This window comes from Acomys russatus, chromosome 10, assembly GCF_903995435.1.
Source record: "Acomys russatus chromosome 10, mAcoRus1.1, whole genome shotgun sequence".
NCBI lineage: Eukaryota > Metazoa > Chordata > Mammalia > Rodentia > Muridae > Acomys > Acomys russatus.
Genome location: NC_067146.1, coordinates 23934777 through 24006865, shown reverse-complemented (window position 1 = coordinate 24006865; position 72089 = coordinate 23934777). Strand labels below are relative to the sequence as shown.

Genomic DNA, 72089 nt, shown 5'->3' with positions numbered 1-72089 from the left:
CACATGCAAGAAAACTCATCCTACGCATCGTATCATTTGAATCCTAGGATGAATTAAATGGCACCGTTTCTGTGGTCGCAACTATCTCACTGCAGAATGTCTACATGAGACAACAAGAGTTTCCAGAAGTTTCGGCAGACGACATGAAGCAGCCAAGGGAAGAAAGTAGGAAGAGCTGCGGTGAGAACCTACCACAGCCGATTCAGCTCATCACAAGACGGAGCATAGGATATTTGCTCTGAAAAGCAGACAGGAGGAGACAAAGGATGTCAGTGCACTAGATATGCAGGCTACAGGTTCAAGGAATGAGAATAATTTGGGATCAACTCACCTAGTGTCTACTCTCTTCAATTTTAAGTAGTAAAACAAGAAAAGAAGGCTCCTCTTGACATAGTTCAAAGTCATTTCTGTACCTGCAGCTTTTCTCTGGGTAACTGAAATGCTATCACAGGAATCTCACCTCTGATGCTTTTTAAGTAGAAACTAGCCTTGAGTGGGGTCACGTTTCAACTGATTAGCAGCCTTATAGCTTAAACTTCAGTATGAATAGGTGATCTGAAGGGGATATTGAGCGCTGCAGAAGGGGTCTGCCCAGGAAGAGCCCCGGGTACCATATGGAGCACATACACAGACCAAGAAGAAAGCCAGATCAGAGACTCAAAGGCAGGCGGATGCAATGGCACTGACCTTAACCCTTCCCGCCTCTGTTTCCGAGACCTCTGCTTCATATTCCTAAGCAGGGCTCAGTGGAAACTGAACAGGAGTGGAGAGAGTCCAGTCCACAAAAGAGGCTTCTTTTCTCCACAAAGAAGAATTGCTTTTGTCTTATTGAATGAAAAGGGGCCTGGAAGGGAGCCTATGGGCTCTGCATGAACCGTGTACCCAAAAGACCATCCAGTGAGCAAAACTGAAGATGAAAATCGAAATATAGCTGTGACCACTTGTGTCTCTCTTACCTTGCCCTGCCCCACGGTTGACCCCAGCTACGGTGTCTGTGACACAGAAAGGATACCACAGAGCAGTGACAGAAATCAGAGGACGCCACGGCAACAATTACCCCAAAATAGGACAGGGACACCTATCTGCTTGCACTTGCACGTGTTATGTTACTCAGCGTGGCTGCACGGCTGGACAAGTCATTCTGCCATTATGGGAAAAGGCAGAGGTGGAGAAGGTTGAGAGAAAGGAAACGGCATGGCTCAGTGGGAAGCAGCGTGTCACCAAGGACAAATATTCCTCTCCAATATAAATGGACCAGGGAGAGGTGAGAGCAATAGGTCATCTCGGGAGCACTCTTTTCTTTCCCTGCCTCCCAGCCCCTAGTCACTAAGCACCATCCAGTCACAAAAAAGGGAGAGGAGGGCAGTAATGCAGCCCAGCCTCAGCTGAATGGTAGATCAGTTCTCAGCAACTGCTGCCTCAGCTAACTGGGGCAGTGAAACAAGGAGTTGTTTGCGAAGTGGCAAGGCAGAACCAGGCTGTTTTTTTTTTTTTTTTTTTTTTTTTTTTTTTTTTTTAGGGAGGCAAGTGGCAGAGAGTAGCATGCTTATTGTAAGCCTTCAGGACTAGGCAGCTGACTGTGCAGCTGAGAGTTGTGATCTTGCTACAATCAACGACAGGAGAGTGCACTTGTACATCTCTACCTTAGGACATGGATTCTATCGTTCTCAATTTTTAGACGATGAAATGATGCCTGGAAGTTGAAGAATTTGCTCAAGATCACACTTGACATTACAATTTGAGCCAAGAAATCTGACACCAGAGCTTATGCTTGGTCTCCACTTTCCTTAGGATGGTGTGCATGGCCTCTCCTGTTCTTTCTATTATTCAGTCATAGAACCTTCCAGAATTGCATGTTCTCATTCACCCATCCATGGAGTCAGTCCCATGACCTCAGCAGTAGGCACTCTCCCAGGCTGAGAGCTGTCCCCAGCTGTGTCTGCAAACACAGCTCAGTACCCTGTGGCTCTGGGCGCAGCCTTTCTTTCCTTTTACAATCTTACTTCTAGCTCTTAAATTCTGCCTAATGTCAGAAAATTAACTTTCAAATGCCATTATTCACAGATAGACATTCAAGTTCTTCACAAGTTTCTCAACGATGTGTCTTAAGCACAGTGATTATCTAAGCACTAGGCACATTGACAGTGACAATAGCACCAATTTCTATTTAGACTAAACAGCTCTCTAGGCAGAACATATTGGGTGTCTTTTCTTATTTTTTAAAAGTATTTCTTTTCAGTGTGTCCAAACTTTAATTTTTACTCAGCTCTGTCATTCTATTTTTGAAATTCCAAGGAAAACATACATATATTTGTTTGTTTTCCTATCATTGAAGACTTTATGATAATTTTCCAGAAGTGGATCTCCATTGACGTATATGATTGTATTTAGGATTTGATTTCATATTATCATACAGATTTCAATTAATGTATAAAAAGTGTAATTCCAACAGTTAGGGTGTTTTGTTTTGTTTTTAAGACCGAGTCTTAATATGTAGCCCTGGCTGTCCTGGAACTCACTATGGAAATCTGGATGGTATTGAACTGACAAACATATGCCTTTTTCTCTCTGCCTCCTAAGTGTTGGGATTAAAGGTGTGTGCCATCATGCTAGGTTGTGTATTATGATCTTGCTTTCAGTATTGGTATTGTGAGAAATTTGTTTTTTTTTCTATTAAAAGTGGCTAGCCCTTCAAAAACCAGTGTACTATAAATCTTGTAAAAACTTTTACTCAATCTTTTAATCTCCGCTACCTTATAAAATACCCATGCAAATTTTTTACAATCATATTTTTTATATTTACTTATTTTTTTCTGTGCATATATTTATGCACACTGCATGCACGCTTGGTACCCAGGAAGGCCAGAAGAATGTGCTAGATGCCCCACATTGGAGTTATGGACAGCTGTGAGCCACCATATAGGTGCTGGGAACCAAACCCATAGGCCATCTCTTTAGTCCCCTGTGCCAATCTTTTCATCTCCACACAAAGGCCCTGTTGCATTACACGAACTTAATGATCCCTAGCACCCAACCGCTTCCCTTTTTCCTTCAGGCCACTTTCCAAATTAACCAATCAGGAAAAGACCGAGAGATTGAACTTTAGCCAACAAGGAGAAACAGCCAAGATCATCCTTGAATTAATGATAAAAGACAGAAGCCATCTTGGTCATGAGTGCTGTTTGCTGGCTCAGTTTTGGTTGTGATATACCTTTTCTTTTCTTTTTTTCCAAAGACATTGTCTTCTCCAGTCATGTTCTTAGGTGTTCCTTGTGCAACAATGAGAATACTCTTTTGCAATACACACACACACACACATATAAAACTTAGTGTGATTTTTTACATTTTCTTTTTCTTTTGTGTGTGTGCATGTGTGTGTGTCTGTGTGTTTCCATGAGTGTGAATACATATGTGGAGCAGACTGACATGATGTGCACATAGGCATGGTGGCTTAAGGTTCATCTGGGGAATCTTCTTATGCACTCTTCTACCTTAGTCTTTTAAGTCAAAGTCTCTTATACAAACCCAAAGCTCACCACATGGTTAGTCTTGCTAAGCAGCTTCTCTAGGGCTCATATCTCTACCTTCTGAAGCTGGTTGGAATTAAGACAAGTCTCCACACCCACCCACCATTTACGTTGGTTCTGGAGATATGAATGCTAGTCCTCTTGCTTGTGTGACCATATGTTGGGAATAGTTTAAATGAAGTTAGGACTCCATGTCACAGTTCCCATGATGTCACCATTCTTGATGGAATGACATGGTAAGAACCCTCTGAGAACGAAAGGAAGGTAACATGCTCTGTGTGACTGGAACATAGAGCACACAACTAGGATACACATTGCCAGGTGGGGAAGACAAAGACACTGAAATGTAAAGGCAGCTAGAGGAGGGCAAGGCAACATTACAGCTCGGGGCTCAGTCTTTAGATGTGAGTCCACTTAGCCAGTGGCTCCACAGACTAACGCTGCTTCTCGGCCTAAAGCCTTGGTGTCCTCTCTCTGTGTCTGTGCATGTGCCAACAGTGGAAACTTGCAGTGATGCAGTTTTGCAGTCACCCATATACTGGTGAGACCATTAAACTCATTGGTCTCACCATGTTGAAATCTTCCTTTGGTCTCTCATTTTGGCGCTCCTCTGGGATGACTGATATCCCTTCACATCTCCTCAAGGAAATTTACCACCGCCATTTTGCAAGTATAGAAAAATGAATATTTTCACTCTAATTTTTGAATTGATATAATAAAACAGTGCAGTGCTTTGCAATGATGACTAGACCAGGGACTGTAAAGGGAAGGTGGTCCAGTGGTTAAGAGTGCCCACTGCTCTTGCAGAGGACCCTACTTAGATTTCCAGCATCCATGTCAGGTGGTTCAAAACTGCTTATAACTCCAGCTCTGGTAGATCCAAAGTCTGGGAGCAAGATACATGCATATGCATAATTTAAAAAGAAATAGAAATATTTTTAAATATGTTATCTCAGATTCCTGTCATAGGGCAAGGAGACTATATTGCTCAATCTTAGCCATAATTAGTTCATATCCATCTACCCTTCCCTTCCCCTGCTTTGTCCCTAATTCCCCTTCTTATTTAGTCCTGTGAACTGAATATTTTATATGGCTGTAAAGATAAGGAGTTTCATCATTTTTCTGTGACACAAAAATTAAGTAAATTATACAACATGATTTTAGTTTACTTACAGCATTGACTTAACTGACCTAACAAAACTTAATGATTTTCTGATTCAAATATGTAAGGGACTGGTTCTCAACTTTCCTAGTGTTGCAACCCTTTAGTACAGTTCTTTATGCTGTGGTGACCCCAACCATAAAATTATTTTTGTTTCTACTTCATAACTGTGATTTTGCTTCTGTATGGATCATAATGTGAATATCTGTGTTTCCCGATGGTCTTAGGCAACTGCTAGGAAAGGATCATTTGACCCCAACCCAGAGGGGTCAAAACCCACAGATTGAGAACCACTGATATAAGATATGATAAACTAAAATAAGGGAATCACCAAATGAATGTGTTTAAAATAGCCAATAGTTCTTACATACATATGTGTTCTTATACAGTGATAGTTATAGACCCATCAGTATCAAAGATGAGAGTGAGCAACAGTGAGCACAGGAAGCATTGACACTCTGATACCGGAAGAGAAGCCTAACACACACCCACACCCACACTGCCTTCTTCAACTCAGACACAGGCAGGCCATCACAGGAAATAGCACACAGTAAGGACTAGATGATGGAAATAAGATGAAGTATCTCCAGAGATCAAGAGCAAATTTGATCTGTATCAGCAGTGCATGTACCAGGACAGGACCACGCAAAGGTGCATAGGATTCAGGAGCGAGGCCTTGATCAAAGTATAATAATAATAATAATAATAATAATAATAATAATAATAATAATAACAACAACAGAAAATAACTTCTGCCATCTGGAAAACATGAAGAAGCATTCAACTGAATCATCTCTACACATTCTGTTTAGTCTTAACCCCAGTCAGCAGCTACATAAAAGCAAGGTTGCAGTGGTGTATTTTCTGTAGGAAAAAAAAAAACCTCTATATGATTGTGTAAAAATGAAGTGTATGTGAAGACCAAGCCATTTAATGGCAAATGTAAAAGTACACACACACACACACCACTTTTTTTAGACAGTTATATATTTATCATTGACTTTCACTGCCTTGAAGGAAATGGTGTAGAGACACATTTTGCCCAGGTAAAAGCAATTATTGCTAAATAGTTTATCTATGTGGGGAAAGCACCAAAGGAAGGAGTTTCTTTTGTTAAATAGTGAAGCCATGAGTCTGTAAACTACGGGCTTTTGAGGAAGACTCCTCCTAGATATTTACATTTGCTCAAGAAAAACGTGAGTTTCATATCTCCACTTTATAATTTTGTGATATCGAAACAAAAATGTTTACTACTTATCATTTCATTATGATCAAAATATATGTTTGACTCAATATTATTAAAAATTAAATAAAGTGTGTAGTTTTGCAATATAATACAAAAATATCTGCAGATATTCTTCAAAATAGTATATATCTAGTTTTTGCTTTATTCTATCATAGTACACTAGGCTACATTATGTCATTTATTAAAGCATGGTTTGTAGCCAGTTTGGATAGCATCGTTGAGACAGTCACATGTCCAGAAGGGAGTCACAATTCATTTAACTTGAGCAGGAATGAACGTAGTCATCACTGAATTACTCAACATCTCTCAGCTCCAACACTTAACTTCATATTTTTATATGTTTTTTGAAAATGTCTACACCTGAAACTTATTTTTGGTAAACATTTTCAAGCATACATTAAATAGAATTGCCTTTGTGTTTCCGTTATCAATATAAATCTGCTCAGATGAAAGAATGAAACAATATTTACTTATTTTCAATTTCATGCTTTCAGAATATGTGATCCTTACATCATGTTACTATTGGCTATAAATTTGGACTAAGATTTCTTGTCTTAAACAATGGAAGGGCAGTTATGATCCAGGATTGATCAATTGCATGGTAGTTAATTTCATTTATTATATGTCATCATGATAAGACAATTACTTGAATCTAGACTTTTACATGAGCATCAAGCCCATCTCCTTACACTGCAGCATTGTCAATAAACTATATAATGCTTTCTAAGAATAAGACAAAGAAGATCAATACAGTATATATCAAAACATAGATGAAATTTTCAAAAATGAGTAAAAAAGCCAAACTCTAACGTTCCTCTGGCTTACCGTTATTCACAACCTTTCTATGGCTTTCTCGACGCCAGTGATGGTCACTTTCTCCTCCCTTGTCCTGAGGTCAGGCCAGGTCACTTTTCTTATCTAAGGAAACAAAGCAAAATCTCAATTCATGATTCCACTTTCAGGCTTTGGAATCATTGCACATATTTTTGTCCTGCTGGACCTCAACTACTTCTTGGAACCTGGGAGCAACATGTCCTGCTCGGCCAACTGGTACAAGGAGGATCAGAATTAGAGGTTCCCAGCCTCCCAGACCAAATCATCGAAGCTATAGTCAACCTAGCTAGTGAGGACATGGTGGCTGTTTAAGATCACTGGATTTTATAGTGGTTTATTTATACAGACATGCTGCAGTAATAATTAATTGCTATATCTGAAAGTTTAGCCTTTAAATATGTATCAAATGTATGGTGATAAAATCACGTTAGTTCCCTTCTATTTTCACTTTCACTCAGTTATCACGGTGCCGTGTAGACAGAGGCACAGAGCCACATGGACTGCCAGCCTAAGAACCACAAGGTGACCATGCTTTTGGCAATTTTTGATAGTGTGCAAAAGTGAATCTTTTGTTTGGTTTTGGTTTGGTTTTAATTTTTTGAAACAAGAGTTTCAACCACTTTGGAAATCTATCTGGCACTGTCTCAGAAAACTGGGAATAGGGTTTCCTCAAGACCCAGCTATTCCACTCCTTGGAATATACCCAGAAGATGCACCAGCACACAACAAGCACATTTGCTCAACCATGTTCATAGCAGCCTTATTCATAATAGACAGAACCTGGAAACAGCCTAAGTGTCCCTCAGTAGAAGAATGGATAAAGAAACTGTGATACATTTACACTATAGAATACTACTCAGCTATTAAAAACAAAGAATTCCCAAAATTTGTGGACAAATAGATTGAACTAGTAATGATCATAATGAGTGAGTTAACCCAGAAGCAGAAAGACTCAAATGGTATATACTCACTTATATCTGGACACTAGCCCAAGGCGCATGTCCCATGAAAGTCTTTCCCTACCAGGAAAGTGGGATAGATGTGAAGACATCCTATTGGGACTCTAGGTGAAAGAAGTATGAGAGAATGGGGAAATAAATGAATCCAGAGGAGCCTAGAAACCTACAAGAAGAACATTATGATGGGCAGATCTGGGCCCATGGGTTCTGCTCAAAGTATGGCACCAACCAAGGACAATACATGCAGTAAACATCAAACCCCTAACCAGATCTAGCCAGTTGAGTGAAGAGTGGGGACTGACTTTCACACGAACTCTGGTGCCTCATATTTGACCATGTCTCCTTGATGGGGAGGTCTGGTGGCACTCAGAGGAAGGATAGCAGGCTACCAAGAAGAGACTTGATACCCTATGAGCATATACAGGTGGAGGAGGTCCCCTCAGGCATAGTCTAGGGGAAGGGAATAGGGAGGGAGGAATGGGAGGATACAAGGGATGGGATAACAATTGAGATGTAATATGAATGAATTAATAAATAAGAAATGGTTAAAAAAAAAAAAAAGAATTTCTCTGTGTAGCTTTGACTATCCTAATACTCTCTCTGTAAGCCAGGCTGGCCTTAAACACAGAGATCCATCTGCCTCTTCTTCCTGAGTGCTGGGATTAAAGGTGTGCGCCACCACGCCTGCCTAGATTCACTTTCAACACAGCATTTGATGCTCAAACGTTTTCTAGAGACTTCGCTCACAGTAAACTGAGTAGTGAAAGGCTCATTGATGGAAGTGAGAACTGACATAGTGAAAGCTAAATGAAGATGATTTTGTCCCACTGTTACGTTTTGAGCTAAACAGAGGGACAAAAGCTTCAATGTGAAGCTATCATGAAGTAGAACTGTTTAAAGAAATCCTAAGATTGTATGTTTGCAATTTGGGTCGGCTGGCTTGTTATAGTCCAGACATACTAGATAGAGTTCAGAGACATTGATGAGGATGATGCTACTTTCCAAAGTTCACTGATGCCCTTTTCTGTTGACCCTGAAGCTCCTCTCCCTTCCCCAAACAAGACCATAATGTCAGAAAACCAGAGTAGAGGCTCTTCATCCCCAAGCCTTGTTCCTGAAGGACTCAGAGCACAGAGTATTTACTGGGTGACCCAGGGCTAGGCTGTCTGCTCAGGAGAAATGAAGTTAGAGAAAGGAATGTTCATAAGCTGATAATGTAAGAGGTTCAAAGAGCAAATATAGTTATTCTTATTGTTGCGTAGGGCTCATGCAGGTAGCAACACTCAGGTGTTTCTCTGAGCGATGGCAAGGCTAGGGAGTGACTGGCATTGCTTGGGATGGACACTCCTGCATCACACCTGTCTTCCCAGTTCATTTTATCCCCATAGAGCCCTTGGGGCAGGACGGAAATAATAAGAAAGCATCACTGGTCTTATACTAGTCAGCTTCTCATCATTGGAACAAATCCTTGAGCTAGTAAGCTTGTAAGTAAGAAAGAATTGTTCTGACTCACGGGTTGACTATAGTTGATGGTTCCTATGGCTTTGGGACCAGTTTTAAAGGAACACATGGTAGGAGCACTGAGCAGAACAAAACTGTTCTGCTTCTTGGTAGATGCATAAGAGAGGAAGATGCATAAGAGTGTGACAGTGATCTTTGTGAGTTTGCCTAGAGTGACTCAACGATCTCACCTCATAATTTTTCCAACATCTCTCAATAGCACCACCCTGGGATATAGTGGGACAAGTCAGAGTAACTCCTAAGAGGCACATAAAAGGACCATGAAGAATGACATAGGACTATCCACTGCCTGAGGACAGTGGATAGTAGCAGGAGTTGCCCACAGTAAGGTGTCTGCCACCTAAAGGAATGGGAGTTTGTAAGAGAAATTAGGTTCAACTATAGAAAAGGGATTTTAACAGTGTCTATATTGTTTTTCACTTAACTTCTAAAGCAATTAAGAAATAAGACAAAATGATTATACCATCAAGCTTGATGGGGCTTGTTCATATTATTTGTTCATGTTGGATGGTTAGATAATTTTACAGTAAAAATGTTGTGTGGTAATTTAATTAAGAATGATCCCATAGGCTCATATATTTGGATGTTGGGTCATCAGGGAGTGGTGCTACTTGACAGGTATTAGGAAATGTGGCCTTGATGGAGTAGATGTGGTCTTATTGGAAGAAGTGTGTCAATGGGGGTGAACTTTGGGGTTTCAAATGTTCAAGTCCAGTGTTTCTCTCTCCCTGCTGCCTGCAGATCCAGATGTAGAATTCTCAGCTGCCTCTCCAGCATCTGTCAGCCTGCGTGCCTCCATTCTTCCCACCATGATGATAATGGATTAAACCTCTGGAACTTTAAGTAAGCCCCAATTAAATGATTTCTTTTATAAGACTTGCCCGGTTCATGGTGTCTCTTCACACTACTAGAACACAGACTAAGACGTATTATGAAATAAAACATGTCCATTCCATTATTGAATTTGTGGGCTACACACTGTCCTGGAGGGCTAATAGTGTTCATTGTGATTTGGGTAGCTGCACCAGTACTTTAACTGTGTCATTTTATGGAATGTTCACAGCACCCAGATGGATAAGCCTCAACAATGTTTTCCATTAAGAAAATAAGAAATGTAAAGTAAATTTTAAAACAAGATTAAAATAACACTCTCCAGACATATTGATCAGAAAAACATAGAACAGTTTGATTGGGTTTTCAAAATGAATTAAATAGAGAGAGATGAAAAACCCTTAAAATGCTAAAAAAAAAAAAAAAAAAAAAAAAAAAAAAGCTAGACATGATATGTCTGTAAGTTCTAGTATTTTATAGGTAGGAAGATTATATGTTCAAGGCCACCCTTTTCTAATACAAAGGGAGCTTGACATTGGATAATGATATTGATAATGATGGTGATGATGATGATGATGATGGGATGAAGGTTAAACCAAAGAAGATTGCAATTAGACTTCAAGTGGTACAGACATAGGAAAGGAATTAGCAAGGTAGCAAGTCTTCAGTCAGAATACTATTCCTTTCTAAGTGAAAACCATAAAATTCAGGAAGAAGGCCTCCATGGAATCTGATATACAAGGTAAGTACAGAAAAGCATATGAGGTGGTGATGATGATAAGCTAGTGACTATTGAGCAAAACACAGCAACTGCTAAACTGTTGGCATGTTTATACACCTACATGCAATTATTAAATCCCTTGACATGTACCTCTTTTCCAGAAGGCCCCCAGCTGACTAGTTATAGCTCTAGTCTGGAATGACTGGTGAATGATTTTTACACACACACACACACACACACACACACACACACACACACACACACACGGCCATTTACAACCCATGCCCAAATAACTTTTCCAAACTAATTGACACTTGGGTAATATGGGCATCTGAATGTTGGGGGAATTCTGGAAAGATTTTGGTTTCTTTTTGAATGCTTATTTATTAGATTTTATTTGTATGAGTGTCTGTCTGCATGAATTTATGAGCACTATGTGTGTGTGTCAGTGCCTGTAGAAGTCAGAAGAGGGCAGGGGAATCCCCTAGAACTGAAAGTACAGACAGTGTGGCCTACCATTTGGGAACCCAACCCAGATCATCTGCCAGAGCAGCAAGCTCTCCTCACCTTTACGCCATTGCTCCAGCCCCAGATTTGCTTCTTAACGTAGGGACGTTACCGTATGTTGTGGTATATGGTTAAACCTTAGGCTTCCCATCGCAGCGGAGAAATAAGACAAAGCTAGATGAGATGAGGGGAAAGACTCGAGTTCAACCACATGAGAAAGGGAACGCACGGTAGTAAGCTGAGACTGGAATAAAGGAGGAAGAAACACAAAAAGCAGCCGATCCATTATGTAGGCATGATTTGGACCCTGTGTCCCGGAACTTAACAGATGCAATTGTTTGTCAACTTACTATCCGACACAACTTCCTCAGAAAGGGGTTTTTGCGTGTGCAAACTTCAGTTTCTTTATCTCTAAGGGAGATTAGATTATCAATACCGTATTTAGTTGAGTATCGCCACTATCACATGATCCTCAATCTGGCATTTAATGTCGCGTCTGACATGAAAATGAAGCAAATAAATAAAGCACAATCTGCTCGTTTCTGGAAAATAATTTAGAGAAAGTTACTAAGCTCAAGCCGAAAGTATTCTGTGTGGCTATCAAAGGAAAGAATTGTTTACATCATCTACTCTCTTCAGTCTGGTACCTATGTTAACAGAGGCCTGCCTGCATCCTGACTCCTCCCAGGGGTGGAGCTGTTCCCCAGCTGCTGGCCTGTGCTGCTGGCTTCTTGTTGGGGCAAGTTACCTGAGCAGTTTGTGGTTTTTCCACTCATTAGGAATTCATCTTGGCATTGAGAACGCTTCGCTGATCGTTATGGTTCCATGTGCCACTGTTGATTTGACTTGGATGCAGGCTTTCCCAGGAGATGGGAGGTGGCCTTCCCTCTGCTGGGATCTGGGTAGGCACTCACTGCAGGACCTTTTCAGAACTCCTTCCCTGCCTGGAACCTAAGACAAGTTCTCCCCATTCCTGGTGCCTTCTTCACAGTCAGAGTTACCCATGGGCAGCTGAAAACTGAGTAACAACAGGTGTGAACCCCATCTCTACGTTTTCCCTAGGACGGGACTCTAATTGCCTTGCAGCAAATATCTAGGAAAGAAAATGTAAATAGTAGACAAATGGTTCTCTAAGAGGTCTCTGGAGGCAGCTGAGGCAGGATACTTGGGACCAGAAGGCCATCTTTTCTGGCCTAACATGTGTGTTGGCACACAAGTTGATCAAAGACTTTGGAAAAGTAATTTGGCAGAAATAAAACTAAGGAAACATGGTTTTTGGAAGGTCTTTAATCTTTTTGTGAATATCCAGCATAAGTCACCTAACAACTATCATACTTTCACCCTGACACTCCTAGTTAAAATTGATCCTTTTATTTTATTTTTTTACAATGCACTGCTAATCACCCTTATTTGACATAATATATGCAAGTGTTGAAATATCACGCTGTACCCCATTAGATTATAGTTATCACATGCTAATAAAAACAATTAATTCAAAGGATTGATTGCCTCTTTTTTCCCCTATCAGTAGGGGCCCAGAATGCCTAGGTTACTGGTCTTTTCCTGTCTTCTTTCCAGCTAGATAACTGGTTCTTTCAGGGTTATATTTTCTATTTTCAGGGCCCTAAATTCCTCTTCATCCTCCCCCTGACACAATGTTACCACTTCCAGGTGACCATTTCTAAAATTTGCCCTCTATCCCTTCCAGTGTGCTATGGAAGTATTTGCATATGGATGCTTAGGTAAAATGTCCCTTGTAGTTTGTGGAGGGTGAATTTTTTAGCTGCTCTCTCTAGTCTACTCCTTAGTAAAAACCATCTATAGTTTATCTTATTTTTCTTTACAATAAAATAAAGGGGGGTTGGTCTTTTGATTTTGAAACTGATGTTTTTGTTGTTAACTTAAAAATAAAAAGTCTAGTCAGTTTTTTTTAAAAAAATCTCTCACAGCTAAGCACATCTTTCTGGCTGGCGATCTTCTGGGGCTGAGGGTGTAGTTCAGTGGTAGAGTGTTTTCCTCCAGGTAGGATACACAAAGTCTTAAGTTTGATCTCAAGCCAGAAGAAAAACCCTCTCTGGTAACAAACTTAACCCTCTAAGTAAAATTTTCTACAATTGAAAATATTCAAAGTGCTTATGATTACGGCATAACCTGTTTGTTGGTAGGGTGTTTTGTTTTGTTTTTTCAGAGGTGCCTGCACAGATTCCTCCCTTAAGTTTATATGCAAAATGCTTCTTCAGGTTCCCAGCCATCTTGTATCTATTCCTTTCCCTGTGAAACAGGGGGACTGGTCAATCCTAAGAGGTGGGTGAAGCAGGAAGCGGCTTAGGACAGGGCAGAGTTTTCTGAAGCAGCGCCCGGATGCCCATACTGCGCATCTCTGCAGACTCTTATGCTCCCTCCCTCCTGCTGAGATGATGCACCGGGAAAACATGAGCTCTCCTCTGGATGCCTCCCTGTTGGTTTATAGCTGGGAAAACGTTGCCCCGAGACTAAAATATCTGTCCAAACAGCCTAGCTCTGATGAAGGCTTTCTCACAGGCTCTCGGCTCCCTGCGGGCGCTCCCCGCCCCCTGCTGCCAGAACCTTGGGGATGTGCCTAGACCCGGCGCAGAGCACGTCCCAGCCAACTGAGAGCAGAACAAACCGCTGGCGGACAGCCAAGAGGCTCTCCCTCCCAGCCACCGCCCCCCCCCCCCGTCAGTGCCTTTCCCCCCTATACAATACAAGACCTTCCTTCCTTAGTTCTCTTAAATCACAGCCCAGGGAAACCTCCTCAGAACCTGAAGCCAGCCACGCGCCAGCATGTCTGGGGGCAAATACGTAGACTCGGAGGTAGGCTTGGGAGAGGGCGCCGGCTCTGAAGTGCCTGCTTTTGCTATCTCCCACTCGAAATGCTCGGGCTGCTTTCCTAGCCCCAGCCCTCTCTCCACCTTCACAGCGCTCCCCTCGAGCTGGCACAGCCGCTGAGGAAAGGGCTGGGTGGAGAGCTGAAAAGCCAGGAATGTCTTAGGGCTTCCTTTTGAAGAGGGGACCAAAGGAGCCCATGGGGAAAAGGGGGACCCCCGAGTCCTGCGTTGCTAGTCGGATAGACTTAGAAAAGTTTTCCAGATGGCACTACTCGCAAGGACCCCTCTGTCCTGCCCTTAGTACTGGGAGGCTGAGAGCTGGAGTGGAGTGGGGTGTGTGTGTGTGTGTGTGTGTGTGTGTGTGTGTGTGTGTGTGTGTGTGTGTGTGTGTGTGTTTTCTGGGAAAGGGAATTCATTTGCCCTCATACCTGAGGACGGTCCCCACCAGGAGCCTAAAGTGGCTGGCCTGGGCAGCAGCGCGCATTTTTTACACTTAGTGAAGTTCTCAAAACTTCAGTAATTCTTTCGGCCCCTGGGCGGCCCGGAGAAGTTCTGAGGTAGGAGAGGGAGCCTCCTTCTTCACAAGTACCACCGCCATTGTCAACTAAGTCTTGCCACTCAGGTAGCCTAACCTTGGAGATGTCGGTTCCTAAATATGACCACTTTTCAGCAGACAGCCTGGGACTGATCTAAGCAAGGGTGGGTCAGGGACTCCTTCAGGTGAGATGTCCTTTTAGGGCATTTGTGGGGATCTTGGCGCATGCCTCTGCTCAGAGATGTTATATTATGACCCACCTAATTCACCTCCATGGCCCGTGGAGCAAAAGGGGGGTAAAAGAAAGGTAAGGGGTGCAGCAAGTGCGAGGGAGCCGCACCGAGGGACAGAGAAGATGGGACCACTAAATCTGTCAGTATGGTCCAGCTGGATCTTGATAATGCCGGAAGAGATCGTGGCACAGGGTTAACGGGTCAGGAAGGGATGGTGGAACAGATGAGGCTGTAGAGAATGCACGGGTGGCCTGGCGGAGAGAAGGAATACAGGGGAGGCAGAAAGCGGTCCCCTGGGCTAGGGAGTCAGAGCCAGGAGTGGCGGGGAGCAGGAGGGCGCGCACCGGGCTTCGCCCTGACCCCTGGTGGCGGGCGCGAGAGGCAGGCGCTCCCTGCCTGGTACCGAGGGGTGTGGTGTCCTCCACTCCGTCCTCTTAAAAAGCTTGCGGCGGGCTAGAGTTTTCTGTGTGCAAAGCTTTCCTTCCCTTCGAGGTTGAAGCTAGCAAGACTTGGAGCTTCAGGCTCCCGTCACAGCTAGGCTCACTCCTGACGCTTGTTTTTCTTTCTGAACTTTTCTTCCCATCGCCGCCGCCTCTGTCTCCGTTGCCGCCCTCCCCTGGCTTGTCCGGTTGCCCTTACAGGGACATCTCTATACCGTTCCCATCCGGGAACAGGGCAACATCTACAAGCCCAACAACAAGGCCATGGCAGACGAGGTGAATGAGAAGCAAGTGTACGACGCGCATACCAAGGAGATTGATCTGGTCAACCGGGACCCCAAGCATCTCAACGATGACGTGGTCAAGGTAAGCCTTAGTGGCTGTCTGGGTCACTCAGCCTACTCTGGCAAATAATGGTGCATCTTTGAATTGCTTTGGCAGACAGATAACTGTTTCCTGCGTTGTCAGAAATGTCATATCTGCCTTCCTCCTGTTGCTGGCTAGTTCAGCAGGGATTTAGCTAATTGTTGTGGGAGTTCCTAGAACCTTGGCCACAGGTGTCTCCCCAACACACACACACACACACACACACACACACACACACACACACTACTTGAGACAGGAAGATGATTTTGGTCCATTGCCAGGTCAAAAGTCCAGTCCTTTACATGTTGGTAAAATAATTGCGTGAGACTGTTCCACTGTTCTTCAGCTAAATAGTCTAAAACTGAGTAGCTTAAGATATTAAACTTGTGGAAATGCTTAAAAAACTGATAACATGCAGATATATGTACATATTTTGTATGCATATTACATATACATGAATGGTGTCTTAATTATAAAAACAGCACATGTGCACAAGAAAGCCAATTTACCAAACTGAGAATATTTTCTGTCTCTTGGCCTCTGGATCCCTCTACTCAAATGTGGAAAGATGCATCTGAGGTGACAGCCAAGGTCAACCTGGCCTGGGCTTACAGAAGCTTCAGGTTTGAAGTTCTATTTTACACTTTCAGGATGTACTTGCTGGGATTTAAAGCACATTACTGTCCTGGGTTGTTGGCCAAATGTAGACTTGACACGGTGGGATGACTTTCATTATCATTTTGTTATTCAATTTTGACCCTTTCGACAACTCCAGCTCAAGGAATTTATTGTCTGAATCCGTGTGGGTTGAGAAATCCTGGACTTGAGCTGTCCTTGGCACAGGGTTTCTTCTGAGTAGCCCAGAGGGCCAAGGAAAATGCTGGCTTGGGAGTTCCAGGGGAAAGATGCCATCCTGCCCAGCCCCTAACACACCACTGAGGAGGTGATGGCGTTTCCACCCACGGCCTCCTATCTATGGATGGGAGGAGCCCCAGTGCAGTTTCACCTTTATAAATAATATATTTCAGAAAGAGAAATGGCTTAATCTACAACCGGAGGGAAAAGTGTACCTGTCAAAATCGACTCTCTTGGTTTGCTGATAGAAGGAAAAGGAAAATTAGACCACTTTCTCCTGACCAGATTGTAGAATATTTAAAACCAGCAATGAAGGCACCTCATAAAGTGGACACTAAGACTGCTAAAATCTATTGATTAGCCACATTTCCTAAAAGGGGAAAAGGACATTTTGCTTTGCCCCTTCTTCTGCAGCTTTGGTCAAGGAGGGAGACTCCAAGAATAAAAGCAGATTTCTGGATTTCAGATTGGCTCCCTTCAATGGACCCTCCCTGCTCTTGTGCTGGGAGCGGGATTCCCTGGAGCCAATTAGCCTCCTGGGATGAGTCAGAAAAGCCAGTAGTGTGGATGTGGGTCTCCACACATAGCATGACTAAGTGGAGAAAGAAGGCCCCACTGGGAAAAGAGACTTCAACACAGATGGAAAAAAGGCATAACAGGCTTGGAGGAAATAGCAGTTTACAAAATATCATTTCAAGAGTGAATCTTCAAATTAGAAAAATTACCAGAGCCGCAGCAGTTCCTGCCTATTTGCTCACTAGGAGCAAATCCAGAAAATCTGACAGACAAGAAAACCTCACCGTAAGAAAAGAGTTTGGCAGGATTTAAGGAGATTCCCTGCCTAAGAGGATGTCTTCAGAGAACACTTGCTCTGCCAAGAGAGACCCGGCCTACTCCTGCATATTAGGCTACCCCCACCTTTCCCCACAGTGTTAGCTAGAAAGTTTCCATCATCATAGAAATCTCTGCTGAATAGTGTCTGGCTAGTGTCCCCTTCTTTTTGTATCAAGTTGAAAAACACAACTAAACAAACTTTCTATGTAGAGAAGAAATGAGGTCCAAATTTAAAGTATAAAGAACAGCCTAGTTCCTTGTACAAAGCCTTTCAGTGCTGTACATCAAGTGTGGAGGCGTGGAAAGGCTCCAGGGCCTTGTTTGCTCTAGGCTTGCATTCCACTAACATGGAGCTCCATCACCTACCCTACTGGTGACAAGAATATCAATTTAAATATAGAATTGATTGTCAGTGAAGTTGTTTTCCTAAAGATATCCGCCATTACAACCAATGAATTATCTACATATACACATTTACGCCCAAATATTGTGATTTTAATGTTTTCTTTAATTTCTTTTACTTAATTAAACATTAGACCCATCATTCTTCCTCTAACATTTCTAAGTTTTCTTATTATGTTCATTTATATACTTACTACATGTGATTAGAATTTGAAAGTAAATGAAATGCTTTAAAAATGTATGATTCTTATATCTTATTAGTTGCCGATCAACTCATTATATTATTGCAATGTGTTAGGCTTGCTATTTAATTCTAAAAATAAATAAAGAAGATTAAATTATTGCTGTTAATGAGACAAGTATGCACATATTACTAAAATATTAATCTTAAATGCACATACACATACACACAATGGATCCTTTAGTTTTGTCTTGACTGCTAGGACACATGTAGCTAGATTTTTTTGTGTTGTATTAGCACATTTTATTTATTCTCTCCTACATGTGCCTTTGTGTTTTCACTTCCTTTTTTTTTTATTGGCATGTAGTAATATGAGGCTCCATTGTAAATTTCATTGTTGTTTTAGAAACAGATTAAATATATGCTATAATAAGTCAAAGTAAATAGTATTACATATTGCAGAATAAAATGCTTTAAAGTAATGATTGTCATTGAAATTAACTGTCAAGAAGATGTTGCTCTGGAAAGAACAACAGGTGGATAGAAGAAGATTCATACTTCAATGGAGAGGCTCATGCAGGGCATGTGATCTGACTTGGGTGGGACAGCACAGTCTAGATGCAATAGCTTAGGGGGACAGGAGGGTGCAAGGAAGAAGACAGGACTACCTCTCACACACACACATGCACCTTTAAAAATATTTTCACACACATATATCTATATATTGTGTTTTGAACACATTCTCTTCCCTACTTTCCTACCCCCCATTTTTTTATCCCTCACCCTTCCCATTTGTCTTCTTTGTTCCCCTAGAAAGGTACATGTTTTTATTTTAATTTAAGTTTTATTATAATTTGTAGTTTTCAAGATTATAACTACATCATTTCCACTCCTCTCTTTTCCTCCTTCCTCCCATTGTAACCTCTGGCTCTTTCTCAGATTCATGGAGGCTTTTTAAAAAAAATGTAACTACATAAACATGTATATATATTTCTAAATATTCAAATATAACCTGCTCAGTCTATATAGTGTTACTGGTATGTGTATGTCCTCAGGGATGACCATTTGGTAGTAGGTGACTAATTGGTGTGTTCTTCCCTGAGAGAGAGACCGCTTCTCCCACTCTCAGCATCCGTAACTGCCTATTGATCTTTGTCTAGTATTGAGGCCTCATGAGCTTTCCCACTCCTTACCATATCACTGATGTCATCCTTGTTCAAGTCTTCATTAGGCAACCCTGTTGGTGAGGCTTCATGGGTATTGCTACCCTGACATTTCTAGGGGACACAGTGGTACAGCAAACTTCCTGTTCCTCTGACTCTTATAATTTTTCCACCCCTCTCTTCCACAACAACCCCTGAGTATTAGATGTAGTTGTATTGTACAAAGTCTTAACATCTCACTTTGATTGGAATCTGGGGGTTTATGTGGCACAGTGGAAGACAATAAAAATGAAATGAGACATTATAACCAAACAACAGAGTCCTTCCTGAATCTCATACTCATTTTAAGGTTGGAGGTTCCCAAGCCAGCACTGGGAAGCTGTGGAAGAATTCATGCATGGAATTATTGATGTGAGAAGCTGGGATTGTGGAAAAGATTAAGGTGACAGTCCAGGTGCTATGTAGCTATGCTCGATAAGCAGGAAATGGTTGAAATACAAAGGATCCAAACTCACAGAGGTTCAACATGATAACTCAATTGTACAAAGCAATGAAAACGAAACAAGTTTAATAGCAACTACTCTTTAAAAATGTGAATATTGACCTTTTCCTAGACTAGCTATATGTAGTACAATGGTCTCTTGTGATGCCTGGTAGTCTCAGTGATTCAGAGCTCCCAGCTGACCACACAATCACAGGAAGAAACATCCACCAATACTACAGTGTGCCATGTGGCTGAACTACAGTATACAGTAGGCTGAGTACATTAAATGGATCCTTGGCTTGATATATTTTCAACTTACAATGGGCTCAATCAAATGCAATCCCATAGTAATTTGAGGAGCATCTGTATTTACTCCACAGTCCAGATGTGAAATGAAAAGATTGGTATGTACAGCAGGGATAGAATCATCAACGGACAAAACAGCACACTTTGTAGGAATGTAATGGTTCCCAGTCTAGCTTCTAGATCCTCTTTTCAATATTAATAGACAATAAGGGTTAAAGGAAGTTTAAAATGTTTTCCGTAGTTACAAGGGATGCTCAACAAAGATATTTTGAAATGTCCCACTAAGGAAGAACAGACAAGATTACACGATTCGTCATGGAGTATTGTCATGGAGAAGAAATGGGTTTAGTGATCCCAAGATTAGCACTAAGACAAATCAGAACATCTGGGAAAGGTCTTCATTCAAAAACGAAAATATTTGGTTGTTATTTTCTCTCCTAAAATGTGAGCATAATGACTCTTAAGTACATGCAAATACAATGCTTATTAAATCATGGAGTGAAGGCATGTGTACAACGAGCAGAATAATATCAGTGGGGTTTCCTGGTGCGCCTTTGATCTTTTTATATGAGAAAATGGTCTTAAAATATGATTGGTGTCACATATGCATCACTTATAAAGTAAAACCACTTTAATATAGATATAATCAAAGCACACTTCCAATACAATGGCGGTACCCTTTTCTGTTGGGATTGATAGCAGTTTTACTTGTTTGTTTTGTTTGTTTGCTTAAGGTGCTTCATAGGATGGTTATTAATATTTTTGCCATACCTGAAATCACACCTAGAAATCAAGATGTTTAGTTTATAAAACATCATCATTGTTGTTGTTTGTAGTTATTCTTGATTGAAGGTTTTTACACATAAGTGAGCAAAAGAAGATACTAAAATGAGGGACATTATTTATTTCTAAGCATATGGAGTGATTTTAAGTTCAGCCAACAATTAAATGTATAAGTATATTGTACATATAAGTGTCTTTAACTTCAACTGAATACAATTGTCTATTTTTTATTATGACAAAGTATACTATATATCCTCGAATTATAAAGGGTTCTTGATATGGCGTATTTTTCCCTTAACAACAGTTCTGGCTACATTTTTAGAGGGTTGAGTTATAAACAGCTGCAGTAGGGAACAGGATTTAAAATGTCCAGAAATTTCAAAAGCCACTTGCTTATGCATCCTGTCCACCCAAGTGTTTACAACAGCAGGCACTTTCTGATTCTTCCTGGTTTGCCCTATTTGGAAAGAGCAGTTCTCTGTGACTAAATGCCCAGATAGGTCTGAGCGCTAAAGAGAAGAAACTGTGTTCAGTGGCCTGTGGGGCTCCTGCTCCTTCTGTGACACTATATGTGCACTAGGAAAAGGGTAGGGAGGAGGAATTCTTATAAATATGGTTTATACCAGCCTGCATACACCCCTTTTTCTGTTCTGGGAAGCTGTATGGATATGCATATATGTATACATATACATTATCTGAAAGTGTTCGTTATATAATATGCATTGTACATAAGATGATATATACACACACATATGCAGCTTTGATGATGCCATTGAAATATCTTTGCAAAGATATTTTGTCTTTGAAAGATATTTGTCTTTGAAAAGAATATAGTAAAAGAGCCGACTCTCTTACAAAGCTGTCTAATATAGAGGAATTCAGAGATATGTAGTTAAAAAAAAAAAATGCTATGGTAAGAAAATACTTTTAAACAAGGTTCTTTTTTAGTTCTGTAAATTTATGATTCAATTACAGGAAATATTGCAGTTAACATTTAATAGTCTCTCTTCCCACGTTGGCTTTCAACTTTTCCCATTGAAAATGTGAAATCTGAAGCCTTGAATAATGCACAGGTTTGGTTTTTGTTTTGTTTTGTTTTTACAAACCCAAGATGTTGTACAAATTTAGTTACAGCAACAGTCACTAGAGGAATTCTTAAACGTCCAGATGCCTGGTCCTACCGGGTCTGTTAAATTGGAATACACAGAAGGCAGGCCCGAGTATCTACACTTTCAGGACTTCAAATAATCATTATTATATTTGATTGATTCTAAACCTGAAGCCAGGTTAGAAATAATTGTTCCCACATTGGCTTAACAACATAGCCTCTAGTTTCTTCTACCCCAAGAGAACAGATGAGTCATGTGGTAGAGATTTTGTTTGTTTATTTGTTTGTTTGCTCTGTTTTTTGACATTTCGCTTGAGAGAACACTATTTGGGGGTCTAGACATTTTAAGCCTTGCCAGAGAATTTTGAAATGGCATGGACTACTCTCAAGTCACCCTTGCTCAATGATTTTCCATTACTTGAGGCCATTTGAGTTTAGAGCCAACTGGAATCCCAGAGCTCCAGGGTAACCTGAGTGGGGCAACCGTATGTTCCGTGTTGCCCCATCCTGAACAACACTGATCAGTTTTGAGCAACTAAGTTTATTTTTTAACCTTGAACAACTATTAATGGTGCTCCCCACTTTATACCCAGGAGTGCCTCAATATGGGAGGGGGGAAAAAGCATAGAAATGTGTTGACAATCAGGTCTCACTGCTTCTTATGCCTGGGCTACACTAGACACCGCTCTACTCACTTACCTAAAAGATGGTACTGATGCTCTGCAACCACCCCCACCCCTCACCCCACCCCCACCCCCCATTCTCCAGTGTCACACATTTCCTGCCTTCATAGCAGCCAGCAAGCTGTCATCTGGATGGGCAGTTTCTAAACTCAAACTATACTATGCTAAGCCACTGGATTCTTTCCACGAATGACAGGGTTAAACAAACTGACATCCCTCCATCACATATTTTGTCAGTGAGTCAGTCAAAGGATTAAAATGTTTAAAACCACTTAACTGTTGTTCAGTTAGTCCAGGAAACATAAAACAGCATGCTTTCACATAAACCATTGTTTAGAGAGGGGGAAGTATTTTTGAATTTTGTCTTAAAGGAAATCTGTGTGATCCATGCTCTGGGTGGCTACCAGGGGATTTCGTTGGTAGAACAGAGTTATACCTGCAGAGAATACATATTTTCTGCCTCTCATGGAGACCATGTTGATGGTTCAGATATAAAATGCATCTTGCTTTCTTAATTGAACCTTCCAAGGATGTCTCTTGTTGGTCATTACTTCATGGAAAGGGAAGTACAAGTTCTTAAAGATACAAGCATGTTTCCTCTCAGCCATTGTTGTTTGTTCCGGGAATTAGAAACCAGACATTGTTAACTTTTAGGAGACTTAAATATGTTTCAGTGGCATATATCTCACAGTAATTTAAAAATGTAAATTTGTAAGGCCGTGTTAAGCATACAAACTCTTCCCGAACCCAGTACAGCATTATAATATAGGTAGACATTGGTAGATTCAATGCTAAGTATTTCGGCCATATATGTTGCAGATCTCAAACACAAGTACATTTTCTCATTCACAGTGATGCTTAAAGACACTGAGGCCAAATAGTGAAACACCAGGAGACCAAAGGCAAACTAACAAAAATTTTAAATGTCTTATGAAAAAAACTTCTCCCTGGCCTGGTCGTCTGTTCTGTGCTAGGCTAAGCAGCACACACCCCAGCTCCAACTTCCCACACCCCAAGGCTAGGCTGCATACACACCAGCTCCAACTTCCCCCACCCCAAGGCTAGGCTGCACACACACCAGTTCCAACTTCTCCCACCCCAAGGCTAGGCTGCACACATCCCAGCTCCAGCTCCCCACCCCCACCCCCCAAGGCTAGGCCACACACATCCCAGCTCCAGCTTTCCGGCCCACTTCTACTTGCACAGCACTGCCATGTATGAATGACCAGCCAGGCTCAGCCATTACCTGGGTAGCTGAATCACAGCCCCCATCTCCAAAGCTATAGGATATAGGGCAGGGATACACACATAGATAATGCTGAGGAAATCCATATCCCTAAAGGGCAGACAACAGTCAGGCACAAAGAAGCGAGTTCTTGACAGTCTCCAAAGTCAAGTGCATGTTTGCACAGAAAGGGTTCCCACCAAGAGCAGCCAGGGGTGTGAAAGTGACTGGTATCAGCAACAGTTCAGTGTAACCAGAGCCATATGGAAAAGCAGAAGCCAGCTCAGCATGGCCTTCTTCACCCAATAGGTGTCAGGGACCCAGGGGGGGCGGGGGTTTGGAGCCACAGAGTCACTAGATGGTTCATGTTCCTTCACCCTAGTGTGAGTAATGTGTGAGCAGGAGGGAGAGAGGAATGGGAGATGCTCTCCAGCATCTCATACAGCGTGCTTCAATGGCACTCATTGCACGTAGCCTCCGGTGGTCCTATGGGACGCTTGCAGTTGTAATTATTACCAGCACACTCATTTTGCAAAAAGGAAACACAGGTTACTCAGAATTGCTCAGAAAGTAGGAAAGTCACAGTTAGAACACAAATAGGGGAACCCAAAAACCTGGGCTCCTACACACTGTTACCCTTCACCCCTCTCTATCAGGTCCCACTCAGGGAAAACACTGGTGTTAGGAAACAGCTGAAATACATGGTGGCAGCCTCACACAGAGCACACACGGATTTTTGATGTGGTCTTCTATGCTGGGAGTAACGGGCACATCACTTGTAGGACCTGACTCCAGATCCTGATGGGTTGCTGGGAAAGAAAAAAAATGGATGTACAAACCAATGTAAATTCCGAGCCTTGCAAGTTCCCAGGAAGGCGGAGGGCACTAAATTGCAAAGACCAGAGATGAGCACAGATTCCTGAGGCATCTCAGTGAATCAGTGGAAGAAGCAGCAAAGGCATTCACTGAAGACTCCTTGAAGTTCTGGGATCACCCAGGCTGGTGAGAGCCTCTGGGGTGGGGCTGGGTGCCAAGGGCGGGATAAACACAAGAGAGCAACAAAGCAGGTCCCAACAAGTACAAAACAATTTCCCTGAAGGCTCTCGGTGTGCCTGCTCAGTCTCTATAGACATACGTGCCAGGGAGCCATACATTATGGAAACAGGAAGTTATTAAGAATAACCTTAGTTAGATGCTGGTAGGAGAAAGGTCTATTGAGTTCTGTAGGGAGTTTCTCTGAGGTTTCCTCCCTAGGCAATACGTATTTGTTCTCAAAAACAAATGCCAGAAATAAAAACAGGCTTAACCAGTGCATTTTTTACAAGGCAGCATTAATCCCTTAGAACAACTGAAATGTCCCATCAGCCAGCCGTGCCTCACTGCTTGCCCTCCCTGGATTGTTAGCAGTAGTGACTGGAAGTGGGCATACCACGATATATGTCAAGGAAAGGAACTGCAGTGGTCAGAATCATCACTGATTATCTTGTCGATTCAACAGGTTCTCCTTTCTTGTTTGTTCCTCAAAAAGCTAGGTTTTGTCTGCTTGCTTGTTTGTTTGTTTGTTGTTTTGGGAGGTGGGGTAGGGCACCACTAAAAACATTACAACCCATTATTTTCAGATAATCCTCTCCCATACCACCACCACCATTTCTGTAGTTAAGTAGATCTGAGAATGAGTTGTTCCCACAAAACATGCCCAAGAAATATTAGGAAGACCAACTTCCCCCTGGACCCAGAGCACAGCACGGGGAATCCCAGAGCACTAGGGGCCTCTTCCAGAACTCCAAGACTCCTGCAGCAGCCTCCTCAGATGCTTGTGCCTCATGAGAACCAGCAAAGTCTACACTTTTCTCACTGCTGGAGCCACCAGTTCACCATTCGCTAAGATGAAAGTGGCCTCCTCTCTCTCTTTTTCAGAAGGCTGGTCCACTCTCTCTCTCCCTTTCCTACCTCCTCTGATGCCTGAGGCCTGCAGAACCAGGCAATGGCCCTTATTTCTATAGCTGTCCCAGCCCAGAGCCAGCCACGAGCTGAGTTAGTCCTTTTTTTAAAAAATGAAAACACAGTTGGATTACATTAACACCTGGCTTCCTTTACAACTATAATTTGAAACCTTGTAACAAACAACAATCTGAAACAGTAATAAAAATGTCTCAAAACTCAGTCTGTGAAGAGAAGAAACAATGTCTTCTAAATGTGCATATGCTTATATACACACATATTTGCAAGTACTTTCAATACTGTGTGTATTTTAATATGTATTTTAATATTATTTTAAACTCCAGTATTAGATGAACACACATACAATACATCTGCCTTGGGCTTTCTCGTGTTGCCCTCCTGGGGCTCCCCAGATCAGGACTAAGCTGCAGTATATCCCAGGCACATTCCCAGGATGCCACCGGGTGCTGTTTGGCTTCCCCACTCCTTCCTTCACTTTCGCTTTGTCGCTTGAAGATAAGAGTGCAGGACTTAAGGCTTTACTTGCTTAGAAGATGGGGATAGCCACCCCTGTTCCAAAAGAGAGGTTTCCTTTTGCAGCAGGGCTAGTCCCTTACAGTTCACAAACATCTTCTCGCAGAAAAGATTTTTTTAAAAATGCAGAACACACAGAATGTAGAACCCTGGGGTTAGGGGTTACTATTTCATTACTGGTGTCTACACCACATGCAATGAAAGGTCAGCTTTATTTCAGACATCCGACCTATCCTTGTCTCCTGTAATAGCACATAGATCTACTACAACGTATCTAAGAATCATTGCCAACAGGATGAGGGTAAAAAAAAAATCTATCTGCATTATGATTGAGTTAAAAATATACAGGAAAAAGAAGTGCCATTGAGAAAGAATGTTGACGTGTAATGAGAATATTAGATGTGTGACTTGGTGTCAAACGTGCAGGGCAGGACCACAATCTTAGCACACAGAATGTTTGTCAGAGACTGGAGTGTACAAAGTCAAAAGGATTTTCACCTCACAAGTGACACGTTATGAGGACCTTATTAACATCTGTGATAAAATAAAATCAAAGTGACTTAGACAAATTACAGATAGCCTATACAATTAACGACCACTACAAAGCAATTGTGTTAAAGAACCACAGATAAAATATATAATGAGAAGCAGATAATTAAACACACACACACACACACACACACACACACAAAATAAGGGGGAAAGATTGTCATTTTCGAGGAAACATGTGAGCATAGAGGAATAGAGCTGGCCACCAGAAATGATTCCCCAGTCCTTGGTAGCACAACCATTAATTTTATTTATTTATTTATTTATTTATTTATTTATTTATTTATTTATTTTGAGAATCACGAGTGTAAACACACCCATAGTGGATCAACACAAAATCCCTTGGGCAACGAGAGACACAAACTTAGTCTGTCCATTGCTACAAAACATTAAACATCTCCAAATGATAACTTAAAGCCAGCAGGATTTGATGGCTCCAAAGGAAAGTCACTTTCAGGGTTCCTCACTGTCCTGTGCTGCAGGCTGCGTGGCCATGGACCCCTGTTTTGATCTTGAAAGGCTGTGGGGGTTCTGGAGAAGCCCTAGGGAAGATCAGAAGGCAGGTGCTCAGGAGTAAAGAGAAAGCCCCAAGGTGGAGGAGGCTGTTCAGTCGGAATCAAATTTTGGGAAAGACCATGGAAAGACAGCTACATTTGCTTATTGACAGGCTACTGGGAGATTTTTGTGAGGAATATTATCCCGACAGAGATGTCATTCAAGAAAAGAGGAGGCTAGCATGCATGGGTCACTTAGGAAAAAAGTAGAAAATACTTCCAAGTAATAATAGTGGTCAATCTCAGGAACATGTCACAAGAAGTGGCTTCCTGATAGTCGCGTGTTTATTTCTTTACTTGTCCGTACAACTCCAATCTTTCTCCCTCCATCTGCAATTACAACACACACTAACACACAGCCAAACACAGACATATCCAAACACCCTTCTCTGTTTCAGCACAGTGCCTGGCTTGCTTGGGTAAAGAATTGATGTAGCTTTGCTTTAAATGGTGGTGAAAAATGAACATGATAAACAGGCAAAAGCAGAACACTGGAAAATGCATGCATTGTAGTGACCGAAAGGTCAGCACGAAGCATTGTCTGTACGGCAAACCCTCCCTCCACGCCCTCATACACAGCACGTGTTCACAGAGCTTGCTGCTTGTATAAACCCCATTGTGATGGAACCCGGATGTGTACGCTCATGAGAGGGTGTAGCTTGCACAGAGAGGCTCTTTAACCATCTGGAGAGCATTTAAAAATGTTGCATATTAATTTGTAGAAAATCTGATGTGATTATTCTATGGTAGGCCCCAGGCTCCATGGAGGCTTCCTTTAAAGCTCCTAGATGTTGCTAATACACAGACAGAATTAACTTCCGACTGGTTTAGACCCTCAAAACTTATTAGTAAATAGCAGTGTATCACAGTAAGATTTTCAGAACCATGAAGGACATAAGATGAACATTACTTCGCTAGTTCCTTATAGGTGGGGGGCGTGGCTTAGCTATTTTACTGCAATATATTATTTTCTATTGTAGCAGCTACATGAGATCTGCTTTCCATGCAAACGGAAGTTTATGTCATTTATAAAATCCAGCTATGGGCTACCTTTCCTTTCGTGTATTTTACTTGTCTATTCTCCCCCAAGCGGACAACCTGTTGTTTAGAGCACCAAAATGTCACTTCCAGCCCCTTTTTCTTACTGGCGTGGGAGCTTGCAACTCACGTCGGCTTTTCCTCTAAAAGTGCTATGAGACTCCTGTGGTGCCAGTGTAACTTTGTGCTTTGGCAAAGCCCTACCTACTTCCTGTGTCTGTACAATCCAAACATAGAACTAGACGATCCCTAAGTCACTTCCATTTTTAAACATTTACAGCTCAAGCAGACTAACATTCTTACAACAGTTAGAAACACAGAAACGCACCTGACAGAGAGAGTTGGAAGCCTCTCATCAATAAAGTGTATGTGTGTGTGTGTGTGTGGGTGTGTGTGTGCATGTGTGTGTGTTGTACTGAGACAAGGTCTTACGCTGCCTGTCCTGGCACCCCCTGTGTAGGCAAGGCTTTGCTTGAATTCGTAGACATCCACCTGCCTCCGCCTGCCTTTCACGCACTAGGATTAAAAGCATGTGCCACTATGCCCAGCCAATCACCAGCAGTATTTCTATTACACATTTCCTACAGTTGCCCAGTTTCCACCTTTGCTCTTAAGTCTGCAAAAGAAAAAAAAAATGGCACTTAATTAAATCATTGTTGAAAGGCTGGACTCACAGGTGGCCTGCTGGACCCAAATGTTCCTCAGGACACATTCGGGTCTGAAGGCAGCCTAGCTCTGGAGGTCATTTCACCCTCTGACCTGGACTCTGAGCTCTGCACTCTTCTCTTTTATTGTGCTCACCTCCCAATTGGCTGATTGTGTTCCAAGATGAACGAGAACTCAGTTCCAAAGTTGGCAATAAAACTTCAAGATTTCTCTTTCCGATTTTGTAGCTAGCCAGTTCATCTAAGTTCATAAAGGGCATAATCGCAGCTTCAGTTAGAGAAATGGTCTAATAAAGACCTGACTGAAGAGAAAATTCACAGACTTTATGAAGCCACCAGTTGTCAGATTCAACTAGTTCACGTGGCTCCTTTCTGGAGCTCTTTTAGGGCCCATCTGTGAGCAATAGGATGAGATGACTAAGAGGCAAAAGGAAAGGCAGCATTACTTTGAGTCACATTTTCCTGTCAGGGAGTTGTAAAGTTTGTTTCTCTCCAACTGACAGAAAGTTTAGCATTTAAAGGCTCACATGATTTTAATCCCAGCACTTAGCACTCCAGCTATGTGGCTCTGAAAGTCACTTGTGTTCTAGAACACCTGAGCAGTTCTAGGGGATGGACCAGCTCTCACAAGCAAAGGTTCCCCCTGCCCCCCCCCCCCCGACCCTGTGAGCTTGGGCTTGAATTGGAATTCTCATAATACACACAACGAAATCAAACCATGTTTCTTGGCATTACCCAGCCTTTGTGCATGCTTTTACCAAAATTATACCTGGATTAAACAAACAAACAAACAAAAAACCAAGACCTTTAAGACCTTTACCAGTGAATTCAGTTTCTAATTCTTGCGCCAGACAATAACACACTCAGAACTGTTCCCTGCAGAGCATGTTATCAAGACAGTGATTGTTTTGTAAAGAAGAGCTTAGGCATCCAGATGCCCAGTGTGGTGGCTGCAATGTGGATGGTGCCGAGAGGCTCATATACTTAAATGCTTGCTTCCAGGTTGGTGGAACTGCTCAGGAGGAATTGAGCAGTACATCCTTGTTGGAGGAGCATGTCACTCAGGGTGGGTTTGAGGTTTCAAAAGCTATGCTAGGCCCAGCCTATCTGTCTTTCTGTCTCTGTCTGTCTGTCTCTCTCTCTCTCTCTCTCTCTCTCTCTCTCTCTCTCTCTCTCTCTCTCTCTCTCTCTCTCTCTCTCTCTCTCCAGTGTGCCTACAGGCTGCCATACTCTCCCCATCCTATGATGGTTATTCACTCACCCCTGAAACCATAAGCAAGTCCCCATTTAAATGCTTTCTTTTACAAGCTGCCTTGGTCACGGTGTCTCTGCACAGTAATAGAAGAGCAGCTAAGAGAGCTAGTTTCACTAATTCATTCGTATACTTAACAAGTATTGACATCGTGATCCACTAAGTTTCAGAAATTTGGGAGTCTGGTAGCAGAAACAGTAACCAGCACACACACACACACACACACACACACACACACACACACACACACGCACTCACGCTAAGGGTGATAACCTATGTCATGGAAAATGAGAAACAGAGAAGCAGCCAGGTGGAAAGTGATGGGAGAAGCAGGCCAAGCACATCCGACAGCCAGTAAGAGGCTCTGTAGTGGGAATGGGCCTGGGCCTGGGCCTGGGCGATATTATCCTTGATTTCCCAAAGTTCTAGAAGCTAGTGATCCGGAACCAGGGGAGACAGTGACTTCATCGCTGACCCAGGAGTAAATGATTGCACCCCAGAAGGCTGCCCCCCCCTCAGTGATTTCTAAGTCTGCAAAGCCAAAGTTTGTGTCTGTTTCATTTCCACTGTTCCCTTTCGATGACCTAGATCCAGACCTTTGACTTTGACCTGGGCCTGTTTCCTCATATTATTTATCCCATCCTCAAAAAGTAAATGCCCCCCCAAACATTAGATGAAATAAACGGCCCCACAAGGCCAGAGCAGAGCAAAGCAAACATCTCTGCAGTAAACAGACAGGCACTCCAGGCTGCAGAGGTTTCTAAACACAAGTTCTGCCTCATCACAGCATACTATGACTTTCTAGGGCAGGAGAGTCTCAGCCAGGTGCAATTTTGCCTCCCTTCCAAGAGGACATCTGGCCATGCCTAGAGGCAGCATTATGTGTCACAGTTTGGATGATGTTACTGGTACCTAGTGATTAGCCCTTAAGGACATACCCATCTTGCCATGCACCCCCAACTACAAGGTCTCATGTAGACTCAAACACCAATCTACCAATCACATCCATGTAGAAGTCAGGGATCTGTCTGGAGAGTCATTCTACATAAAGTGTCCATTCTATGCAATGGGCTATGATTCTCCCTTCAAGAATATTAGCTTGTGTCCTTTTCTCCTGTTTGCCAAGTGGTGCTCAGGCTTGCGGAGATTTATTTCATTCATTTTCTATTTGTTTAATAAATAGACTAAAAGCACCAGAAGGAAAATATTTCACTAGTGAGGTAAAATGAATGCTGTTTGTAACACTTCTTTGACTGAGATGAATGGTAGGTAGCAACATCTGCCGTCTGGTAGGACACTGTAGCAAGTTAAAAAGGAGTTCCTGCTCTTTAAAAAGCTGTCATTCAACCAAGCATGTTTAGGAACTACGGAGTAGCCTGCAAATGGCAAAGACATTTATTTCTGTCTGCTGCATATTGAATAAAATATAAAGAACTTTTTTTTTAGTATGGTAATCATTCATATCTGTCCCATGACATGCCTAGAAGCTTAAAAAAATAACAAACACTGAAGCATAAACAAAGAATCCTCTGAGTAGGTGAGACCTCCGAGTGAGCCCTCTAATTGGGTGTTTGCACGAAATAAGATTTCCATGCATTTAATGAGGCAGGCCTTTTTCTATTTGGGACAGCGTTTGCCATGCTCTCAATGGCTACAGTCATTTCTCCTCTTTCACAGCAAACACAAAGGCGCCCAAGTAACCATTTCTCTCTGTCCAAGTTCACTAACACGCAGGCTCCAGCTTCCTATCTCTGGCCCTTTCTTGGTCTATTTTTATACTGTTGTCTGTTCTCTGTCACCTATTTGATGACACTCAGCATCAACAAGTGGCACCAAATGGACACCAGGAGTCTGTGGGGAATAAAAGGAATCAAGGGGTGCTCAGCCTGCCTTGTGCAGCGATATCTGCAACTAGATGCTTTGTGATAAGGAAAATGTGAAGGATGCGGGTGACCTAAGAAGACTCCTGGCCAGCTAGCCTCAGTGGCAAAGCATAGTTTTAGCTTGCCGCCTGGGATCACCCTAAGAAAGAGTAGGCAACCTATATGTAGAGGTATGGAAACGTTCAGAAATCCCCAAACCTCACATTGAAAACAGGTTTTAAGCACTTTGAGAGGGAGCTATATGCCTTACCTAGGAGTTGCCCCCACCAAACCGGTACAAGCTGAGTGACTTTAAAGTAATGGGTGTCCATTGCCTCCTGGACTGAAGGTCCAGGTCCCAAATCAAGCCCATGGCAAGGCCGCGCTCCCTGTGAGGCCTCGGGAGACCCTTGTCTTTTCCTTGTTTCATGTGCTTTGCTGAACACTCTTGGCAGTCCTTAAACGGCAGCAGCTTAACACCATTCCCTGCTGCCTCCGCCATCACTGGCCTTGTTGCTACATTTACTGGGAATCAGGATTTACCTTAGCTTATAATGGGGACGCAGTTCAATGCATGGCAAGATATAAACGCCCGTGTTATCAGGCCAGAGATATTCAGCCTACTATGATGAAATGTGAGGTAAACCTCAGAGTACATCTTACTCCTTCCTGACCAAGACACCTGGACCAGTGCTCCTGGTACAGCCAGCACTATCCTAGACATTTGCCATAAGTTAACTATTAAGTACTCTGAGCATCCCTATGGAGCTGTCACCACCATACCTGCTAGCTCTAAGTAGGAAACCAAGGAAGGGGCAGGTTAACAGTGCATGTGATGTGACACTGCCCCGAAAGATGGCAAATCCACCCTCTGTGATGCCAACCCAGACAATGAGTTGCATTTAAAAAACAATATTACATTCATTCAGACCTGCATACTGAGGGTATGAGGTCCTCTGTACTAGCGGCTTTGGTTTTTTGTTTTTTGTTTTTGTTTGTTTGTTTGTTTTTTCCCTAGACCTCCTGCATCAAATGAGAAATTGTCCCTCTGGAATAAGTGGGTAATAAAATGCTGAGGCGGGGAGAGACACAGAGAGAGAGAGAGAGAGAGAGAGAGAGAGAGAGAGAGAGAGAGAGAGAGAGAGAGAGAGAGAGAGAAGAATGAGAAAGCAAGCCTCCCTCTCCTCCCCTCCCCTCCCTTCCCCTCCTCTCCCTTCCTCTCCCCTCCCCTCCCCTCTCTGAGGTTCTGGCCAGGGAAGAATGAGATTTTTGAGGACTGAACACAAGTGAGACAGATGGATGCCAAGGTGAAAGTCCAGGCTTCTCACTACAGACATTTTTCTGCTTTGTAGTCTACACCTCAGAACCCCTGACTTGCTCACACCCATCAGCTCACGCTGAAGCTCTGGTTATGGATGCACCCTTCTCCCCTGCTCCCAAGAGACAGTCCTGCCTGCGAGCCTGTGCAAGACAAAGCTACTTCCACTTCGAGGTACCAGGCCTTTAAGCCAAGAACATGAATCAATGTTCCGACCCCAGATTTACATTCCTCTAAAGTTCGAGTGGGTCAGCGAAGAGTTCGTGTGGTCGCTGGCATTTATAACATACTCCAGACCCTGCCTCCGGCACTGGCTGCAGAAGCCCTGCGGCCTCCTGCCCAGCGGTGCCAGTTTTGCCCAGTAAAGTCTGCCTCTGGGAAAACACATGGCAATTGGGGCAAAGTTCCTGTGTTCTGGTAACATTTAACTGTGTTCTTTCTCATCCTCCTCCGTACACACATGCTCATACATAATATTATTCCATTGGCTTCAAAGGCCTCTCAACATGTTGGAAATTTGTGTGGGAGCTGGGAAGGGAGTTGGAAGTTGGTGTGCACTCTTTCTGTGTGTGGCTTGACTTGGTACACAGATTAGAATTTTGAAAATACGCATGCAATTTTTTAAGGCATACCTTTGGTTTTTATTGGGCATAGAGTGATGGAGACACACCATGATTTCTACTGAGTGGTTTTTCATAATGACCACAGTCAATTTTTTTTTTTTTTTTTTTTTTTTTTGACCAATGATCCGTATTTGTAGGTTGAAATTAGGGAAAGCTTTTCTGAGGGTGTTTCCATTGATTTATTCATTAGCGTCCAGACGTCATCCGGCATAAAAGGAGCTCACAAAAGGAAAAAGGAAGAAAGCCAAGGACGCAAGCCTCAGAGAACAGAACATAGATACAGCAGGACTGTCATTAATTGCAAGGAGCCATCACACGCCCCAGCACAGTTTATCCCTGAAGAGAGAGAAGTCTTGTTTAAAGTGAAAGCCCTAGGGGGCTGGAGAAGTGGCTCTGTGGTTAAGACAGCATAAAGCTCTTTCAGAGGATACAAGTTCAGTTCCCAGCATCCCTGTCAGATGGCTCACAACCACTTGTAACTAACTCCAGGCCGTACTATGCCATTTTCTAGAGTGCAGGTGCCTGCACTCATATCCATATATTGACATACTGACAGACCGACAGACAAATGGTTTTTAAGTAAATTCAAAATAAAATGGAGGCCCCAAATCAGGCTTGTAGTCTTAGCACTCAGAAGGCTAGTACAGAAGGATTTTCAGTTCTAGACTAGCCTGAGAAAAGTGCAGACCCCAGACCCCACCCAAGAGAGTCTAGCGAGAACACTGAGAATATACATTTTAACATGTCTTTTCCTTAGAAGATCCTCCTGGCATGTTACTCACGCTGAGAAATTCTGAGCATCAAGAACCATAAACTAGTGCATTTTGGAGTATTAGATTTAAAAGTCTAGATTTGATTGTCCAGGTGTGTTTTCTAGATCAAAGTGGCTCTTAATATTTCAATGTTTAGGCAGGGTTCTCCAGAAAAACAGAGCCAATGGGATGTATGTCTTATAAAAGAGGATTTATTAGACCATCTTACAACACAGGAACTGTGTAATCTAACAACAAGCATCTGCACACTGGAAAGGCTGAGAATCCAGTAGCTTCTCAACCCAGAGAACGGGATGTCTCAGCAGTCCCAAACAGGTGCTAGGAACCAGGAAGAATCCCAGAGAGCCGCTAGTGTCCAACCCACGTTAGAAGGCCAAAGAAAGTGGAGTTGGATGCAACCAGGAAGAAGCAAACACAAGCAGACAATATTGCTTTTTCTTCTGACCTATTCATGTCTCGAGTACAGTTGGAAGGTACCACCTGCCTTGAGTCAGAACATCCCCTATGGCCAAGATGTGGGTTAGAGTCTAAGTCCTAGGTTACTTGTAAACAGCATTAAGGTAACAAGACACGCTATCACATTTGGTTATAAGCTCAAGCCATTTGAGGCTCATAGGTGGATAGTATTGCACACAGTAACTAGTCTAATGCTTTTTCTTTTCTTTTTTTGTTTTGTTTTGTTTTTTATTATTTTATTTATTTTTTTAATGCTTTATCTAAGATTGTGTAAATTATAGAAAGTTTAAGATGTTGTCTTTCCTTCTCACACACTTACGTATTTTAGCCTGAGCACCAAGCCCTAAGAAATTCCCACAGAATGCAGTCAAACCTAATCCAGGAAATGTTTACATTAATATCAGAATGATAAATTAACTATGAATGAAGTGGCTCAACGTGTTTTTTAATTATTTTTTGTGTTTTGTGTTTTGTGCACTGGTGTTTTGTCTGCATGTATATCTAACTGAAGGCATCAGATACCCTGGAATAGGAGTTACAGACAGTTGTAAACTGCCATGTGGGTGCTGGAAATTGAACCTGGGTCGTCTGTGAGAGCAGCCGGTGTTCTTAACCACTAAGCCATCTCTCCAGGCTCCTCAATGTGTTTTTCATCTATAGAAATGAAATTAAAATAGAATTAACATTCTATTATTTAGAAGAGAACAGAATAGAACGGTAGAATAGAATAGAATTAGGTATATACTTACTTTACATGTTTTACATAGGTATGAAATTTGAATTGCCTAATATAAAAGACAAAATAAAGATGATAACATTGTTTTAGGGTTGGAGTCGTTCCTTACACCTTTGTACCCAATTATCTTCAAATGTAATAATGTAGCGCAACAACCGTTATTAAACTTTCTGTTTGCTGGGAACCACAGTGTGACTTAGCTGAGTGGTTGTTCAAGGTCTCTCGACTAAATCGTTTCCTCTCAAGCTGTTGGGCTGAGATTTTCAGTATCTCTACAGTTGAAAGCCAGAGCCCACCTTTAGTTCTTGCCTGTGCCATCCTCTTCAAGGTAACCCCCATGGCAGATAACTTCCCACAGCACAAGTCAGAGAGCAAGAAAGGCACACAAGGTGAGGTGCTACAGTGTTTTGTAAACTCATTAGTGACACCCATCACTTTTGAAGGACCATCACTAATTCTAGCCACTCGAGCAGAGGCCATTGCACAAACATAAGCATCTGGAAAGGGATCCTTGTGACCTATTTTGGATGCTATGATATTTTAATTTCACTTCTGTAGACGAAAAACACATTGTGCTGTTTCATTCGTAGTTAATTTATCATTCTGATATTAATGTAAAGTAAACACTTCCTGAATTAGGTTTGGCTGCATTCTGTGGGAAGGAAACATTGAGGCCAGACATGGAACATGATTCTGAATGTGCACGCACTGTGCCTATCAACAGAGAGGCGTGTCCTAGGAATGAAACCTAGAGCTGTGCTTTAAAACAATCATCTGTAGGAAAAGCTACATGGTCCATATATCTGGTATTGCCTCCATAGTTGATCAATAGCAAAAGGAGCATTTTTTTCTATCCCCCTGTCCTTTTCATTCATGTCACCTCATGGTGATGAGATGACATCACTTTATGTCATCAGCAGTGCTATTCTAAGCAGGGTGAACGAGGTCTCCCTATAAGCCTCTGTCTCTTTTCTTAAGGAACAGAAAGCTTTCCTGGTAGCTGGGGTGGTGGCTTAGAAGTTAAGAGTTGTTACTGCTTTCACAGAGGACCGGAGTCAGACTCCTGACACCCACAGTTGGGGGCTCGAAACTGCCTCTAACTTCAGCTTCAGGGAATCTGATGTCCTATCCTGGATTCTGCCAGAATGTGCATTCTGGATAGTCTGGATTATGTAAACATGTGCACATACTAACATACGCACACACAAATACATACATACACACACACACACACACACACACACACACACACACACACACACACACACACAATCTTTCAAAGAAAAGCTTTGTTGAAATTTCAGCCCAACACTAATTTAAATCTTATTGGTCAGAACTTAGTCACATGTGTATTCTCAACAAACAACTCACGAATAAGACAAATATAATAATACCAGTTATAAAGTAACCGTGAGCTAACTCTGAAATCAGGAGACAGTTCCAGTTACCTCAGTGGTGTCCCAATACAATCAGAGTTTTCATTAACAGCATAAAAATATTTTCCCCACTAAAACTAAATATGAAAACATTGTTACACATAAAACTGCAAAGATACTTGAATATTTTTGACTGCCTCTTATTCAGAAAAACAATTGTCCACATTTGGAGAAAAAAATTATCATTTCTTCTATTCCTGTGTACATGTAAACTGCCTATAAAATATTACCTTAAGGTACATTTAACAGGATGGGATCGTGTGAGATTTATTGCGTTTACCAAGCATTATCAAAACATAACAAGACAGACTGCCTTTCTTGACATCTGTTGCTAGATTTTGTTATGTTTCAGAAACAGCCAGTGTTGTGCAAAGGTCTTCCAGCGTCATTTATAAAAATCTAGTACTATAAACTGTTGACTCTGAGAAAACATCCATTGAGACACAGGAACATTATTGAAGTACATCCATGCCTTTGAGCTGTAGGTCTGCATACGGGTTATTACCAAAATGGCAACATGTTCCTTTAACAACAGAACAGAAAGACAATTCTTTGGTAGAATATCTAGGCTTCATCTGAGGTATTCATTCTGAAAACCACAGGGTACCTGTGCCACTTGGATATGTTGTCCTGTCCCATCTTTTAAGAAAAGCAAATTTCTAGTTCCTATGCCATTCAAAATCTGAGTAAGCAGATAAGGTATTACTCTGGGTGAGGCCAGCAACGCCAAACTGAACGTAGTTCTGCTATGTGAGTGGTCCTCTAGACAGTGGCAGGGTAAAGTTACACATCAACCAAGGTAAGTTACAACACAGAGGGGTAAATGGGAGAAGCCCCCCGGGAAATGACTCAAGGGTGGCTGTTTTGATGGAAAGTTAATCAGTCTGATGCTGTACGTAATCAGTGAGCATCCAGGGGATTGGCAGAAAAGGCACCGTCACTTGTTCACAAATGGACCCTGCAGGGGCTCTGGAGATGAAGAAGTTGTTTAAACTCGGGAAAAAGACAAGAAGCCGTTCTTGTAGGTCACAGATCCCAGCTGCCACACTGACTGGGAATGGATGGTGATGGCAGGCAGTGGTGGCAGAGGCCGGGAGGGCTCCTGAGCCTGAGTCCCAGTCCTGTGCCTGTCATTTGATGGGAAAGTAGCCTTGCTCTAGCCATGGCAGTGGTGGCCATTGATTCCTGTATCTTAAACTAAACTCCAGTTTTTAAGGATCCTTTGCTTCAAATTTCTATGAATCTACTAAATAACAATACCTTGGTTGATGTGGAATTTTGTCCCACCATGGACTAAATGACTGTTCACTTAGCAGAACAATGTTTAGTGCAGTGCACTTTGAATGCAAGTCAAACCTTACACTAAAATATTTTTGAAGTATTCCTCAGGGTTGAAGAGACACAGGTTACAAGTGTCTGTGTGCAATCATGAGCATCAGAGTTTAGACCCCCAGCACTCCACCCACAGGTATGCACACCCAGTTGAGCATACGTGCACACACACATGTACACACACACGTACACACATACACATACTTGCACACCCATGCGTGCGTGCACACACACATACGCACGCACACACGCATGCATGCACGCACAAGCACACACACACACACATCAACCATTTAAAGTATCCGTTCCAATTTTCTTCACTCTGGCTGAAGTATAAAAATGTCATGATCACAGTATAAAGAGGGCATCTCTCTAAAACATGTGCAGACATACTGCCAAGCCAAAGTCTTAGAGGGCAGGGGAGATGTGTGGGTACTTAGAGATACAACAGGTATGCAAACAAAACAGAAACAGAAACAGAAACAGTGTGACGTCTTGGGCTACTCAATCCCTTGGGAACAGTAAAAACAGCATTCTAATTTCTACTTCTCTACTAATTCCTTTGGGACCATGAGGTTGTCTGCTCCGCTCTGCTCATTCGAATTATCCAGTGCCTCAGTTTCCTTATCTACCATTTAGCTTGCCAGTCCCTGGCTGCATTCCCAGGACTGTGAGAACATAGTATTCACAGCAGTATAAATATAATCAGTACACGAGACTCAAAATATCCTTGTTCCCAGTTGTCCTGACTTAAAGCGGTAACGTCAGCAAGAGCCATTCCTTTAACAACCACAGTGGGAGTGCCCCTCCGCCTCAGCGAAGATAGAGCACCAAGACTATTGTAAGACTTTGGATTCCCAGCAGTGCAGACGCAGAAGGGGTGTAGACCTGAAACCTGACACATTCTGGCTTCACTCTCTAACATCTGGGTGAGCAGGAGCAATTTAACCCCCCTCAATACCTTTACCTGCAAAAACAAGTAAGAATGGACATCTCAGAGGCTTGTGAGGAAGCGGATCACAAACACAGGTTGGTCCTCTTGAGCTAGGGCAGGTGCTGAATTCACAGCCTTTACGGGCTGTGTCAATCACACTTGCTTATCTATTGAAAACCCTAGGCAGCAGATCAAGAAGTTCGTGGCTGTTGCTTACCAAGCACGTGGTGCATTTCAGGCGGTGTAGTCTGTTCAGTGGCAGATACCGCTGAAGAAACTAAGCAGGCTTGTTTCTGCCCTCAACTACACCTAACTTGCCTATACTGTTTCATTCTTTTAAACCACTGTAAATTCTTTTTCTGTTGTTTGTTTTTTGGTTTTTGGTTTTTTTTGGTTTTTTTGTTTTTTTTTCAAGACAGGGTTTCTCTGTGTAGCCTTGGCTGTCCTGGACTCCCTTCATAGACCAGGCTGGCCTCGAACTCACAGCAATCCACTTGCCTTTGCCTCCCGAGTGCTAGGATTAAAGGCTTGCGCCACCACACCCGGCACAACCACTGTAAATTCTTAAGACTAAATTAGCCACTAGCTGAATATATTTACGCATTTCTCTTCATCATTTTTGTGCCAGAAAACATGCACAGAGTTCACTGGAGTATTTGAATATTGCACTCACTACCTCTTTTTCATTTTGTTTTTTGTTTTGTTTTGTTGTTGTTGTTGTTGTTTTGGAAGGCAATGAAAATGCATCTCCCTAGAAACTTTCAAAAGGACCTCAAAAGAGAAAAAAAGAAGTTCCAATATGCTTGCTGAAAAAGTACTTAGATGTTCAGCTAAAGAAATTGTTGTCCCAAAATGTTACATTTAAACACATGTTCCAAGAGCTGACTATACCTCATTAATATGAGCCAATTACATATGTGCAGACATTTGTATACACCCCCACACACATGTTGTAGCACTGCCTCTGAGGCCATGCAAAGAGATTATTAGTTACCAGAGGGCTAAAAGGGTGTCAAGCCTTTAAATCTATTACCATGCCTTTCAATTATTATCAATACTCTTCATTTTCAAAAATATTTTTTCATAAAGTGGTTCAGTATTAAAGAATGCATCAACCTTTTCTAGACAGATTTGAGCCTCAAACCGACCTCCTGTTCAGCTGACAACCCACTGCCACTTCTGGGATGATAGGTAATAGATCTTCCCTTAAAAAAAAAAAAAAAAAAAGCAATAGACCTTTGTACTTTGCACACTCAAAGAGTTGTGTGCTCCTGAGATATTTGTAAACCACTACCTATTGATTATAGTTTGATTCCAGACTTAAATTTTACTGATAATTTTGAAATTTTGATTCCTTCAGTTTCACATATAAAATAATGACATTTTTCAAAGTAAAAATAAAGGAAGACATTTTGCTTGAATTGAAGGAAAAATCATAATTTCTCATTTTTCATCACTTTGGAAAGAATTTATACCGTGTGTGTGTGTGTGTGTGTGTGTGTGTGTGTGTGTGTGTGTGTGTGTGTGTGTGTGCAGGAGCACACACATGTACATGTGTGTATAGATGTTAGAGGACATAGCAGAGGTTGTTTCTCCAAAGCCACCCACCTTTTTAAATTAAGGACAAAGTCTCTCACTGGTCTGAAACTCCAACTAGACCATGCTGGCTGGCCTGCTGCGCCCTATGTCTGGGTTTTGGTTTTTCTTTCAAGTGTGTTCTGAAGACCAAACTCATGTCCTGTGCCTGCACCTGAGCTATCTTTCTGGCTTCTACACGCTGTTAAAAAACACACACACAAGTGAATGCTTTCCTCCATCTACTTCTAAATGTGCTGAGGAAAAAGTACAATGACAATAAATCTTTTTGCCTTCATTTACAAAATTATAACCAAACTCTCTTTGCATATTGTACTTACTATTAGGACATTGGGCAATAGAACAAGAGACAAAATGTTCTAGAAAATAAACTTTAAACCTGGGAAACGTCATGTACTTTTTCCAAAAGACATTTTGGTGTGCTAAATCGAAGGTGGCTCCTTGGCAGCCTGAAGTAACCCACGTTCTAGCCTTGACTCAGCTCTACTGGGCTGTAGCTGGTAGCCATCCGCATCAGTGGATTTCAGACTATGCTAGAGCCCTTTGCATAGCAGCCACCAGGAAGAAGTTGCCCCATATCTACCCTGCCTTGTTGGTGATAATTGCTCTTAATCCTGTGCTTCGTTTGGTTTAATTGAAGCCTACCAAGTAACTATCTCGGTGAGCTGAAGTCCAGAGATGAATGTTATTGCATAAGAGCTGAGTTTGTACTAGGGTTCCCCTATTGCTGTACGCCTGTGTTTAGAAAGTCATTGCATGTCTCTGCTTCTATAAAGCGACAGAAGCCTACTGTTTAAGTAGATCCGAAATGCCAGATCACCTATTCACAGAAGCATTTGTGACTGGAAAGTGCTCTGTGACTGCAAAGCTGGCTGATTGCTTCCCGGTGGCTTCCCAAAGGGGATTTCTGAAGTATTCGTGATTCTTGGACCATTGGTATTTGTCTTGGTAAATACCAAAAACCATAATCTCAGTTTCTCTAATTCTAAAAGTAAGATTCTCTCCTGCTAACTTAATTTTTTTTTCTTTCTACTTTTCTCCTTGCTCTAATGTCACTGGTGTTCTCCCCAAAAGTCAGATCAGAAAGTCGAAGGTCACCCTTTGCTCCTCTCTTCGAAGTAATCAAGCCCTAAAGCTTCTTCCCATGAGATCCAGGAATTATTTTCTCTTTCCTCTCTTGTTTATTTCCTTCCACTGTTTTCTTTCTTCTTTCTCCCTTCTTTCTTTGTTTTTTTTAAATGACCACTTTCTCATCTTGACTTTACCATCTTCAATTGGACTGTGTCACCATCTCCCTGCTGGTCTCTTTTCCCTTTTGTCCAGTACACACACCACAAACACACACACACACACACACACACACACACACACCTCAAACACACACTTACAAACTATCAAATTCCTCTCAAGAAATCCTGTGTTGAGGCAGAGAGGAGAGGAGAAGGCTGCAGTCTCAGACCACAAGGGTGCGGATCACTTTTATAGGGAGAGGACCAGCGAGCAAGCCCAGAGACACCTAGGGATCCGTCCTGTGGAGCTGATACCCAGAAGGTTTATTCTTGTTTGTTTTTAATTCTTTTTCCCTCCTGTATAGGATAGCTGGGTTGTATAATAAAGTCTAATTGTTAAAAAAAAAAAAAAAAGAAAGAAAGAAAGAAAGAAAGAAAGAAAGAAAGAAAGAAAGAAACTCTGTGTTGCTGTGGCTGCCCTTCCCTTCTCTAGCATCCTCGTAGATTGTCACCGTATGGAAAATACTATACGTTCTGGCCCCACCTATCTTACTGATGTGGTAACTTGGGTCTACTCCGCCTGTGGCACTCCTGGTCCTCATTCTTGCTTGCTCCTGAGGCTTGCCTCCCAGCATCTCCATGCTCCTTCTTTCCTTTCCTCATCACACACATTTCCAAAGCTCTGCTCTAGTCTTTCCAGCCCACAGTCATCTCAGTGCCTCACAGATCACTGTGACCCACTTCCTGAAAGGATTCTGCTAATCCTGTTTGGAAAGGCGTAGTGGGGTTTAAGCTAACTAGTTCTTATTACTGTGTGTATGATTGTCTTGGAAGGCTGTAAAAATTATGTCAGATTCTTTACATTTTACTCTATGTCCTCACTCATGTTTCTGAGTTTTGCTTTAAAGCAAGAAGTTTAAATGTATCTATGTGCCCTGAAAGCCGTAGTTCTCAACTGTCGACAGAGTAAAGAAACACCTGGGGAGTATGTTAAACTTTCTTACAGCTCCACCCTGGAATCATCAGATTTGAGAAGAACCCACATAATTCATGTTCTCAGTAAGTTCCAAGGACCCAGATGCTGTTGATGACTGCTGGTTGTCTCACACAGGGCTGGCCCACTGTCTTAGACATCTGCATCTATCTTAAGTGCGCCCCCCCCCCCCGCCTTCCTCTGTTCACACTCACATTCTGCCACTTCTTTCTTTCAGATCGACTTCGAGGATGTGATCGCAGAGCCAGAAGGGACACACAGCTTTGACGGCATCTGGAAGGCCAGCTTCACCACCTTCACAGTGACGAAGTATTGGTTTTATCGCTTGCTGTCCACCATCTTTGGCATCCCCATGGCGCTCATCTGGGGCATTTACTTCGCCATTCTCTCCTTCCTGCACATCTGGGCGGTGGTACCATGCATCAAGAGCTTCCTGATTGAGATTCAGTGCATCAGCCGTGTCTACTCCATCTACGTCCACACCTTCTGTGACCCACTCTTTGAAGCTATTGGCAAGATATTCAGCAATATCCGTATCAACATGCAGAAAGAAATATGAGTGACATTTCAAGGATGGAAGGGGTTTTCCCCTTTATTATTTCCTTGGTGCCAATTTCAAGGTCCAAATTGCTATTACAGCAGCAATTTATGAATGGTTTGTCTTGGTCCAGAACAAAGAAGTCATTCCCTCCATTTTCATATGTACTACTTGTCTCTTTTTGAGCTACTGCATCTGGTTTTTAACAGTATGGAGTGTTTAAACCCATTCCTACTATCTCTTTTTTATGTGGATCATTGTTTTATTGGCTAAAATATAAACATATTGTTGAAAGATACTTTGAGATAAACAGGAAGAATTGGGAGGAGGGGAAGAGGACCAACAACCTCAACTGCTTACTCTAACAGGATGATGTCATAGGAAGGGAAGAATTCCAGGATGGATACGGCCATGTGTTAAGGGGCAAGTAGGCAGGTTTCAAACAGATATTTCCCAGCCATCTGAGGAGGCAGTTGTTGTCCATCACTCTTAACAATCTAGTGGGATCTCTTGATTACCACCAAATTGAAGACCATAATTTTCCTGTTTATGATACCATAATGTCATATCTGCCATGACATTTTAACCTATTACTTTGTGTGGCTGAATATTTCTTATACTGATAAGACCTACGTGCCTTCTAATTTTTCATGTTATCTTTTCAAATACAGCCTAACTCATCCACTTTCATTACGCCAGCAGCTTTCCTAAAAACAGAACATAAAATCAAATTGCTAGAGCTTTATACTTGTTTCAGACTCTGAGATACAGAACCTGTTGAAGTTGACATCTGTGCTTGGTCAGGTAGCATCTTTATGTTAAGCCTGGTCAACGTTAACCCCATGAAATGATTTGAGCCAAACAAATGGGGCTGAGCTCTCTCTGGGCTGGCAGGGTAGACGTCTGCTTCCCCTGCCTCTCGGCAACTGAATGAGGGCAACACGTCTACTCAGCTTCACTTATGTTCAAGATAATCACAGGTTCCTCAAAATCGAAGCTAATCCATCATCCGGATGGTTTAGTGGCTCAACACTGTGCTCCCTCTTCAGGTGATCGGTGAGCCTCAAGGGAGGGCTGTCAAAAAGGAGCCACCAAAATGAGACTGCCAAAGCTGTTGCAAGCATGACCCCTTCTATGCATAGCACTTGCAATAGTCTGTAATGCTGTGACAGTTTGACCACTCCCCCTGCCAGATGCCTTTGGCCTAATGCAAGCATCATTTTGTTCAGAGAGAAGATGGGGGAGGGGTGGCAATAAAACCTTGCGGTAATGTTCTTGCTGGAATAAGTTCAAGTTCTTCCGAACCCAAACTGAGGAATTTCACCTGTATACCTGAGTCCTCCATAAAGCTGCCTGCCTGGAACACCCAAAGCTTTCCATTTCCCCCAGCTCACATTACAGCTCTGCCCTTGGGGGTATTTTTAAATTCCAGATAGGCTTTCGTTTTCATTGTAATACATTTATTGGAATTCTGCTTGACTTTTGTTTTCCCCTTCAGTTTTGTCAGCACTTTATCAACCTGCTACCTACTCTGAGTGTTTGCATTTAAAACAGACACTGGCATGGACACAGTTTGACTTTTAAACTGTGTACATAACTGAAAAATGTACCATTATGCATACTTTTTTAAAATGTAAAGATATTCTTTATCTTTCTATAAGGAGAATCACTTGGGAAATGGCTCTGTGATTCAGTCTATAAACTGTGTGTCCTGAGACATGTCTGTTCTTCCTAGATGCTCTGTCTCATGCAAGTCAAGTGCTGATCCTAAAGGTTACTGAAATTTTGTACGCTTACTGGTATATTTTACACTTTTTTAATGCTGCATGTCCTATAAAGATTTCAAATCTGCACAATAAAATTGTTTAACAGCTAAACAGGTTTTTGTGTGTATGTATGTGTGTGTCTATCTATGTAGTAAACATGTCTAATGTATATTTGTATGTTTGTATTGTGTTTGGGGGTAGCAAAGTTCTCAAATATTTAAACTTATCTGAGGGAGATATTTCTGCAAAAAGCCACTGCTGTTTATGGAGTATTTCAAATACTTTAGCTTTAATTCATAATGAAAAAAATACAGTGATTTTAGCAATGTGTAAAATGACTTATTATCTATTAACCTAAGTCCCAATAACCTTATGTATTGAAAATTAATATTGTCATCACGTTCTACCTAAATTTACATTTGGACATCTATATTAAAGTTTTCCAAAGATATAAACCCACAAGACAGAGACAGAAATGGTAAAGATGGGGATTGAGACAGAACCCAAGATTAAAATAGAGAACAAACTATTTATTAAAAGGATTCACCTTCATGATTTTGGATACTAACAAGCTCTAGATGGGGAGAAGGATGCTGGGAATCCAGCTCAGAAGCCTGTGCACTCAAGGCTCCAGAGAAACTAATACCCAGTTTTCCAGTGAAAACAGTGGGAGGAACTGATGCAGCAGGAAGAAGGATTCAGGCAGAAGGACCTCTCTCTGGCTTGAGGGAAGGTCAGTCTCTTGTCCTATTTAGACCTTCATCTGATTGGATGAGGTCTGCCCTTGTGAAGGAAGGCAGCTTGCTTTATTCAGTCTAGCAATTGAAATATTAATATCACTCATACCACTCCATTATTATTATAGTTTATTCCGATTACATCCTGATTGTTAACCCCTCGCTTGTATCTTCCCATTCCCCCGCTCCTATTCCCCTCCCCTAGACCTCTGTGTGTGGGGGGGTTGATCCTCCCCCCCTCCTCACCACCCCCACCACCCTACCTCCCTCTACCGTCTGACCACAGCCTATCAGGTCTCATCCAGATATCCTGCGTCCCCTTCCTCTGTGTGCCTTGCAGGACCACCCTGCCAAAAGGAAGTGATCAAATCTAGGGCACCAGAGCTCATGTCACAAACAGTCCCCCTCTCTCCCTCCTCCACGCCAACTGTGGAGAATGAACTTTCAATTGGCTGTATCTGAACGGGTGGTTGGAGCATCAGTTTGTGCAGGTCCCCAAGGGTCCAGATCCATCTGCCTTGATGGTCTCTCTGTGTGGCTCCTGAACCCTCTGGGCCCTTCCATCCGCTCCCCCCTCCCCTTACCACTCTCAGCGCTCCTCTCAGAGTCTGAAGGAGCCACAGCATGATGTTTGATCAGATATCTGGATATCCCAAGTACCGGTCAATTTGACAAATAAAATGAAATAGCACAGTTTCCAAATTTAATTTGGTTTTTAAAAATCTCTAATTTCTTTCAGCCAAAATACAGGGTTCCATTCTTTGCAGAGAAAGCACAGCACAGTAGCTGCTTACCTGGAGATGCTACATGGAGTGTGAATTCGTCCATCTATTTGTTTCCATGGCACATGCTCTGATCATCACTGACCACACCCTGACCATCACTGCTCAATTTAGGCAGAAGTGAGACTACCACTTAAAAGAGATTGAGTGAAGGGTCCTTAGACAGAAGTGAGTTATCCTTCTGTTTTGTGGTGTGACTGTCTGATTGTCTACATATGAGCAAAATCACATTGTAGCTTGGTTGAGCCACATACATGTGACAGGTCCATCACTGAGCATACAAATGACTACACGGTTTTGGAAGGCTTTGGCTCCATATTGATAGTAAACACCTTCATATATCACGCGTTTATATATTCCCAGGTACCTAAGAATATATGTCGACCCAGGGAACTAGGACTCAGTCTGATTAGTTCACTTATATCTTCCCCAACATGAGTACTGATTTTCAAACAGTTTGTCCTTCAATTTGTTCAAATTTTGAAGGGATAAGAAGTGAAGAAAGACACCCTTAATATTTTAGAAAAAGATAAAGCCACAAAAGGTAATATTTGCCTTATCAATTCAAGAGGTATTAAATACATAATGTATTAAATTTCTACATATCAGAAGTATACAAAATAAATAGCAAAGATATTGAAAAGCTATTTGCTGTATATGTAAAATATGTGGTACATAGTTTTATAATATATCTGTATACAGTTTCTTTAATTAAGATAGTGAACACAATAATTTAAAAGGGCACAAAGAATTTACACACACAATAATAATGAAATTAAAAATTTTACAAGGTAAATTTAATTATTTTATGGAGTTCGTTGCTAATTTTGCTTTGAAAAACAGAAAGAGAACACTGATTAAAACACTGTATTACTTCTATCAAATACTTATTTTTATTGTATACATAAAATATTTAAAACTAGAACAGTCTATAAAACTCTCCCCATTTTACAATGAGATCTACTAAGTACACTGAGTCTCAAGTCCCCATAGCTAATGTCCTGGGATACTGCTGCACCACTGCGTGTCACTCACCTAGCCTCTGCTCCCCCCACTTCTCCATCCAGCTCTGCGTAATTTCAGAGCCCTAAGACTTCCTGCTCCAGGAGTTGCAGAATCCTTCCAGCTACTTTGAACACAGCGTTAAAATGTTTATGAGGTGAGCAAGGTACAATTAACGGTAGTAATGGTTAAGTCACAGTAGTGAAACTTGGGATAATCCCTATGTATCAAGTCTGTGTATTTCAATGGTACTCATTTGCACAGTTCTAACAGCCCTCCACAGTGTGCTTTATCATAGCATTCCTCTTATAGAGAACAGGAAACTGTAGCCCCGAAGAGTCAAACTGTTCATCTATTCTCACACAGCTAGAAACTTACAAAGTCCAGATTATGAACATGTGGATCTTCTGGATCTACTCACTAAACAATGACATGAACTCATACAGTTAGCAACGGATAATGACGGAAAGTAGGAAGCAAGGTGGGCTTATGCTATGAACAGGGAGTGGTCACCATTACATACTGCAATTAAAATATTTTGCACTTAAGTATAAAAGTAAAACTACTCTCATAAACTTAACAAAATCATTTTCCAGGGCTTAAAAATAAGGAAGTTCGGGGCTAGAGAGATGGCTCAGGGGTTGTGTGCTTCCTGCTCTTCAAGAGGACCTGAGTTCAATTCCCAGCACTCATGTTAGGCAGCTCACAACTGCCTTTAACTCTAGTTCCAGGGGACCTGATGACTTTTTCTGGGCACAAGCATGCCTATAAACACACTCTCCCCCCCCTCTCTCTCTCTCAAAATAAAATAAAATAAAGAACTCAGCATGTGGAGCCTATGTCTCATTATAAGGGCTTTAAAAATATAAGGTTTTACCAGTAACCTTGTTCATTTGTTTTTTCTTTTTTTTTTTTTTTTTTTTATCCAGAGCTGAGGACTGAACCCAGGGCCTTGCTAGGCAAGTGCTCTATCACTGAGCTAAATCAGACTTTTATTCCCAGCAGTGGGGAGACAGAGGCAGGTGGATCTCTGAGTTCAAAGCCAGCTTAGTCTACAAAGCAAGAGTTCCAAGACAGCCATGACTACACAGAACGATTTTTACAATATAAAAAGAATTCATGATGCTATCTATCTACTTTGCCATACAGTTTAGTTTAGATTCTCAGGATCTTTGTTCCTTATCTGACTCTCGTAATTCCACTATCTTCTACTATTCTTATCATGTATTCTTCTCACTTAAAACCTCTCGAGCTCAACACTTACTCTGACTCAGTGGGTCCCAACCTATGGGACACGATCCCTTTGGCAAACCTCTATCTTGAAAAAAATTTGCAATATGATTCATAACAGTAGAAAATTACAGTTATGAGGTAGAAATGAAAATAATTTGATGGTTGGGGGTCACCATAACATGAGGAACTTATTAAAGGGTTGCAGTATTAGGAAGGCTAAGAGCCACTGTAACCATTAATTCTTTTATCTACTTTCTTTTACAGCCAAATTTCTCAAAGAAATGTCTTTGGATATTATACAAACACCAGTACCCCCAGTTACCCCCAGCAACACTATATTTAAGCTGAGGAGACTTTTAAAGTTCTTTTGACATCAGATGCTTTTGTTGCTTAGTTATCAGCCACCTATGCAGTCATCACCAAACCAAACACTAGAACAGTGACTGTACTCTATGTGTACTTCATGTCAACTATTAAACACTGACTATGTTCTAGTCAGAACAAAGTTACTTATAAATATGGTATTTTGCTCTGCACAGGCTGCACAGGCCCTAGCACTCTGGGGGCTGAGACAGGAAGATGTAGAATACAGGACCAGCCCAGGGTGTGAGGTGAGATTCTATCTCAAGCCACCAAGGTGTGGGAATTGCAAGTGCCAGGGACAGCACATAGGAGGCCCAGGGTTCTATTGTCTGCACCACATATCCTGCTTACACCCATATTTTGTTGTTTTTATTCCTTTTGAGATTATAACTACATTTTCCTCTTCACTTTCCTCTATCCAAACCGTCCCATAAACAACCCCTCTTTGCTTTCTCTCAAAATGATAGCTTTTTTTGTCGTTCATTGTTATTTATATGTATACATATGCATTTAGAAACATATGTTCATATATACTCATTGTGAATAATATATAGGGATGATAGATTAGTAATTATATATATACATATATATTCCTAAATGTAAGCTGCTTTTTTTAATGTTACTTATATATTATGTTTTCAGGGCTGGCCATTTGGTATTAGCTAACCAATTGATGTTCTTTCTTCTCCAGGAAAAATTATTTCTCCCACTCACAGCATTCCTTAACTGCCTGTAGTTGTTTCTATGGCATTAAGCTCTGTAGGTTTTTTGTATAGGGCTCTGGGAAACCAAACCTTAAGACAAAACAAATCAATATAGAAAGACTCACTACATAACTATAGAAGATTTTATAGATAGTTAATAGATAGATAGATAGACAGACAGATGGATAGATAGACAGATAGACAGACAGATGGATAGATAGACAGACAGATGGGTAGATGGATAGATAGATATAAAGATTTTACTTGGTGACTTAACTGTGTGTGTTAAAGTTTATTTTGCTGCCATTATTGTCTGATGTATTCATTTTCAATCTTTCTGTCCTGGGCTGCTGTGCATGACCGAACTCGTAGTACAGTATACAATGCTACACTATATGCATTGGAGTGTCCTTCAGAGAGGCTGCCATGTGAATAGTACCTCCTGGGTTGTATATAGGAAAGCTTTTCATGATCTCATGTCTTAAGTCTTTTAGGAAAAGCAGAGTTAGAGTTGACAGTCTGTTGTTTGACTATCAAGTTCACACACACACACACACACCACAACTTACACCTCTCCTATGGTTTCTCATTACATTCCATATAAAATGGAATCCCTTTACCTAGAGCTGCCTAGTCACATATGGGCCAGGCCCTGCCCATTTCTCTGGTTGTATTTGTACCACACCCTGACTGCCTGTGCTCCAGACACATCTATGTCCCTTCAATGCCAAGAGTAGGCTATGTCCTACCTAACCACAAGACCAGGCGCAGTTGTTTTCTCTGCCTCTGTTTCCCCTTTGCATCCTTCTGCTCCCAGCCTCCATGTCATCAGAGAGGCCATCCGTGTCTTCCTTAACGGAAGTAAGTCTTTCTCTGTAATTCCTACCTTGACTTCTTCCCTTTCTTTTTCACTGCATATTTCAAGTATTTTATCTGACTGTTTACAAGACAAGCATTTTACCATAATGGTTAATTTGTTGGGTATATTCTTTCTCAATCTACCCAGAGGCCTATGAAGACATGAGCTGTCAACTTTACTCCCTTACCGCTAGTAAGGTCATGACATCTCCTAATGAATTTGAAGAACTGTAGCATTTTCTACAAAACCTTTGCCATTTTTTGTCTTCTTTTATTTGATTTCTTTCTCCATAATGCTGTTCTCCATCAGAACTCCTTCTGGTGGCCTCATTTAAACATTCTGGGTCAAAGCGTGAATTTCAAGGCTGGAGATATGGCTTAGTAGTTAAGAGCACTCTCTGCTCTTCCACAAGACCCAAGTTTTATTAGCAGCATAAGCATGGTGACTCAGAAACATCTGTAACTCAGTTCCAGGAGATCCAACATCCTTTGCTAGCCTCTGTGGGCACCAGACATGCAAATGGTGCACAGATGTACATACAGGCAAAACAACCTTATGCATAAAAATGAAAATTAAAACTGAAATTATTTTGGAAGCATGAATTTTTCCAGAAAAAAAAATGTTATCAAAGGCTGGCATGGATGTTTGTTCTATGTATCTATTTTTCTTACTGGAATAATAGCAAACACATGTTGATAGAGCTATTAGGAAGAAATATTTTCCAGCAGATGTTGACTTCATCAATCCCACTATGCAATGAGTCATTCTAACTTCCAGAGCTGCATAGTTACAACTAAGGAAGTGTGGGGTTTTTTTTTTAAATCATGATGAGAAAAGTGGGAAGAGTTAGACATGGAGAAAGTAAAAAATAATATCAAACTGAAGGGGGAATTGCACACTATAGAGGCTGAGTAATCTACAAATTAAAATGGGAGTGGGGTACATCTACCAAGTGCTTTAATGGAACAACATGGGTCGGGGCTGGAAACTACAGTAAAGGGTAGGATTTTTGCAACAGGAAAAAAAAATCTTTTTTTCCCCTCAAAGGATGGCAATGGCTGCCGGCCAATAAAGAAGCCTATTCCTTGCCTTTGGCTGTACTCATTATGCCAACTATTTATGAGCTAATAGCTATTCCAGGCATTAGTCAACACTCCTTTCAGGGATATATTTCCTAAGTCCCATATCATAATTGCCCGGTCTCTTGGAAAGGGTGACACTCAATTACCTGCCATTTCTACGCCAGGAAGCTGGGCTGACAGTAAATCACAAGTAAGCATTCTGTGGCATACACAACCAGCATAGACACTGATGGATGCCATCTTTATCTCGGAAAAGACTTTTTCCTTTGCCTTGATGCCTTTTCAATTGCTCTCAATAACTGTTTCTATTTATTGAGCACTAGGCAATATCCTAAACATTTTATAAATATTTGTAGGTTATCTTACCCGACGAAATGAGCCAATTCAAGCCAAATTAGAGTTTATAAATTCAAGTTTACTGGGGACAGCTGGTCCCAAGGAAAGGATCGAGGGAAGTCACATGGAGAAGGAGCCAGAAAAGCAGGGGCAGATTGGGTGGGGATTATATAGATAAGAGCTTCTGGGGGAAGGGAATTCTAGTCCCTGGGCTGGAAAGTTCAGGGATGCTGGGAGGACCTGGTGGTCAGGTCCACCTTGGTTAAATGTGCACCTCAGCCATTTGTCTGGGTTTGAATCCCAACAAAAACCATGACTGAACAGTGGTAGTTCACACCTTTAATCCCAGCACTTGGGAGACAGAGGCAAGCTAATCTCTGAGTTAGAGGCCAGCCTGGTCTACAAAGTGAGTTCCAGGATGGCTGGGCCTACACAGAGAAATACTGTCTCAATAATAATAATAATAATAATAATAATAATAATAATAATAATAATAACAACAACAACAACAACAACAACTTTTTTAAATCACCAACTATATTTTATACTATTTAGGTCAAGTGAATAGATGTGTTTTACAGATTAGAAAATCAAGGCTCAGAGAAGGTCAATAAATTAATGTGGGTCAGCTAATGAATTTAAGAACCATGACTGTTAGCTTTAAAGCTTTTCTTTATATAAATGTTTGTATTGTGTTTGGGGGAGTGTGCAAAAGTGTAGTTCCATTTCAAAGCCCTACAACTGCATTGTGTGTCATCAGCCAGAAAAATAAAGCAGTAGTAAATGATTAAAAGCCACGTAAACAGTTCGTGATTAAGTATATGATTCTGTTAGCAAATTTGTTGACTTTATCCTCTCAACAGGCATTAGTGCAACCATAAGTCAGTTTTATGGGGGAAAGGAAGGTAATAAAGTGAATGTCCTTGTCAAACACCAAAGGCATCAATGGCAAAAAATGCTATGGATTCATAGTTTGCTGTCTTCTGCGGAAGAAAAATAGCTTTTTGTAAAACAAAAATTATTTTTATAAGTTTTATAGATTAATACAGTGACCTTAAAACTATGTTCTGAAGGACCCCTGCGAAACACAGGGTAGATAGAGTAGGGGTCACATGGAAGAGTGGTCTCCAGCATGACTCTACCAACAGCTGCTGGTTGACTTTCTTATTGTGTAGATTTCCAGCTTTACATTTTTTTTTTAACTAAGTCACTTCATCACAGAGAAAAATCTTAAAGCTACTGTATGAGTTGGGAAATAAATGCATATTTTATACTGACTTAGATCTTAAGGGAAATATTGCTGTTTGCTTTGGTACTTAATACTCAAATATGGGTGGTAATATTTTAATTTTTATTTTATTTTAATTGTGCCTTTGAGTATGTACATAGGAGTGCAGGAACCCACAGAGCATAGAAAAGCATTTTGGATCCCTTGGAGTGAGAGTGGACAGGTGAGTGATGTGGGTTCTGAGGACCAAACTGGACCATCTCTTTGCTCATGAGCCATTTCTACTGATGGATTGTGACTCCATCCCTGAGTTTTAATATTTGTAAAAAGCAACCTTAAGAGAGTAGATGACCAAACACAGGAGACATGTATCAAAGCCAAGAATAAACACCAATTAAAATGTATGATGGCCTTGCAAACTCTCACACCCTTGTCCTAACAGAAATGAGTAATAACTTGTGTGGGACAAATAGGAAAAATGTGGTAGTGTCCTTCATATTCCTGGAGAGGAAATAAACTTAACAGTGATTGTCCACATTCAGAAAAATGTCTGAGATACTATAAAATATTGCCAAGCAAATTACAAATAAACTATAAGCCTTCCTCTGGTTTGCACATTGGACTAGAGTAATTTCTTTAGATCTTATTTGACCTTCAACTTCAGCCTTAAACAGTCATGGAGGAAAACAAGCTGCTGGTATATCAAGAAAAGCTTTCTTTGTTTTTTAAGCAATTTATTCAGATTACATCTCTAATGTTTTCCCCTCACTTGAGTCTTCCTATTCCCCCTTCCTCCTCCTTTCACCCTAATACTCCTCCCTTAGGTCTGGGACAGAAGGGGTCCTCCTTCCTCACGTCATCACAACCTATCAGGCCTCATCCTGGTAGCCTGCTATCCTTCCTCTGAGTGCCACCAGGCCTCCTCACCAAGGGGAAGTGGTCAAATAGGAGGTACTAGAGCTCATGTCAGAGTCAGCCCCTGCTTTCCACACAACTGTGGAGAATGCTCTGTCCACTGTCTAGATCGGAATAGGGGGTCTAGGTTTACTGCATGCATTGTCGTTGGTTGGTACAGTAGTTTGAGCAGACCCCACCCCCCACTCCCAGGTCCAGATGCACGGTCTTCTTGTATGTTTCTAGGACCTTCTGGATCCTTCTATTTTCCCATTCTCCCATACTTCTCTCACCTGGAGTGGGGTAGATGCTGGGTCTTCCTATTAGGAAAAGCTTTTAAATTAGAGGCAGAAACCTATAATCAAATCCTCAACTAATTTCAGAACCAAGTATGACTTTGAATAAGTCATGCAACTGGATGCCTTCTCTCCTTTAGAAACCTCAGCACTTCATTAGATTGTGATGTGTGTAAAAAGCTGAAGATTCCTCAGACACATACTTCATGGGAATAAGGAAGATTCTGGCAGCCCTTGCACTACTTGAATCTAACTTACTCTTTCTAGAATCCCAGAGTCACCTGTGTGATTTTCTTAGCATAGCCAAGCCTTTCTCTATAGAATACTTCTTTTTGTATGTCCTTCAATATGATCCACATCAACAATTCCTCAAAAATATACATGATCCTTTAATCTTAAGGTCTCACCAATTTTGTTACTATTTCTGTTCCTGCATTCAGAGGGTGACAATTTATCAGTTCAAACTGGCTTATAGGGTCAACTTATCTTAGATTTGTTATCCATCCTGGATCTAGCCAGTTATGGGAGCACAGGTTTGGGAGGATAAGGCAGCTGATTAGAAACTGGGATGTAACAGAAAATTGGCAGGAGAGAAATAGCCTCTTCCACAGGCGATATTACCAAAAGACACTAATCTTCCAAACACTCCACCCATGTGCATCCTCATAGTCCCCGGACATAGGAAGGAAGGCACACAAACCCATTTTACAGAGAGGAAGGCAAAACCACCAAGCTTAAAGGACCTTCCAGGAGGACATTTCCAGTTAAAGTGATGACTGAAAGTTAAGAGCTTTGACTGGCTGTTCTCACCTCATGAACTGACGCTATAAAATTTCAAAACATTCGCAAGTACAATAATGTAGCTTGGATATCAACAACAGAAGCAGTCTCAGGCCCACAGAAATGGAAGAGCTATGAAAGGTCACGAAAGTGAGAAAAACATCTTAAAATAGGCATGTATCTCAATAACCATGTATTCACTCCTGAAGAGCTTCCTTCCTGTCAATGGCATCAATGTCAGCCAGAGTGAACCTAAGCATTAAATCCTTGGCCAGGCCCAAGTGGCAGTGGAGATCTCTCCTTGCCCTAACAACTCAACAGGTAGGTAGATTTTTATGCCAGTCTCAAAAACATATCCCCATAAGCCACTGCCTACAAATTGAGGTATCTCACTGTAAAAGACACAACCATTTCATTATCTCTGCAGTTGAAATATTAAAGGGAAAAATAATAAAAAAAAAATATATAAATACTAAAGGGAGAAGAGATCCAACAGAAATTTCAAGAAAAGATCACTGATCCGTATCCTTAAAACCGTGGGACCATTAGGAAGTCTACATGTCCCCTCTACCTGACCTCTGATGAGGGTGGGAGCGGAAAGAAAGATTCTCTCAGCTTTACTCAGCAGAGTGCAGAGAGAGATATCCTTGGCCAAGGAACTAATTGCCTGCCCTATGATTAATGTTGCTAAATAAATTTGTGTGTTGTCACCGTTCCTGCCCTGTGGCCCACGCTCATTTAGAGAATGGAGTGAAGAACCCAATGATTTGAGAATGGCAATGCAAAATTATAATAATTGCTCATTACGTAATTCAGTTATTAAAGCATTCTCTGTTGTTCAAGAAACAGGCATGCACATTGATTGAGAAGACAAAAGAAGATGGCATAATTATGGTTTTCTCTGATAACTTTCCCAGGTAGAGAAAGTTACTCTAGCCCCAAAGACCATGAGCCATTTATTATTATCTCTATTGAACTGTAAACTACTGGGGAAGGTAGGGTGGTACAATCCAAATTTTAGGCTTCTTTGTATCTACAGAATTTAGTAGAATGACTGGTACACTGAATACCTGCCAAAATTATGGCTTAAACTGATGCCCTCTTAAAGAATACATGGCACGGAGTGTACTTTGCAGCATGACAAAGGTTTGCTGTGGGTGTACCACAACCACAAGTTCTTCTACATGGCACTACACCTAGTCTCTATAGCTCTGTGACTCTGAAGTCCTGTTGTCCACTAAACATATTATGATGGTGGAAATGGTCTACATCCTCTATTTTTCTTTTTATTTTCTTTCTTTCTTTTTCTTTTTCTTTTTAGAATGGAGGCTTCTGAAGTTTCTTCCTGGGAGTCACAAGTCACTGTGGTTAGTGATCACTTGAAATACAACCAGTATGAGAAAGAAAAGTAACTTCATTTATCTTCATTAATTATATTTGATCCAACCATGTGCCTTACTGTTACCATTCTAGACGAAGAAGAAATAGATTGTAGGATGATGATTCGTATAGTAGTTACTACTTGAACGCTTCTGAATGAGTTAGTGAGTGAGTGAGTGAGTGAGTGAATGAATGAATGAATGAATGAATGAAAATGCTCACAACCAACCCCTCTGTTACCTGCACCCTGCACACAGTTCTCACCTGTAGAGCCACACACATTTCCTAGGCATTGATTTTCTGGGTCATGTCAACCAAGTTGATCACATTGTAGGGATGATAGCTCTAGGTCGTGTAGACTTGTCTTTTCCCAGCTACTCTTCCAACTGAGTGGAAATAGAGGATAATGTTGTGAGGCACAGAAGGAATGGAAAAGCAAGACAAGGGAGCAATGTTGGGAGTGTCTCCCAAGGCGGGGAAGACAACAGGAGTGTGTGGGTGCCACAGGCACAGGCAGCTTGTACCCTGTTCTCTTATAGCACACTGCTGTGTGATCTGACTGTAATGCAGACTATGCAGCTTCAGCTCCTCAGGAGCCTTTACAATGACTTCAACACTGCAGGAAAGCAGGCCGGCCAACATCCTTAGGAAAGACACAGCTCTGGGGGCCAAGCGCATCAGCTGAAGTTTGTGGGGAACCAAATAGGACCTAGGACCTTCACATGTTCCACGGAAGGACACTGTCATGATAAAGTTTGACCTTCCCACCAGATGGGCAGAATAATGGCTTGGACCATGTTCAGCTTATGCAGAGAAAGGAAGGGAATGTAACATTACTCACATCCTGTGTTTTAAAATAAAATCATATTGCTAACCACTTTATGACTGTGATTCAAAGCAGGGCTACCTGCCACTGCACACTTGTAGAGACCATGGGAAGGTGGATTTTTATCTCATCCTTCATCACACCCCAAACACTAAGAGAGCTGAGGACAGGGTTAACTCCAATTACACTGTGCTCCAGGACTGTGCTCGCTGCTGCCTCTTCTGATCTGTGAATAATTTCTTAGGTCAAGTGAGTGAATTGGGGGACAGAGGTAAGAAAATGTGGCCATTCCTAGGTCCTTTGTTCCTCTGGTAAGCAGTGACCGTCTCCTGGGAATTGTAATCCTTCTTCCTCTCAAGCTCTTTACTTGGTGACAAACCATGTTGGTGGCACATTTGAGATCAAAATGTGTCACATTTAAATGCTAAACACGGGCTTTGAAACAATAATGTAACTTAGTGGTTATATGCAATGGCATGCCAGGGAATACCACGTGAAACTCTCAGTGTATCAATACCCCAGTGAAGAATTCAGCTAAGCTAGTTAAAGCTTGCTGGGTCACAGGCTCTCTGGTGTGTGTGGACTTGGGTTAAGCCATGGTTAAAGCATGGCACCGAGAGGGAGGCAGTCAGTGATGAGTTTTTCCAGATTTGTCTTTTCCTTCCTGTTATTTTTACAAGAGCCAAAGTGCCTACACAGTATTTCCTGCTACTGCATGTGTCTTGATCACCACTCATTCCATGGACTGCTGTTAATTTCTAATACTCCTTATGTTGCTGAGCAAACTTCCCTGTGCTCATTGTATGTAACAATATGATGGGACAGCGGGTTAGGGTCTTTCCAATGTTGGTTGAACATCCTTGGATCATAGAGTTCTTTTTTCACAATTTTGAAAATTAACTGTTTACCACTATGCTGTTCTGTAACATACATATCACACACACACACACACACACACACACACACACACACACATCACACACACACACACACATACATACACACAGACATCTGTTAGCTCTATAGGGTCAGAACATAGTTTTCAGAGAACATAATGATCTGCTTTCCCTCAAGAAGAGCTCTCCTTCTGACATGGTTTAAACTCTTCTTACCAGGCAGTGTCTGTCCCATTAAAGCTGTAAGTGAAAACAAACCCTTTCTTCAATAAGTTATTTGGGGGCTGTGGAATTTCATCACAGCCACAGAAAAGTGACCCCTAATACACCATCAGTGAAAGTTCTGTTGGCACAACCTGGCGAACCCCAAGGTCCCCATCTCCTAATACCATTGCCTTGAGGGTCAAAATTTATAACATATGAGTTTGGAATGGAGCCCACCCTTGGACCAAAGCACCCATGATAAAGCTGTAGAGTTGGTCCATCAGGTAATTAGTTTCATTTATTAACTTAAAAAAGGGAAGTGGAAAAGATGAAAAAGACGAAGGGAAAAAGAATAAGTGATGAGGTTTCTTAAAAGTAAGAAAGAATGGGGGAAAGAGGGAAGGAGAAAAGAGAAGAGACACTTAAGTTGACCATGAAAAACGAGAGTAATATGATGAACTTAATAAGACATGTTTCACTTTTATAAGTGTACTGTGAGTTGCAATAAAAAGATTTTTGCACTAAAAATAAGGCACAAACAAAACTGAACTATTGCCATGATTCACTTGAAGTAAGTTTTTCTTTGGGCCCAAACAAAGTAAAAGACAATATAATATGAAATAACATGTGTCAAGATTAGTTAGAAAGAAAGGTTGAGGCTATATTTTATCATGATCCCAAGATGGCTATGTAGGGAAGCGCATTTTTTATTACTTTTTTAAGTATCAGAATGACCTATTCTAGTCCATACTCTGGATAAGTGCAGTTCCTGTTTGCATGCTACATGAGGCCCGCTCTGGGATACAAATTCAGAGTCAAATAGATCCACTGAGAAGAGAATAGGACATCAATCGGGAAATGCAGACGTAAGGAAAAGAAGGAGGTAGCTATGGGGTAGCCACCAAATAGCGGCCACAGTCAGCTTAGCCCATGCAGAAACCCAGGGCAACAGGGCATGCTGCTTACTTATTCCCCTCAAAGGACAAGAGAACATGTATGTATAAGAACTAAGGGGGATGGGCTGGAGAGATGGCTCAGAGGTTAAGAGCACTGGCTGCTCTTCCAGAGGTCCCGAGTTCAATTCCCAGCAACCACATGGTGGCTCACACCCATCTAAAATGAGATCTGCTGCCCTCTTCTGGCCTGCAGGTGTACATGTAGGGAGAATACTGTATATATAATAAATAAATATCTAAACAAACAAACAAAACAAAAAAAAGAATTAAGGGGGATAGAGGATTCGAAGGGGGACAAAAGCAGGAAGGTGGTAGGTGTTGATTGTCTGGCACTTCTGACCTGCCTCTCTTAGGCAATAAACATTCTGCAGCTGTGGGAAGTTAAAAATAATAATAATAATAATGGCCTTGGGCCCTGAAATAAAGATATTATAAGGTCCAACCATCTGCTTAAGTGGCTAAATCCTGTTAGGCAAGAATGACTCTTGATCTGTATCTGTGTATGCTCACCTTGGAGTTGATCCACCCCTGGAACTAGGCAAAACCAACAATGAAAAGCAGCTTCCTTAGTGTTAAGAATGTTTTGTTGCTAAAGTTTATAGCAAGCGAAGAATGGATGAAACATTGCTGTTCATCCTACGCTAAAATTTCTAACATTTGTTTGATGAGAAAAGTTGGCATAGGCCCACAGGTGGAATCTCGCTTGAATCTCTGCTAAGTGACTCATGCTAATTTTCCTGACTCTGTATGTTCAGCCACGTGTTCCAACTTAGACCCTGGCCCCTACAGTCGCAGCCTAATTCCATAATAATGACAAAGCTAGTTCCATTGCCTTGGAATCAGCCCAGTCTTCTAGCCTCAGCTTTGAAAAAGGGGCAGCCGGCTGTAGTCCCCTTGGCTTGGCATGCCCCCCCACACACCCTGTATCCCCCTCACACTTTTACCCACAGTGAGAAGGGGGAGATTTTGCTAAGGCTCCTGATGATTTTCATTCTCTGAATTGACATGGTCGAGCCAAACACATGTACATTCTCAGCTAGGAAATGCCCCCTTCAGGGAGGTATCCGAAGTGTCAGGTGACCCCTAAGGGGTACCAAGGGCGTTCTGCTGGTCTTATACTTTCTTATCATCTGCAGAATAGCAGATTCATGTGGCAGTCATGGCTCACAGGTTACCAGACTTCCCAATGAAAATTAAAGTGAGATGGACCCTCCTAGGCAGGTCTGTGCTTCCTGTGTTGCATGAAGGACAGATGCGGTGTATGTAATGCTTCTCCATCTTGGTCAGTTGAAGGAGCTAGAGACTCCTCCTTGCCTCCTAAGATCCCCGGCTAAGTCTGTGGACTCTAGTAGAGTATAGAAACCCCTTGTTATCAAGTGATATGGTCTAGAGTTGTACTTCACACATCATGTCCAGCACACCTTTTCCAGTTCCTGCATCCCTGCCTAGGACCCAGCCTACAGCACCTTCCGACTGGTTGGACTGGACAAGGAATGTAAACTTATCTGAGCTCCCACCACACTGTTCCTGAGACCATCAAGTCTTTTCCCTATTTAGACCCACTCAGGTCCTTTGGCTCTGACCTTCCTACTTTGCATCACTGTACGGTACCCCAAGTTATTTCAAGATTTCAAGACTTCCAAGGACTGCTCAAGGACAAGCACCTATGATGGGCCTATTATTTACACTTGCCAATCTGGGAGATAGACTTTGGCCACTAGGCCAGAAGATGACAGACTAGCTCCTGTGTGAGGATGTTCTGCTTCCCCACCTGGGCAAACACTAGCCTCCCTAAGCTAGCATTTCCTATATTGGTCATATACTTCAGATCTGGTACTAGAACCATGCATTGTCTTTCTAGACTTGGACCATAGCACCTTCACCTATGACCTAGTACTTGTCTCCTGCCTATTGGCTAGAGATATAAATCAAGAGAATCTGTGAAACTTCAGTGCAAAAATAGCGAAGCTTGTCTTACTTAGCACAGGCCCTCAAAAGAATGTGCAGCAGCCTATGCCATGCCCATCTGTCCCCACCAAGCATGAATGTCTCCTTCGTGAGTAAGAATTTCCACTGAGCCGGTCTACCACAATTTCTGAGTTTATCTATTACAGCAGCTGGCCTTACATTATTGAACAGTCACCCATGTCAAAGGCAGGGCTGGCAATGCCTAAGTGGATTATCTCAGCTGCTTGCAGCTTGCCTCTCCCCCACCACAGGCGTGGGTGTCCCTGCTTGCCGTCCAGCCTGCAGAGGTAGTTCTGGACATACAGGGTGAGCAGATGGATGGAGGCACTGTCAGCGGATGCTTCTCCAGGGAAAATCCAACTTTTCCATGCTTTATAACTAGAATTTTCCATGGTCACACAATGAGTCACTGCTAAGGCAGCAATTTTTTTTCTCCCTCTGTTGGGGCATCTGTGCTCCTACAGGATAGAATCTGTCCACCACTGGAGTTATGGTGGGAAGATGAGTAATGACAGCAGTCCTTAGCTCAGGATCCTACTTTCTGATGGAGACCCCTGGGAAAGCAAATCACACCAGCTTTGGGCAAGTGAGAAACTTAAAGGCATCTGGACCTTCTCCTCTTGGTTTAAATACATTATTATTTCCAACCATTGTCCAAATGACTTTATGCCATTATTATTTTTGTGTCATTGAAAAGGCACATTGTCATTCTTTAGTCTCTAAGCCACATTGGCCAACATAGGCCTACACAGAATCCAATTGACAAGTCCTTTCCTATGAAACCAGAACTTACCCGACCAGCTGCTGCCACCCTGATCCAAAGCAGATTAGTTTAAGAACTGGGAAGACTCTCTAACAAGGTGTCTCAAGAGGCCCTGGTTTTCTCCAGAAAAGTGATTAGTTTGCCATTCTTACCCTCAGGGAATTCAGGAATGCTTAATCAGCCCAACCCAGAGAAGGATTGCTCAGAACAGAACAGCACAAAGGGCACAGGGCAGAGGCAGCAGGCGGCTCATGGGGCATAAAAAAGCAAAACAAAACAAACAAATAAACTGTTCCTTAACCAGGCGTGGTGGTGCATGCCTTTAATCCCAGCACCCGGGAGGCAGAGGCAGGTGGATCACTGTGAATCTGAGGCCAGCCTGGTCTACAAAGCAAGTCCAGGACAGCCAGGGCTACACAGAGAAACCCTGTCTCGAAAAACCAAAAACAAACAAACAAACAAACAAACAAACAAACGCCTCTCTACAGAGAGATGCCCGAGACTGATGCAAGTGCATGAGGCCTGCAGTTGGTATAGCATGGCCAGAGCCAATGCTGCCCCTTGGCACAGTCACCAGCCTTGGCAAGGCCCTGTGAGGCCAAACGCTTTTCTCATTGTAGCAGAGCTCTGACTCACTAGCTTAAAAAAATACATGGGAACAATAAGACTCAAGGGGATAGCAGAGTTCCCAAAAAAATATTAAAAGAAAGAGGTGGGGGTGGGGCAGTGAGCATTCCTGCAGGCTGAATAAAGAGACTAAAGTCCTGGAAAAGTTTCCTAGGAGGCCTCCAGCAAGCTCCCTTTCCCTAGTGCACAAGCCCAAATGGCACCCAATCCTACTTTGTAATTTCCATTGCGTTCTAAAAATCATAAGCCTGTTTTTTGGTTGTTTGCTTGCTTTTGTTTAGGTTTGTTTTTAATGAGTGTTTGAAAAATGAGAAACTCTTTAGTGCCAACCAGAGACAGGCGTAGTGGGCCATTGGCAACAACCTTTGCAAAGTTGGTCTGAAATTACAATATACCCCAAGCAAGCCAAGTGGCGGCCAATTTGACTTTAGTCTTCACCCTACAAAGAGGTTAAAGAGATATTGAGGAATTTTCAACCAATACTCTCCCAATTCCACATGCAACTTTCTTCAGGTTTAGGAAGGCTTCTCAGCCAGATAGTCTGGGAGTTAGACAGGACATAGGCCCTTCGGTGACAGTTTATAAATGTTGTCATTTGAGCCCTGAAGTAGCCAGAGACAACAGGTAAATAAATGGGAATGTCTGTGTGTCAATAAGACTAGGTGATAATCAGCATAGCCTGTGCTCATGACTTGCTGATCCCTGACTTAGTGATAAGAGGGAGAGACGCATGGGAGAATAGCAAAATAAAAGGATACAGAGGGTCCTAGAAACCTATAAGTAGAACAATATGATAGGCAGATTTGGGCCCAGGGGTCCCACTCAAACTAAGGCACCAGCCAAGGACAATACAGGAGGTAAACTTTAAACCCCTTCCCAGATCTAGCCAATGGTCAGAATATTCTCCACAGTTGAGTGGAGAGTGTGATATGACTTTCTCACGTACTATGGTGCCTCACATTTGACCATGTCCCCTGGACGGGGAGACCTGGTGGCACTCAGAGGAAGGACAGCAGGTAGCCAAGAAGAGACTTGATACCCTATGAGAATATATAGGGGGAGGTGATCCCCCTCAGGAACAGTCATAGGGGAGGGGAATAATGGGAAAATGGGGGGGGGAGGAATGGGAGGATACAAGGGATGGGATAAACATTGAGATGTAACAAGAATAAATTAATAAAAAAAAAAAAGAGGGAGGCAGCACCAGCAATGCTGGCCCTCACCAATCCTGTGGCTGAGCTGCACCCACAGCACTCAAATAATGCCTCTCCTAGCCAACAGAGCAAATAAGAGAAGATCAGTCAATTTCCCTTATGTCCTTCAGCACCAAGAAACTACCACGGCAAGTTCCAACATCACAGCAAAGAGCTACCTATAAAAACAGTAAACCCTTCAGTTGAGCACAAAGTGTGGGAGAAGCTTCTGCATTTGTGTGAGTTGGAGTCTTCATCAAGTTATGTAAAGGTAGGCTATTGTAAAACCTAGTTTCCGACAATATGTTGGGCTGGTTCCAGGGACATTATGGAAGATCCGTGTTCCAGGAAGCACTGAAGCCCAGATCTCTGAAAAAAAAAATTGTCCACAGAAGTCTGTTTGTTTTCCCAGTAACTCTCACCTAAATACTTAGTGGATCATTGACTGACCCACCTGAATGTGGACATCTTGCTTTGATGGTATATGGTTGATGCTATTTGAGAAAATAACGAAGGGGATATCCTACTTACTTATGGTATACAGGTTTACAAATAACCCACCTAGCTTTATATATGAAAAAATTATATTTACCCGAGGAGATTATACACCCTCACCACACCAAGAAAAATCTAAACACCAAGATCTTCACCATGGCTTTTTCCAACAGGCAAAAAATACAAAGTTAGATGAGAAAGAACAAGGGGGGGGGTTCTGTTTTTTGTTTTGTTTTGGGTGTTTTCCTTTGTTCTGCTCTAAGACAAAATGGCTTTTGTAAGATAGGAATTCTGAAAGTGGCCAGCACTTGATTTTTTGATCTAGCCCAGTTGAAAAGGACAACTACAGAGGCACACACACCCAGTTCCATATGGACGTGTAAGTCTTGACATCTAGGGAAATTGTCAAAAAGCAATGAATAGACCAATGACCAGGTCCTGACCCACTTTACCTGCACCTGTCTTATTCACTGATGGAGAGTACTTGGTAGGAAGACAGCGTGTTGAGCAATGAGCATCTGAGAAGCTGTTCTCATTATTTCCATCCTTGCTTTTAGATCCTACCAGCCCTCTCTCTGCTTGCTTTCGCCTCCATAGCAGATCGAATCAAGTACCTATTGAAAGCCCAATCTTCAAGATGGTGGTCCTAAAATCCTGGGTTAGGCACTGATCAGAGTCAAAATCTCAGAGGCTATTAAGAGATACACACCATATACCTGCCCTCTGCATTACCAGAGTGAGGATGGAAGGTGACAATGTTGTCAGTTCAAGACACAACTAGCTTTGGTAGGATGACTAACATTAAATTTACCCCTTCAGATCTAAATAAAGCTGAACTATAAGTGGCACTCTCAGATCCAAGGGAAAGAAAGATCTAGATGCCAGAGGGAACATACTCAGCATGACCTACTCTGCTCCCTGCCTTTTAAATTCTTTCTAATTGGGCTAAAATACACATGACATAAATTTGCCCTCTAAGTCATTTTACTTACACAGTTAGTAGTGGTAAATATATCCCCTTTACTGTATTGGCAAATACATTCACACTGTTTAATAATCAATCCTCAGAATCTTCTTACCTTGCAAAAACTGAAGCTCTGTCTTCATTAAATAGTTCCACGTTGTTCCCCAACCCAACCCTGACAGCTCCTATTCAGCTTTCCACTTCCATATGTTTGTCTATTTTGGTACTCCATGGAAGTGGAATACTATGGTATTTGTTCTTTTGAGTCTGGCTTATTCACTAAGCATTGTGTATTGAAGGTTAGCCATGTTATAATGCCAGAATGCCTTCTATAGGCTGAACATTCCTTCATATGTACACCTTGTTTACTATTGATCTTTTCATCTCTCTATCTGTCTATCATTGATCTTTTTACCTATCTACCTACCTATCTGTCCATCCATCGATCCATCCATCCATCCATCCATCCATTCATCTATTCAGGGACATTTGGGTGTCTTTTGGCTATTGTCAATAATACTGTTACGATGCACACAAGAACTACACAGGTTCAAGCTAGATAGGATCCCAGCACTGAGAGGGGGAGTGAAGTTGGAGTCCCATCCCCAACCAAGAAGCTATCTGCAACTGATACCCATCTGGCAAAGGGGAGATCAGTTTTCTTCAATGGAGTCTAATTGCATACACCAATCACACTTAAGGAGAGGTCCTATGCCCAGGTATTTTTTGTGGACCACTTTTTTGGGCCCCTTCTGTTTTATTGGTCTTTTTCTTATTGTGTGTGTGTTTCTTGAGGTTTTGGGCTTGTTTCTCATTTTTATTTATTTTTTAAAGAGATTTTAAAAAGTAAACTATGGTGGGTAAAGTAAGAAATTCTGGAAGGAATTAGAAGAGAGGAGAAAACATGATCAAAATATAGCTATGGAAATTTTTTCTATAAAAATAATGATGCTATGTACATGAAAACGCAAATGTGCTGACGCCAGTTCTTTGGAACACATACCAAGTCCATTGTACCAATTTCCTCATAAGTTTCCCTCCAGACCACTGTGGCTTCTTGTAATTGGCCTTGCCTCTGTGGCATTTTTCAACATGGTTAAGTGTTTACTGACCTTCCCATGGAACAGTTGTTTCCGCTCTATTATCTCTACCACTGTATGTGCCATCTGCTTTGTATATGAAAATTCTTAAACCTAAAATATTTTGCCTTTTTTTGCATTATCAGATACTCATTTATTTTTTTATTAAAGAAATATTTGCTATGGGCTTGAGACCTAAAGACTGAAAATATAATGATCTTGTGAAAAGTGGAATGGCAAAGAGTTGAGTGGCAGGACGTATGAAGAAATGCCTGGCTAACCTCTCTTCACCTCCCCTGGTTGTTGTTGTTTGGTTCAGTTGGGGGTTTTGTTTTGTTTTTCGTTTGTTTAGTTGGGTGGTTTTTAGAGACAAGGTTTCTCCATGTAGCCCTGGTCAACCTGGAACTCACTCTGTAGATCAGGCTGGCCTCAAACTCAGAGGAGATCCACCTGCCTTGAGTGATGGGATTAAAGGTAAACACCACTACCGTCTGGCCCACTCTAGGGTTTTCTACCCCAAGGGACTTGCTTCAACAGTCAGAGATGTTTCCTGTCAACCCCTCAGTCCTTCACCAAAAAAGGTTCTTCCTTTATACATCCATATAAATTATTTTGAGAAACACAAGCACCAGCATGAAGGTGAAAATCTTAAAACCTCTCCTCCTTAGAAAAACCTTTCTCCCCAACACCTCCTTCTGCCCTTCCCTGCATCTCCCTGTCTTATTTCCTTTCCCCAACGTTTCATTTGACAGCTCACTCTAGACACCTTTTGAGGAGCCATCTCTTAGTATTTCATAATGACAACCGGTTGGCTCACAGTTTTAGAGATTTCAGTGCATGATCAGATGACTCATTGCTTTGCACTAGTGACCCCATGCTGTGACTGAGATGCAAGATAAAGCAGCAGACCCACTCACACAGCAGCCAGAGTGAGAAAGCAATGAAGGAGCTGAGACCCAACAATCCTCTGCTACACCCTCCCTTGCAAAGGCTCCACTACCTCCCAACGATGTCAAGCTGGAGACCAAGTCCGAAATGTGGACCTTTGGAGGCATACTTCGTATGCCTGTGCTGTGCTTTCAATGTAAAAGAAATCTTCCAGGAGAGCAAAGCACCAACTAACCCACCCTATCACATTTAAAGGGCAACATCTTGGCTGCCAACCATACCTTCCAGTTTTGCTGGCCCCTAACAAATCCATAAAATTTACAGGACCAAAAAAAAAAAAAAGTGTTTGTTGCTTTTATTATTACAATATCTGTATGTCTTTCTAAGTAAATTATTTCATGTGCTTTATTGCATTAAAATATCTTTTTTTCAGAAACAATGGCACAAAAGAAGTGCATGTTTCTTTTTATGATTAAGGCAGAATCATGCATGGAAGTTGGACAATGAAAACCAGTGCATAGACTGCCATCTACTGGCCAACCAGAAAACTCACTGCTGAGCAGCCCTAGGATCTTGAGCACATCTTCCACAAAGAGGAAGCGTCCTGCAAAAGTCCCTACTTTAAACTATTTATGATATTATATATTATACACTATATACTACATATGCTTCCCTCATATACACACATACACATTTCTATCATATATTTTCTTCCTGACCTCAGTTTCCCCTCCCTCCACTCCTCCCAGTTCGGCTTCCCAACCTCCCTCTCCCCAGATTCACTCCTCCATTTCCCTTCAGAAAAGAGCAGGCTGCCCAGGGATCTCAACCAAACATGGCATAACACGTTTAAAACAAGACTAGGCACATAGCCTGATATGAAGGATGGACAAGTCAACCCAGTGGGAAGAGAGGGGTCCCAAAAGCCGACAAAAAGAGGAGTTGTAAATTGAATAAATTAATAAAATTAAAATTAAAAAAAAAACAGTCAGAGACTGCCCCCACTCCCATCGTTAGGAGTCCCACAAGAAGACAAGCCACACAACCATCACATGCATGCAGAAGACCTAGCTCAGACCTATGCAGGCTCTGTGGTTGTTGGATCAGCCTCTGTGAGGCCCTAGGAGAGCAGGTCACTTGATTCTGTGGCTTTTCTTGTGATGTCATTGACCCCTCCATCTCCTACAACCCTTCCTCTTCATAATCCTTGGGATTCCCCAAGCTCTACCTAATGGCTGAATGTGGGTCTCTGCATGTGTTTCCATCCATTTCTGGATGAAGCCTCTCTGGTGGCAATTATGCCAGGCTCCTGTCTCCCAGTATAACAGAATATGATTAGGAATCATTTTACTGACTTTCCCCACCTGGCCCCCCAACCCCACCCCAGGTTGTGTTTGGTTCTATCCTAGGTCTCTGAGATACCCAGCCTCTGGGTCCAGGCCCTCTAGGCAGTGTCAGTGGTGGGCTCCCTCTTGTGGCATGTGTCTCAAGCTGGACCAGTCATTGTTTGGACATTTCCACAACTTTCCTGACACCTTTACCCCAGAACATCTTGCAGGCAGAATAAATTATAGGATGAAGGTTTTGTGGCTAGGTTGGTGTCCCAGTCCCCCCACTGTAAGTCTTGCCTGGTTACATGAGATGGCCAGTTCAAGCTCTGTATCCCTCATTGGCAGGAGTCTTAGCTAGAGTCACCCTCATAGATTCCTGGGAGTTTCCATTGCGCTATGTTTCTAGTTCATCCCTGGGATGTGCCCAATTCCAGTTGTCTCTCCCAGGACTTTCTCCCTCCCAGCACTCTCCCAACCTGATTCCTCATAATCCAGTCCCCGCCAGCCCCCAGCCCATAAGAACAACAACAATCTGAATAGATCAGTGAAACAGATAGGAACGTGTAAACACAATGATGTTGCACCTTTGAAATGGTTATTTCTAAAGGAGTGTACATTTGCACTTGCAATGTTCATACTCTGGTGAGTACAGAGCCATTGGAGCTAACACACACACACACACACACACACACACACACACACACACACACACACTGCCGTGCATGAAAAAAATGTTATTCAAACTGTGGTTCCTGGATGCACCTAGGGAGCAGAGACAATTCTTAGCATCATGTGGTAGAGCAAAAACAGATATGAGAAATGTTCCCTTTTCCCAAAATAGTAACAGATTATTGTAGTCTCTGTAATCACATATTATGAATGTAGAAATTATAAGCTTTGGTACAATTGGACACAGAGGGAAAAACAAAAGCTCCCTACCTTCTAAGGACTTTGGCTCAGTCCCACATGAATTTCCAATAAAAACCTGTCTTCGCTGCAGAAAGTACTGCAAGATTTGTGATACCTGTGATCACTATTAACATTATTATCTAGAATAATGCTCTCAAAACTGTGACAAGCTGAGCAGTCCACCCACTGGTACTCAAGATGCAGAGGGCTATCCTTTGATTGGAAAGAAGGTCACACAGGTTTCACAACTGCGAGGGATACTTGGCATACACATATAAGCCTTGCTTTCCTTGAGAGGCTTATAATAATTATAAGGTAGACATTTGGAGTTGAGTAGACTTAGCTGTAGAAAAATAATATTAATTACATGTATTATAGCCAGCCTTGATAAATCACATTTCCTTTGCTTATTTTGATATAAACATTAGCTTGCATAAGCACCTTGCTAAAATATATGCTTTCAACGCCCATGAAAAATAGCAGTCTTGGTAACCTCAAATCTTAGAGAACTGTGTGTGTGTGTTTGTGTGTGTGTGTGCACACGTGTGTTTGTGTTTGGTTGTGTGTGTATGAATTTACATGTATATATGTTTGTTATTGTTAGAAAAAGTGTCAAGGGTTGAACTCTCTTTGATGAAGCCAACAAAATAAAGCATGACAGATTACATACTAAAGAAATGTTTAGATGATTAGGTTTAATTTCAGCCACAATGATATACACAAAATTAAATACACTTAATGATAAATAATAAGGAATGAATAAAAATAGACGAAGTTTCTATTCAGAATTCTTCAGTGTTGTCTCTGTAGACTTTTTCAGGCTTTATACATGTGTAGTCATTGTGTGCGGTGTTGGCTTTCATAAGGTAATTCCTCTCAAGTACATCTTGTACTCTGACCAGATAGAAAATGGGTTGTAAGACTGCTTGATAGAATGTAATGGAACAACCTCGGTATTTTTATCCTCTACAGACTGCTTAGTAAATAAAAACCAGTGTAAGCCTACACTGTGTATCATAACAAGTAGAAAGTAATGTAGCTTGATATCTTTGCATGGATGGTAACCTTTTAAAAACCCGATCTCTTCAGTGCAGAATATTCACAGCCCTGGAGAATAATTAGGATGGGCCTTGAAATTTATCTCCATCAAGAATGACCGCAGTTCTGGATGCTTTGCACACTTCAATTCCTTCTTGTGAGCAGGAAAAAGAAAATATCTTTATCTCAATTTAATTGAATCAGATCTCACAGCTGAATCATGAGAGATGCCACAATTACAGAATGACTCCTAAAGAAGTTGTAGGTTAAGTTCACACCAAAATGTGATGAATCTGAAAGGAGACACTCAAAGGATAGTCGGTATGGAGCGTAAATCAAGTACATTGGCAAATAAACGTGAAATTTATGAACAACACCTTATCATCCCATGTTCA

General features: G+C 41.8%; 1 protein-coding gene across 1 annotated transcript; it reads left to right on the top strand.

The window, feature by feature from the left end:
• Positions 1-13989: 13989 nt before the first annotated feature.
• Cav1 (caveolin 1) lies at positions 13990-44670 on the top strand. Its single transcript, XM_051151897.1, has 3 exons — positions 13990-14143; positions 15567-15731; positions 43795-44670. Exons 1-3 carry the CDS (start codon positions 14114-14116, stop codon positions 44134-44136), a joined length of 537 nt encoding a protein of 178 aa, XP_051007854.1. The 5' UTR covers positions 13990-14113; the 3' UTR covers positions 44137-44670.
• The last annotated feature ends 27419 nt before the right edge of the window (positions 44671-72089 follow it).

Coding starts and splice junctions, on each gene's coding strand:
- Cav1 (XM_051151897.1), top strand. CDS start 14,114: ATGTCTGGGGGCAAATACGTAGACTCGGAG. Junction 14,144..15,566: donor GCAAATACGTAGACTCGGAG/GTAGGCTTGGGA, acceptor TTGCCCTTACAG/GGACATCTCTATACCGTTCC. Junction 15,732..43,794: donor TCAACGATGACGTGGTCAAG/GTAAGCCTTAGT, acceptor TCTTTCTTTCAG/ATCGACTTCGAGGATGTGAT.